The sequence below is a fragment of the Triticum urartu genome, chromosome 2A, assembly GCF_056163025.1.
Source record: "Triticum urartu cultivar PI428250 chromosome 2A, HENAU_Tu73, whole genome shotgun sequence".
Lineage (NCBI taxonomy): Eukaryota > Viridiplantae > Streptophyta > Magnoliopsida > Poales > Poaceae > Triticum > Triticum urartu.
The window spans coordinates 701,247,447-701,315,668 of NC_141874.1; the positions used below are offsets into that span (position 1 = coordinate 701,247,447).

Genomic DNA, 68,222 nt, shown 5'->3' on the forward strand with positions numbered 1-68,222 from the left:
AAACACACACAAATTATATTGGATTGATCTAGACCAAGAACGAGAACATGGTATTAAAGATCCAGAAAGAGAGAGAACCATATAGCTACCACTATGGACCAGTAGGTCCTAACAGAACTACTCACACATGGTCATGGAGGAATCAAGGTTGAGGAAGATGGCTCCGATAATGGCTCCCCACTTCGGCGGATCTTCGGAAAAGTCCTGCATTTAGGATCTTCGTGGAACAGAGACTTGCGGCGGCGATAAAATTATTCTCGAGGTACGACGAATAATTTCTGTATTAATTGGGAATTATGACGGTGGAATTGGACTAAGACGGTGCGGGGGGGGGGGGGCACACGGGCAGTTGGCAAGCCCCCCTGGCTGTGCGGGACACTCGTGTGGGTCCTTGGCAGCTCCTCTTGAGATGGCTCGAAGCTTCATGTGTTCCTTGCTACCCAAAAAATTGTATTAAGTCAGCAACTTATTTTGACCTCCATAGATATTGATTTCATGCTAAACCAAAAGCAACTAGAGAATAGGAACTACACTAGGGACGCGGAGTTTCTGCTCCCGGGCTCACCTGCACCCCCTCTTAGAAAACAAAATCAAAACGAATGCTAGAAAAATTCAAAAAATTCCAATTTTTTGAGTGGTAGATAATTTGATGCGTGAGGTCCACTCCAAATTTCAACTCATTTGGACATCTGAGCAGCTCTCGGCAAAAAAGACATACCCGATTTGTATTTTTTGCTGAGAGCTGCTCAGATGTCCAAATGAGTTAAAATTTAGAGCACACCTCACACATCAAATTATCTACCACCCCCAAAAATTGGATTTTTTGAATTTTGCTAGTATTTGATTTGATTTTTTTGAGCGGGAGCAGATGAGCCTGGGCACCGAGTTGGATTTCGGCTACACTAGGCACTAAACTAATAGGTTAGTCCGTCAAAATAATATAATGAATTGCTATAAAAAGTATATAAAAGTGATAATATAATAGCATGAAACGGTCAAAAATATAGATATGTTTGAGACGTATCATATATCAAGCACCCTACACATGCAAGTCTAATAGGGTATAGCAGGAATGTAGAGAATTACAAAGAGTACAAATAAGAGTAGAGTAAAAGAAATACAAACATGAGTTGTCTTGGTGGAGATTTGTTTACTCGTGGTTTGAATAGTTGGCGTTATCCTACTCCAAGTTGATGGAGCCTTCAAACCGCGAAGGTTCTAAGATCATGGAGATCAAGGTTGCGACTTCTACCAAGGAACTAGTCCACAAAGGACAAACACCCACTAAGGGTCCACGAAGGAGCAAACAACCTAGGTCATAATGGCATAGAACCACGAAGGAATAGCCTCACTCGGGGTAGGTCATATTGAATTAGGCAGTCTCCAAGCCCTTACAAACTTCTTCGTTCTTCACAAGCTAGAAGATTCCCAAGCACCTAGCCGATCTAAGAGGTGCCCAACCTCTAGAAGTAACTAGATGATGCCCCGCACGTTGTTGCGGGAATATTTTGCAATGTTTCAGTGAGGTCTTGGTTATGGAACATGAATATTTGAAAAAATAGTTGATGAAAGTATATTAGAATTAAATGTAAATAGCATAATAGAATGGAATTGTACATGCATGCATGTTTCCATTTCAAAGTGGATTTTTAATATGCATTGTTGCATGTTGAGGTGAGCCTTTTCCTATGCATGTTGAATGATGAGGTGGCATGCTTGCATATTGAGAGAAATATCTTAGTGGGGACTAGCTATTTAGATATAGAAGATTAGACTGAGGTTGATTATGACGAATCCCTTAGTCTTGTGCTTCAAAATATAATATCCTCCACACTCGAACTCCCTCAAGATATGGCTTTTGATTGGAGTAGGTGTGGAAAGCAAAGAGGTAATTAGATCTCAAAGACTTATCTTGATGGTTGGAGTGGAAATCTCTTTGAAATTAGCATAAGCAGGTGACGTTCTATCTCAGAAGATACGATATGAGTGGAATTTTCTTCGAGTGAACTGATGGTATTGGTGGGTTTTTTTATATGTTGGACAAAAATTCTGATCGTTACACACTTTTTTTAACATAACAGAGGCTCCGAACAATGCTAAATGTGGCAACTTTCAATTAACTAGGATGGTCTAACCAAAAGGTGTTGAGAGGCTCGGAGTGGACAACCTCGCAAGTCGCACAACCTCTAATAACTCTTGTGAAATTCTGGGCGATGGTCTTAGGAAATTCCGAGAGGGAAACAATTTGCCAAAGTGTTCGGTGATTCCGAGTGGAATGGCTGGCAGCCCCGAACAACTAGGGTTTGCAATGACCATATTTGGATGAGCATCTCCGCGGCACAAACCGGGAGAGTTTGAGAGCATCGAAGTGTGAAACTGTCGGTAGATATAGTGAGGAAATGAAAGTACATTGAGGGTATTGGAGTTTGATATTTAAGCACAAAGAGGAAGAAACATAGCTTGGCAACATCATACCCATTTGATAGTGACAGCATGCCTATAGATGATACGTCTCCAACGTATCTATAATTTTTGATTGTTCCATGCTATTATATTATCAACCTTGGATGTTTTATATGCATTTATATGATATTTATATGATTTTTGGGACTAACCTATTAACCTAGAGCCTAGTGTCACTTTCTGTTTTTTCCTTGTTTTAGAGTATCGCAGAAAAGGAAAATCAAACGGAGTCCAATTGACCTGAAACTTCACGGAACTTATTTTTGGAACGGAAGCAATCCAGGAGACTTGGAGTAGACGTCAGGGAAGCTTTGAGGTGGCCACGAGGCAGGGAGGCGCGCCCCCACCCTCGTGGGCCCCTCGTGGCTCCCCTGACCGACTTCTTTCGCCGCCAGAAGCCTCCGTAGCCACCGAAAACCAATCTAGACCCGTTCTGGCACCCTGCCAGAGGGGGGAATCCCTCTCCGGTGGCCATCTTCATCATTCCGGTGCTCTCCATGACGAGGAGGGAGTAGTTCTCCCTCGGGGCTGAGGGTATGTACCAGTAGCTATGTGTTTGATCTCTCTCTCTCGTGTTCTTGAGGTGGTACGATCTTGATGTATCGTGAGCTTTGCTATTATATTTGGATCTTATTATGTTTCTCCCCCTCTACTCTCTTGTAATGGATTGAGTTTTCCCTTTGAAGTGATCTTGTCGGATTGAGTCTTTAAGGATTTGAGAACACTTGATGTATGTCTTGCATGCGCTTATCTGTGGTGATAATGGGATATCACATGATCCATTTGATGTATGTTTTGGTGATCAACTTGCGAGTTCCGTGACCTCGTGAACTTATGCATAGGGGTTGGCACACGTTTTCGTCTTGACTCTTTGGTAGAAACTTTGGGGCATTCTTTGAAGTTCTTTGTGTTGGTTGAATAGGTGAATCTGAGATTGTGTGATGCATATCGTATAATCATATCCACGGATACTTGAGGTGACATTGGAGTATCTAGGAGACATTAGGGTTTTGGTTGATTTGTATCTTAAGGTGTTATTCTAGTACGTACTCTATGATAGATTGAACGGAAAGAATAGCTTCATGTTATTTTACTACGGACTCTTGAATAGATCGATCAGAAAGGATAACTTTGAGGTGGTTTCGTACCCTACAATAATCTCTTCGTTTGTTCTTCGCTATTAGTGACTTTGGAGTGACTCTTTGTTGCATGTTGAGGGATAGTTATATGATCCAATTATGTTATTATTGTTGAGAGAACTTGCACTAGTGAAAGTATGAACCCTAGGCCTTGTTTCAACGCATTGCAATACCTTTTTAGCTCACTTTTATCATTAGTTACCTTGCTGTTTTTATAATTTCAGATTACAAAAACCTATTTCTACCATCCATATTGCACTTGTATCACCATATCTTCGCCGAACTAGTGCACCTATACAATTTACCATTGTATTGGGTGTGTTGGGGACACAAGAGACACTTTGTTATTTGGTTGCAGGGTTGTTTGAGAGAGACCATCTTCATCCTACGCCTCCCACGGATTGATAAACCTTAGGTCATCCACTTGAGGGAAATTTGCTACTGTCCTACAAACCTATGCACTTGGAGGCCCAACAACGTCTACAAGAAGAATGTTGTGTAGTATACATCAAGCTCTTTTCTGGCGCCGTTGCCGGGGAGGTGAGTGCTTGAAGGTATATCTTTAGATCTTGCAATCGAATCTTTTAGTTTCTTGTTTTATCACTAGTTTAGTCTATAAAAGAAAACTAAAAATGGAATTGAGGGTACCTCATATGCTTCATCTTTTTAATATCTTTCATGAGAATAAGGATTCCGATAATTGTGCTCAAGTGCTAGAAGAAGAATGCATTAGAATGTTTGGCACTAAATACTTGAATGACGAGCATGATTGCAATGTTGTTAGTATGAATTCCTTGAATATCCATGATGCTAATGATATGCAAAGCCACAAGCTTGGGGAAGCTATGTTTGATGAAGATGATATTTTTTGTCCCCAAGTTTTGATGAGCAAATTTATTTTGATGATAGCATGCCTCCTATTTATGATGATTATATTGATGAAAGTGGGTTTGGAAGAGTGTCAACTTTAGGAAATAATGATCCCGCTATTTTGGAGGGTGTTGAATCTTATTGCGATAATTATGGAAGTTGATTTTGAGAGGTCATGACTTTATTTAGTAATGAATCCACTATTTCGGAAGAGGTTCCAATTGATTATTGGAACAGAGTTGCTATCTATGGTGATTATTGTGATGACTTGTATGCTATAAAGAATAATGATATCCATGAAACTTGTCATCATTATTTTAATTTTCAATTGGATTATGCCTCACATGATAGTTATTTCGTTAAGTTTGCTCCCACTACTATTGTTGATACGAATTTTTCTTAGGTGGAGAGTAATAAAAATTCTATGCTTGTGCATCATGAAAAGAATGCTTTATGTGATAGTTATATTGTTGAATTCAATCATGATGCTACTGAAAATTATTATGATGGAGGAACATATGCTTGTAGGAATTGCAATAATATCAAGTTTCCTCTCTATGTGCTTAAAATCCGGAAGTTATGCTTGTTTTACCTTCCTATGCAAGTTGATTCTTGTTCCCACAAGTTGTTTGTTCACAAAATCCCTATGCATAGGAAGTGGGCTAGACTTAAATGTGCTAGTCATATTCTTCATGATGTTCTCTTTATGTTACAATTCTTATCTTTTATGTGAGCACCATTGAAATCATCATGCCTAGCTAGGGGCGTTAAACGATAGCGCTTGTTGGGAGGCAACCCAACTTCATTTTTGTTCTTTGATTTTTTCTCCTGTTTAGTAATAAATAATTCATCTAGCTTCTGTTATGATTGTGTTTTTATGTTTTAATTAGTTTTTGTACCAAGTAAAGCCTTTAGGACCTTCTTGGGTGATTGTTATTTGATCTTGCTGTAAAAGAACAGAAAGTATGCGCTCACGAGAATAATTTTCATTTTTTTACCAGAGAGCGATAAAATACCAATTCCACTTGCAGTAGATTAATAAAAAAATTTCCTAAGACTTCCAAATTTCTCAGGATTTTTGGGGTTCCAGAAGTTTGCGTTAGTTACTGATTACTACAGATTGTTCTGTTTTTGACAGATTTTGTTTTTCGTGTGTTGTTTGCTTATTTTGATGAGTCTATGGCCAGTAAAAGAGTTTATAAACCATAGAGAAGTTGGAATACAGTAGGTTTAACACCAATATAAATCAAGAATGAGTTCATTACAGTACCTTGAAGTGGTGTTTTGTTTTCTTTCGCTAACAGAGCTCACGAGTTTTCTGTTAAATTTTGTGTTGTGAAGTTTCAAGTTTTGGGTAAAGATTCGATGGACTATGGAATAAGGAGTGGCAAGAGCCTAAGATTGGGGATTCCCAAGGCACCCCAAGGTAATATTCAAGGACAACCAAGTGCCTAAGCTTGGGGATGCGCCGGATGGCATCCCCTCTTTCGTCTTCGTTCATCGGTAACTTTACTTGGAGCTATATTTTTATTCGCCACATGATATGTGTTTTGCATGGAGCGTCATTTTATTTTATTTTGTTTTGCTTGATGTGTGAATAAAATACCAAGATCTGAAATTCTTAAATGTTAGAGAGTCTTCACATAGTTGCATAATTATTCGACTACTCATTGATCTTCACTTATATCTTTTGGAGTAGTTTGTCATTTGCTCTAGTGCTTCGCTTATATCTTTTAGAGCACGGCGGTGGTTCTACTTTATAGAAATAATTGATCTCTCATGCTTCACTTATATCATTTTGAGACTCCTTCAGAACAACATGGCAATTTTCTTTTAGGCATAATAAAAACTTTCATATAAGTGCACTGAATACTAAGAAAAATTTGATACTTGATAATTGTTTTGAGATATGGAGATGGTGATATTAGAGTCATGCTAGTTGAGTAGTTGTGAATTTGAGGAATACTTGTGTTGAAGTTTGTGATTCCCGTAGCATGCACGTATGGTGAACCGTTATGTGATGAAGTCAGAGCATGATTTATTTATTGATTGCCTTCCTTATGAGTGGCGGTCGGGGATGAGCGATGGTCTTTTCCTATAAATCTATCCCCCTAGGAGCATGCACGTAGTACTTTGTTTTGATAACTAATAGATTTTTGCAATAAGTATGTGAGTTCTTTATGACTAATGTTGAGTCCATGGATTATACGCACCCTCACCTTTCCACATTTGCTAGCCTCTCTAGTACCGTGCAACTTTCGCCGGTACCATAAACCCACCATATACCTTCCTCAAAACAGCCACCATACCTACCTTTTATGGCATTTCCATAGCCATTCCGAGATATATTGCCATGCATCTTTCCACCGTTCCATTTATTATGACATGTTCCATCATTGTCATATTGCTTTGCATGATCATGTAGTTGACATTGTATTTGTGGCAAAGCCACCGTTCATAATTCTTTTATACATGTCGCTCTTGATTCATTGCACATCCCGGTACACTGTCGGAAGCATTCATATAGAGTCATATTTTGTTCTAAGTATCGAGTTGTAATTCTTGAGTTGTAAGTAAATAAAAGTGTGATGATCATCATTATTAGAGCATTGTCCCAGTGAGGAAAGGATGATGGAGACCATGATTCCCCCACAAGTCGGGATGAGACTCCGGACGAAAAAAAGAGAGAGAAAAAAAGAGGCCAAAAAAAAGAAGTAGGCCCAAATAAAAAATAAAAAAATGAGAGAAAACGAGAGAAGGGGCAATGCTACTATCCTTTTACCACACTTGTGCTTCAAAGTATCACCATGATCTTCATGATAGAGAGTGTCCTATGTTGTCAATTTCATATACTAGTGGGAATATTTCATTATAGAACTTGGCTTGTATATTCCAATGATGGGCTTCCTCAAAATGCCCTAGGTCTTCGTGAGCAAGCTAGTTGGATGCACACCCACTTAGTTTCTTTTTGAGCTTTCATACACTTATAGCTCTAGTGCGTCCGTTGCATGGCAATCCCTACTCACTCACATTGATATCTATTGATGGGCATCTCCATAGCCCGTTGATACGCCTAGTTGATGTGAGACTATCTTCTCCTTTTTGTCTTCTCCACAACCACCATTCTATTCCACCATAGTGCTATGTCCATGGCTCACGCTCATGTATTGCATGAAGATTTAAAAAGTTTGAGAACATCAAAAGTATGAAACAATTGCTTGGCTTGTCATCGGGGTTGTGCATGATTTAAATATTTTGTGTGGTGAAGATAGAGCATAGCCAAACTATATGATTTTGTAGGGATAACTTTCTTTGGCCATGTTATTTTGAGAAGACATGATTGATTTGTTAGTATGCTTGAAGTATTATTGTTTTTATGTCAATATTAAACTTTTGTCTTGAATCTTATGGATCTGAATATTCTTACCACAATAAAGAGAACTACATGGATAAATATGTTAGGTAGCATTCCACATCAAAAAAATCTGTATTTATCATTTACCTACTCGAGGACGAGCAGGAATTAAGCTTGGGGATGCTTGATACGTCTCCAACATATCTATAATTTTTTATTGTTCCATGCTATTATATTATCAACCTTGGATGTTTTATATGCTATTTTATATGATTTTTGGGACTAACCTATTAACCTAGAGCCTAGTGTCAATTCCCCCCCCCCTTGTTTTAGAGTATTGCAGAAAAGGAAAATCAAACGGAGTCCAATTGATCTGAAACTTCACGGAACTTATTTTTGGAACGGAAGCAATCCAGGAGACTTGGAGTAGACGTCAGGGAAGCTTCGAGGTGGCCACGAGGCAGGGAGGCACGCCCTACCCCCTGGGCGCGCCCCCACCCTCATGGGCCCCTCGTGGCTCCCCTGACCGACTTCTTTCGCCTATATATATATATCAATATACCCTAGAAATATCGTGGAGCAGAATAGATCGGGAGTTCCGCCGCCAGAAGCCTTCGTAGCCACTGAAAATCAATCTAGACCCGTTCTGGCACCCTATCGGAGGGGGGAATCCCTCTCCGGTGGCCATCTTCATCATCCCGGTGCTCTCCATGACGAGGAGGGAGTAGTTCTCCCTCGGGGCTGAGGGTATGTACCAGTAGCTATGTGTTTGATCTCTCTCTCTCTCTCTCTCTCGTGTTCTTGAGGTGGTACGATCTTGATGTATCGCGAGATTTGCTATTATATTTGGATATTATGATGGTTCTCCCCCTCTACTCTCTTGTAATGGATTGAGTTTTCCCTTTGAAGTGATCTTATCGGATTGAGTCTTTAAGGATTTGAGAACACTCGATGTATGTCTTGCATGTGCTTATCTGTGGTGACAATGGGATATCACGTGATCCACTTGATGTATGTTTCGGTGATCAACTTGCGAGTTGCGTGACCTCGTGAACTTATGCATAGGGGTTGGCACACGTTTTCGTCTTGACTCTCCGGTAGAAACTTTGGGCATTCTTTGAAGTTCTTTGTGTTGGTTGAATAGATGAATCTGAGATTGTGTGATGCATATCGTATAATCATACCCACGGGTACTTGAGGTGACATTGGAGTATCTAGGTGACATTAGGGTTTTGGTTGATTTATATCTTAAGGTGTTATTCTAGTACAAACTCTATGATAGATTGAACGGAAAGAATAGCTTCATGTTATTTTACTACGGACTCTTGAATAGATCGATCAGAAAGGATAACTTTGAGGTGGTTTCGTACCCTACAATAATCTCTTCGTTTGTTCTTCGCTATTAGTGACTTTGGAGTGACTCTTTGTTGCATGTTGAGGGATAGTTATATGATCCAATTATGTTATTATTGTTGAGAGAACTTGCACTAGTGAAAGTATGAACCCTAGGCCTTGTTTCAACGCATTGCAATACCGTTTTAGCTCACTTTTATCATTAGTTATCTTGCTGTTTTTATAATTTCAGATTACAAAAACCTATTTCTACCATCCATATTGCACTTGTATCACCATCTATTCGCCGAACTAGTGCACCTATACAATTTACCATTGTATTGGGTGTGTTGGGGACACAAGAGACACTTTGTTATTTGGTTGCAGGGTTGTTTGAGAGAGACCATCTTCATCCCACGCCTCCCATGGATTGATAAACCTTAGGTCATCCACTTGAGGGAAATTTGCTACTGTCCTACAAACCTCTGCACTTGGAGGCCCAACAACGTGTACAAGAAGAAGGTTGTGTAGTAGACATCAATAGACTAAATGTGATCTTGGCTCACTAAAATGAAAAAAGCCAAGTCATTAGCTTGGCCATCACTTTTCTTCCTTAGCCCTTCTCCGTCGTCTAGATGCCTGAATACCACTGATGAGTCGATCGACGAAATGATGAATCTAAATATGTCCCGACCTACCGATGTACCTAATGATCAATTGTCCCCACTTTATTATGTGAAATCTAGTCATGTGGTATGTGTTACGGCTTCTAAGAAGCACAGAAGTAAGCATATCGCGCAATACTCCATGTCGTGTGATTGATGTTCGTTTATGAAAAATAAAGTTATGCATGTGATTCTATATGCGATTGTTTACCTGCTTTTTTTGGCATTGCGATTGGTTACTCGCTTATCACAAATGGAGCCGGAGGCCCGGAGCAAACGTGACGAAGATGCGAAGTAAGCAAAAGGAGGGCATACAAGTACTGGGCACCAGACCATGCACAATGCAAACTCACTGTGATAGGAGGTAAGGGCATCACCAACGCTGACTCACAAATCTCCTCCATGCGTCCGGATCGCGTTGTCCGGACCATGGAAATCCTCTAACGCGGTTTTGTATCGGTCTGCAGGGCCTGTCCGGACGCGATTTCTCCCGCAAACTAAAGACAAGTGAGTGGCATTGTGGGAGTCCAGGCCACTCCCAAGACCGCTTCTGACTGCCCTGGACCACAAAAAAACCCCTCCCCCCGCGCGCGCTTCCTGTCCAAAATAGTCAGCGCCACTCCTGAGCATCAGTGCACGTATTCATGCCCGGCCAGAGCGAACGCGACCGCTCACTTGCGCCGGCATAGAAGCGGCGCGCCAGAGAGACCACCCTGCACTGCTTTCTAGTGTAGGCGAATGCAGCACGTTCAAACGACACGACTATCGCCCGTCGGTCCGTCTTCCTCCCACATTGAAGGCACACGGTTGCCGAGGCTTCTCCTCCGGCGCCACCCGCCCATTCCTTTGCCGCCCGTCATTGCTATATAAACAGCTGCCCCAACCATATATAGCCATAATGATCCCACCTCCGATCCTTCTCCACATCACTCCTGTCATGGACTCGTCCCTTGCCAAAGCTCTCTAAGACGGGTTGACACCAGACCAGAAGAAGGAAATCACCGCCATTGCTGCTGGCTGGCTGGCCGACAGGCAAGCGGAGGACGACGGTGTCCCACTGGAGGACGCTATCGACAACGAGCCGGTGCCAGCCTCCTCTTTCGCGCCACCCCCCTCCTCCGCGCCACGCTCACTGATGCATTGCACCATGACCATGGGCGAGGACCATGACCATTACATAGAATGGTGCGGGAGGAGCGGGAGGTGCAGACCGACACCGCCTACAACCACCACTTCCTCCAGGAGCATCTACAGGCGGAGCAGCAGCTCACCGCTGGCAAGGTGGTCGCATCGGACATGAAGATCGTGGAGCAGGAGGCGCTTCTCGAGTCCTACCGCTCCACCTGCGAGATCCGCCTCGCCCGCAGGTGGTACCACCAGCGGGTGGCGGAGGTGGCAGCTGCCGGAAAGGAGTGCGACGACGAGGCGGGCGAGGCTCTGTTTGGCGAGACCGACGAGAAGGAGGAGGACAATGCCGAGGCCGCGCCCCACCACCACGACCACGAAGAAGCCGACACGTCCGCAGGCGCCGCCGACAGGGAGGAAGACTAATGCACGGTAGGTTGCCACCGCTCTGGTTCCAGGAAGGCAACCGCTCCTCCTCTCCCGTTGACGCCAAGCTTGGTGGGCTCAACATTGGCGGCCGATTAGTCACATGGAGGCGACGTGGAGGTGGAGAACTTCAGTTCCCGGGTCTCCGGAGGCGGAGGTTACGGAGGCGGAACTAGAGAGTGTCGAGGCGGAACTGTAGACGGTGAAGCTTCAGTTCTCGGGGCTGATGGCCGGACACGGAGATCGGACGCCGGCGATCATTTAGATTAGGTATTAATTATACTCTAGAGCCCGATTAGCACCACTTTGATGTAATTATAATGAAATCCATTATGTTTATATGAAATCCTACATGTTTATATGAAATCTGGACATGTTTGAACGAATTTCGTCTGGTTATTTCTAGTTGTAGTGAAAATGTATGCAGCTAACGTTGAATGGCTACCTCCCACATTTGTGTCCGGGACGGAGCCCGCTGTCCATGGATGCGGGAGAAAATTTACGGGTCGCAGTTGGAGATGCCCTAAAAACCTGCACCGACCCAGGAACACAGGAGAGGCTCCCGTCACAACCTGGTCCGGTGTAGGCCAACAACCGAATAGATAGTTGAGTTGTCCCAACCCGACAAGCGGACGAACCGGCACACGCAATGCAACACGTTGCTTAGGGCGCACGCACCATCACCGGCTCATGCAAGCAACCCAGAGGAAATCCCTATTTGACGTTGGTTGCATCATAATGTGGAGCAAACACATAGGGCGTGTTTGGTTGCCATCGGCTATAGTACCCGCATCGCATACACTTCTCCACTCAGCCTGGCTCTCGAAAAACAGCCTCATATGCGACATCTGCATCTTGTTTGGTTGCCTGCATATGAACTGCCCGCATCAGTGGATCAACTTTGGCATGTTGTTTGGTTGCCTGCATTGTCTCGGCGCATACAACTACACGTTGTTTGGTTGCCCGCATGACCACTTGCACTTAGCACACAGAGTTAAGAGCTAGCAGAGGAAGGAGAGAATAAATGCAGTGTGCGCCCGACCATGGCGACTGCGGTGGATAGTGGCCGTGGTGCCGTGTCTGACATGACGAGCATGGAGTCGTGGACGAGCGACCCCGTTGGAGGCACGACAAGCGACACCGTCGGCGAACTAGTTGCGGTGCTCGCGCAAAGACAGTCGACAGAGTAGGAGAATGCAGTGTCCGCATCATGGTATTGTCAGTGCAGTGGACGAGAGAGGAGGCCGAGGTGATCGACACCGGAAATGACTCGAGTGTAGTAGGACGAGAGAGAGGAGGCCAAGATGATCGACCCCGTCGATGGTGCGGCGAACGACAGTGTGCACGGAGGCAGAGGACACAAGAAGCAGTGTGCACGCCATTGCAGCGTCAGTGCAGTAGGAGGACGACAGAGAGTATGCCGAGATGAGCGATGCCGGAAACGACTCTAGTGTAGTAGGGCGTGGGCAATGAGATCAAGGGGAAGGACTTCGACATCGGGAGGGACGAATAGGAGGGCTGTGAGCAGAGGACAGAGGAGTTCGACATGGCGGCGTCAGGGTAGTAGACTGCTGCTCAAAGAGAGATGAAGCTACGATCGTCGAAACCAAAAACTTACAACACGAATATTGTGAGGAACTGTGAGATTAGGCTGCTGGTCAAAGGGAATTTCAAATGATCGATCGTGCGCGACGAATCTGACAAAATTCGTCCAGAATAGCTCCAAACGGGAAGACGAGATTAAGAACTTATGGTCGACGAAACTACTAACCGATCGCCTGAATGGAACCGTAGCATCGAGGTGCATCTTTTTCGTGTAGAGCTTACCTTAAATCGAAGCACCATTGTGTAGATCAGAGGAAGGAGATTAGATAGGAGCTTATTGAGGGTTGAAGAAGAACTCACGTAATCACCTCGCATCCCTCCCGTCTCCACTCGTGCAAGGGCCCGCTGGCTTGCGCTCGCCTTGGCCTGGCTCGCGAGAAACTGTCGATTCCTGCGTTTCCAGCGAGCCAGCCTTTGGGCTGCTTTAAGAAGCGTGCGATGCAGGCTCAATAGTGAAACCATGCAACCAAATAGGCCTCTTGCTTCCCGCACGGGTCTGGTTGGGCTCTATGCGGGCAACCAAACACGCTCATACAGAACGAGTATACTGGGCTGGTCCAGTTACTGAAATGTTTCGTGCGGTTTTGGGAACCTTCTAGCAGGTTCCTGTGTGGTTTTACCGGTTTAGGAAACTTCTAGAAGGTTCTCTGAACAGTTTTATCTGTTTCTTTTTCTTTTAGTTTTTTCATTCAGTTTTTTCTTTTCTTCTTTTATTTCTTTCTGTTTCTTTTTAAAGTATTCATTTTTTCTTTTTCCTTTTAAAGTTTATGTTTTTTCCTTTTCTTTTTCCATTTAAATTTCAAAATTTTCTTTTCAAAGTTGTTTGAAAATTTTAAATTATGTTTTGAAAGTTCAAAAAATGTTCTATTTTTCAAAATTTGTTCACAATTTCAAAAAATATTCTCTTTAGAAAATGTTCAGAAATTTTAAAACATGTTCCGGGATTCAAATTTTAGTTCAAAATTATGACAATGTTCTCGTTTTCAAAACATTTTGGTAAATTCAAAAATTGTTTGCTTTTAAAAAAATGTTCGCAATTTCAAAGAATGTTCAAAAATTCAATAATGCTCGCATTTACAAAAATGTTAATGAATTGTTTGGGTTTTTAAAATTTTGTTCACAAATTTGAAAAATGTTCGCATTTTTGAAAAATAATTCTGTTTTTGCAGAAAAAGTTCATGTTAAAAAGCCATTGCTTGGCACTTGCATTCATATCCATGCTCATCTGCTCCATAAGAGACTCCGAGGATAGAGCCGAAACACTCCTAGACATGGTGCACTCGAGCAGTGCATGCCTCCATGAGTCAGCTGCGCCACACAGCAAGCACGTCGGCGAGGTCGCCATGTTCCGGTGATGCAAAAGTTCATATGTAGGAATGACTCCCTCGCAAGCGCTCAGTGTAGTAGGACTGGCCGGCTGCAAAAGCCCACAGGAAGCCTGGCCGGTTGGGCCGTTGGGAGGATCCTCGTTTTTCTTCCTGACAAGGACGTCGCTATATATGGTTTCTCTTTCTCCATTCTTCTGCATGAACCAAAAATCATTAAGTCCACACGCATGCACCAATCCAGCACGCCCACGGATCACGCGCGCGCCCTAGCCTATCTTGCTAAGCTGGAGGAGTACGCTACGCGATACGCAAGCATGATATCCGTTGCTTGATCCTACTAATCTGGCTCCATTCATCATTTGCCAATAATAAGGCCGGCGTGGGCACATAGCTCTCGCGATCAAAAATCTCTAGCTTGGCATGCATGCATGCGCTGGCCCGTGAACTGAGCTGATGGAGATTTTTGCTGCTGCTTTGGAGCATGCGCGCGTTTGGGCCAAGTTGCTTGAAACTTTGGATCCTTCCTACGGCCGACGCGGACGGCAGCGTGCACAGCCACGACACTGCAAGCATGCGGCATGCGCACAGTGATTCAGTGAAACCAGCAAGTGTTGCGGCTACCTAGTCGTGTTGAACGGCGGCAACTTGGCCTCCTCGCACGCCTATAAAAGGAGGATCCATGCGGCAGCATAAGCCACCACACTCAGCACATCACAACATCCTCTCACACATACAACAACAACAGATCGATCGAGCGGATCCAAGCCAATGGCAACCAAGAGCCTTCTTCTCGCCGCCCTCCTGGTCCTCGCCGTCAGCCTGGCGCCGCACGGTACGGAGGCGGCGGGCAAGCAGCCGCCATTAGCAATGATCTCCGGCGTGGTGCCATGCAGCGCCGGGAACTCCATCAACGCAGCCACGGTTCCGCCATTCCCGAGTAAGGACCTCTGCCAGCCTCCGTAGCCACCTATCTCTACTCTTATAAAAAAATTAAGTTGATGATGATGGTGTACCTGCTATCTTGCAATATAAACCGTCCGATCTATATATGACGGATAGAAAGCAAACTATGATAATTTTATAAAAAGATACCCGTTGCTTTCTCCACAATTGCACATAAGGTCTTCCCTCGTTCATCTTTATCTCCCACAACTTTATTGTTGAGCAATTAAAAAAGAAAGCCTCTAGAACAATCTGGCATGGTCGCCGCTGCCGGCGTCGTCCATTCCCATGCCTCCGTTCAATTCGACCACCAATCACCACCACTTTCCACTCCTCCCCACCTTATCTCTCCTCTTTCCCGAGATATCATTAGTTTTTACACATTGAATTACTCCTGCATGGATCAATCACAACAGATGTTTTGTAAAAAAAATGCATCTTGATGTTTCGTGCAACGCACGAGCATCTTGCTAGTAACAATTATATTCAATCGTCGTCTTACGTTTGCTTTGCATCTTTGCTCCCGACAGACGCCGCTGTGCAGATGGTGTGCGGCCGTGATGTGATGGCCAGCGCGACGGCGGACCGCAGCGGAACGTACACAATGAACATGGGCCCGGCCACCTCGTCGCTGCTCGCCCCTCTACTCGGCAACCAGTGCAAGGTGGTGGTGCTCACCCCGTTGGCCGCATGCAACGCGTCCCTAGCGAGCGTCACCGGAACGTTGACCGCACCCGTGCAGCTCCTGGGTATTGACAGTGGCAGTGGCAGCGGCAGCGGCGGCCTCGGGGGGCTTGGCGGCCTAATTGGCCTCATTGGCCAGATCGTGGGCGGCCTCCTCGGCGGCATCCTTAACATCATCCCATTGCCCTTCTCTGTCGTCTAGATGCTTGACTACAATCGGCGTGTCGATCGATGATATGGCGAACCTAAATAATACTCCTATACTACAGTACTTGCCAACCTACCAAAGTATCCAATGGTCAAAGATTTCCGCGTTATTTTTATATGTAAAATCTACTCATGTGGTATGTGTTACCGCTTCTAAGAAGCACAAAAGTAAGCATATCACGTAATACTCCGAGTGTGTCGTGTGATCTATGTTCGTTTGTGAAAAATAAAGCTACGTCTGTGATCGTACTATGTGATTAATTACTTGCTTCTTCTTTTGACATTGTGATTGGTCACTTGCTTATCAGCTCACTTCTCCGTGGTATCTGTACAAAGTCAAGTCTAACGCCATAAGTTGTGTATTACTAAAGGCTAACACGCCATTGTTCGCTCATGAAATTAACTCTTTTTAGGGATTGACTACATGCCAATCGACTTAATATCATATTGGGTCAGTCACCTTTTGCCTCTTTGCAATTTCTTTGGATTGTGCCTATTAGAGCAAATACAATAAGCTTATGTAAGCAGGCTATAAGACTTCAAATATTATTTTTCTGTTGACATGGAGGGGAGATAAGAGGAGAGAGAAGAGGAGCCGGCTACAGAATAAGAGCCAGCTTCAGCATGTGCTCTTAGGTACTGTGTGAGTGAAAGGTGGGCCATGTATTAATAAAGTAGCAAATATTTATATTTTTCTATTGTACTTGTCGGCTATAAAATGGGTTATAGATAACATGCCAACACCATACAACCTTCAGCTGGCTGTACTATTAACCATGCTCTTAGGAGCAAGCAATGAGCCTGGCCATAGGGGCGGTATCTTAGCTAGTATTATGCACTTGAGAATAGTAAACATGCTCATGTGGCAGAGTATTAAAGAAGAGAGAGATGGTTAGAGTGACATAGATAGATACCGTATCATATTAAATGATGTGCTACTTTGTGTCATGCATTGTAATAAATAAGATTATCTATGATACTATGCTGTGATACTATGCACTGTGAAGCTAATATCATACACTAGTATCATATGCATGATACTATTATATGATACTCCCCACTATGAGTAGTCTGACGCCACCGCCGGGTTAATGCATGCAAGGACGACTCCCCTCCATGATACTGGCGCATCAATGCCTAATAGGCAACTCGTACATCCACTTAATTGATGTCTACAGGCGCATGGATACATGGAAAACAACGCCATAAATAACTATATATTACAAGCATACATATGTATGTATGCACATATATGCGGAGACCAAATGCAACACATCCTCGTCCACGTAGCTCATATAAAGAAAAGATAAACAGAACATAACATACTACACAAATATCAGTCAACTACTCACCACAAACATTTAATAGTGACATTATAGAAAAATGAGCATATAATAGTGAGATTTCCACAAAAAAAGTGTTTTCTAAAGAGGAATGGATTAACGACATTGGTGTTATCCTTACAAAACAAAAAAACTGAAAACTAAAATAAAATAAAATAATGAAGTTTTATGGGAGAATGAATTCATGGCATTGGAATTACTCTTCCATAAGAAAGGAAATAAAAAAATTAAAAAATCAAAATAATGAAGTTCTCTGAAAAGAAATAAAACACTTTAAAACCAAAAATGAAAAAGAAAAATATTCCAAAACTTGCACTGAAATTGTTTTTTTTAATATGCAAAGAATAAGCATATGACAGTGCAATGTTTACATTCTACTATAACATACAAACATATTATTTAGTACTTGCATTTATACTTACACACAGAGAAACAAATATAAAACAAATAGTAACAAAATCTGCACAAAATATAAACACAAATTGCGCTTTTTTCAAATATGCAAGAATAAAAATACAATAGTGAAACTTTCGCAATTTTTTTCCTAAGGAGGAATGAATTAGTGGCATTGTTATTAACTTAAAGAAGAATAATACAATAACTAAAAATGAAAATAATAAAGTTTTAGAGGAAAAATGCATTAGTGACATTGATATTACGCTTTAAAAGAAAAAACAACTTCCACGCCACTTTGCACTGAAATTGCACATTTTGCAGTATGCAAAGAATAATTATATAGTTGTGCAATATTTCCGTGTACTTTATAGTATTTGTATGTATACATTTACACTGATTCATCATCCAAAAATTCCGTATTCAACTACAATTTACACACATATTATTTATACTTGCATTTGTACTTATAAAAAAAATCTAAAACAAACAATAAGAAAATTTGCACAAAATATAGACACAAAGTGCGCTTTTCTCAAATATGCAAGAATTACAATAGTGAAACTTTCGTAAAAAAGTTTCCTAAGGGGGAACGAATTAGTGGCATTGTTATTAACTTAAATAAGAATAAAACAATAAGTAATAAACCAAAATGATGAACTTTTATTGAAATAAATAAATTAGTGACATTGCTATTACCCTTTTAAAAAATAAAATAATTAAAAAAAATGCACACCCCTTTGCACTGAAATTGCACAAAATGCAGTATGCATAGAATAATTATATAATAGGGCGATATTTTCATGTACTTTATAGTATTGTGCGTATACATTTACACTGGCCTAACATCCAAAAATTCCACAAAAAATCAAAAAAACTGACCCTTAAGAAAAACAAAAAACCAAAGCAAAAAGAAATAAAAACATAAAGGAACAAAGAGGTACTTGACTGATTTCTTTGGGCCGTGCCTACTAGGAGCAAGTAATGACGCCACCGTCGAAGCTAATGCATGCAAGGATGACTCCCCTCCATGATGCTGCCGTATCAATGCCTAATATGCAACTCGTACATTCACTTAATTGCTGTCAACAAGCGCATGCATACATGCAAAACAGCGTCATATGCAACTGTAAATTACAAGCATACCTATGTATGTATGCACGTATATGCAGAGGCCAAATGCAACACATCCCCGTCCACGTAGCTCATCTATATAAAAAGAGATAATGAGAACATAACATGCTACACAAATATCAGTCAACTACTCACCACAAACATATAATAGTGAGATTACAGAAAAATGAGCATATAATGGTGAGATTTCCAAAAAAGTGTTTTCTAAAGAGTAATGGATTAGTGACATCGGTGTTAACCTTACAAAAGAAAATAAAATAAAAAATAAAAAATAAAATAAAAAATGAAGTTCTATGGAAGAATGAACTCGTGGCATTGGTATTACCCTTTCAGAAGAAAAAAAATTAAAAAAATCCAAATAATGAAGTTTTCTGAAAAGAAACGAAACCCTTGAAAAAGAAAGCAAATGAAAAAGAAGAACATTCCAAAACTTGCAATGAAATTGCATTTTTTGAATGCAAGAATAAGCATATAATAGTGCAACTTTCATATTCTACTTTAAGATACGGACATATTATTTAGTACTTGCATTTATACTTACACATAGAGAAACGAATCTGAAACAAAGAATAACAAAATTTGCACAAAATATACACACAAGTTGCGCTTTTTTCTAATATGCAAAAATAAGCATACAATAGTCAAACTTTCACAAAAAAGTTTCCAAAGGAGGAATGAATCAGTGACGTTGTTATTAACTTATAGAAAAATATAACAATAACTAAATAATGAAAATAATGAAGTTTATAGAAAAAATGAATTAGTGACATTGATATTACCCGTTAAAAGAAATAAAAACTTGCACAACACGTTGCACTGAAATTGCACAGTTTCCAGTATGCAAAGAATAATAATGTAATAATACAATCTTGCCATGTACTTTATAGTATTCGTACATATGCATTTACACCGAACCAACATCCAAAAATTCTACATAGAAATTCCACATTCTGCTACAATTTACACACATATTATTTAGTACTTGCATTTATACTTACACAAAAAAAATCTAAAACAAACAATAAAAAATATACACACAAATTGCGCTTTTCTAAAAATGCAAGAGCAAGCATACAATAGTGGAACTTTTGCAAAAAAAAGTTTCCTCGGGAGGAATGAATTAGTGGCATTGTTATCAACTTAAAGTAGAATATAGAAATTAAGAAAAAATATATCAAAATAATGAAGTTTTATAGAAAAATGAATTAGTGACATTGGTATTATCCTTTTAAAAAAGAAAAATAATTAAAAAGCTTGCACACCACTTTGCACTGAAATTGCACATTTTACAGTATGCATAGAATAACTATATAACAGTGCGATATTTCCATGTACTTTATACTATTGTGCGTATACATTTACACTAACCTAACATCCAAAAATTCCACAAAATAAAAACAAACTGACCATAAAGAAAAAGAAAAACTCAAACAAAAATAAATAAAAACATAATATAACTAAGAGTTAGAGGGGAGGGCCAACAGCCCACAAAATAAAAAATAACTAATAAAGGGAATAGAAAAGAAAAATAAAAACTCATAGAAACAGAAAACAGAAATAGAAAATGAAGCAAAATAACCACAAAAGAAACAGACAAAGGGGGAAAGATGAAGGCTGGATCGCGCTTTTAACGGGCTTCAGCCTGGTGGCAATCAACTGGCCCAAATATGCAGTTAGTCAAAACAAACAAGCCCAGTGCAACAAGCAGCATAGGGGGAAAATGCAGCATGAATCATAAAGCTAAAATCAACGGCCCAAAAAATCGGCTGACCCAAATTTAAAATTCAGGCAACTTACAAGTAGCTAAAGCGCTCTTTTTATCTACTTGCCTTTGTTCCGAAATATATGACTTTTTGGTAGTACACTCGTGATACTTCTCATGAATTAACCCCAATAGATTATTTTGGTCTTCCTGTTTTGTTTTGGTTTTATCTCCGTTTGCTCAGGTTTAAATTATGTTATGACGGTGTTTTTTTTTCTCTAGCATGCTAGTAGATTGCTATTGGAGACAATATTTATTATGAGAGGGAAGTGGAGTTGTTCGGTGCATGGTTGTGATGACTCCATGTTTCGGCCTTGGTGTCAGCCGATGATGGTTGTGTGAGCCACTTGAGATCTACTTCTCCACAAATAAACATAGAATTGCTATGATAACGCCCCACATGGGCTGTCCCATGAAGGGCTTGCTCAACTCGGCCCCTCACCACTCGCTTGTTTAGCTTTTTCTCTGCTCACTCAGTTGCTAGCTCAAAAAAGCTAAATTTTATTAGAAAAAGTTTGTTAAATCAAATATGTTCATAGATTTTCAAAATTTTGTGGACTAGAATACAATGGTGTTTTTTTAAATATTCATGAATTAAAAAAATCTATGATTTAAAAAAGATATGTGAATTTTTAAAAGGTTCTCAAACAAAAACAATTTTCACTAATTTAAAATTTGTGAACTTTAAAAATATATGCGAATAAATTTTCATGAATTCATAAAAAATATTAGTATCTTAAAAATATTTACAGTTTTTAAAAATGTTCATGAATGAAAAAGTGCTAAATCATGAAAAGTAAAACATAGATGGAAAAAAACAAAACCCAAAACATGAAACCAACAACACACACTTATAGACGGACCCAATTAGTGTCCCCACAGGCTCGAGACAGCAGGAGGCTCCAAATCGAGGGCACTTACTATCTCAACAAATTTCTGTGAGCCTAGTATCTCTAGGGAAGTGGTGGAATTATCGTGGTGTGGATGTTTGAAATCACTACTTAAGGGTTAACCCATGCAACCTTCTTAAGTGCCGACAAGTGGGTGCACTGCATGTGTGCCACCTGTCGCAACCTGTGAGTTTTTTTTTCTTTTTTTTGTAGATTTGTTTATTGGAAATATTTTATCTCTTGAACTGTGCATCGAAATACCGAATTGTTTTCACCATTGGATTCCTCGCGATGAGATCTCCGAAACTAGATATTATGTTAATATGTTTTGACGAACTTTTTGATGAAAAATCCAAAAATAAAACGAGAAAAAAATCCATAAAAACAAAATCTGAAGAAATGAATACCGGAAAATAACCTGAAGAAAAAAGCCGGAGCACGGAAGCATGGTTGCAATGTTCACATTTTTGAGAAGCATACTATCTGATTTTTCCTTTTTTTCGGGGAAGCAAGGTTGTTCTTCTCACAGAAGCATTGATTTACTTCCCGTGGAGGCACAGGCTGTGCTTCTCGAGGAAGCACAAATTTGTTTTTTTCAACAAGCACACTTGTGCTTCACAAAAGAAAAAAGGAACAAATATTTCAAAAACTTAGGGAAATCCAGGCAAAAACCGAAAAGCCGACCCCCCCCCCCCCCCCCTCCACAAAAAAAATCATCTAAAACCCGGAAAACGCTAGCAAAAATGAAAACAACCAAAAAGAGGGCGTGCCCAGCACACGACACATGGCGACGGCTCGACGCTCCCCTTGACGCGCTTGCATGCCACAAACTGGACCCTTGCGGCAGCCCCTAAGGGGTAACCTTTTCTTTAAGACAATCTCGCGAAGTTTTTCTTCAACCGTCATCATATTTAGGCCCCTAAGGGGTAACCGTTGGTTTGTTGCTCGTGTGGATGATGTTTGGTGTCAACTCTGGACCTGGGCTTGTGTTGTACCATTGTCTTGCCAGGTCCAAATCGTGGTGGGCTGAGGGGCTAATGCAATAGCAGCCGGCCTCATGTCACAGTTATCACAGTGATCGTGAGTTTGTGACGCAGTCCTGCTTACTGAAACAGAGGGTAACGCTGAGTGTTATTTTTTTCCTTTTAATTTGTGTCAGTGTAGTGTGGTAGTACTGGCCGGCTGCAAAAGCCCACATGAAGCAGACCTGGAGAGCATTCGAGCCTGGTCGTTTGACCTGTTGGGAGGTTCCTGGTTTAATAATTTCCCTTCATTCCGACTTACAAGGACGTCGCTATACATAGTTTCTCCCTTCGTCTGCATGAACCAAAAATCATCAATAATTCCACACGCATGCGCCAATCGAGTACGCTCGCGGATCACGCGCGCGCCCTAGGCTATCTATCTGGCTAAGCTGGAGCGGTACGCTACGCAATACGCATGCATGCTATCCGTTGCTTGATCCAACTGATGAATCTGGCCCCATTCATCATTTGGCAATAACAAGGCCGGCGTGGCCACGCCCTCGTAGCTCTCGCGATCAGAAATCTCTAGCTTGACATGCATGCATGCGCTGCCCCGTGAACTGAGCTGATGGAGATTTCCCCTGCTCCTTTGGAGCATGCGCGCGTTTGGGCCAAGTTGGTATATGCGAAGTGTATTTCCCGGGGCTTTGGATCCTTCCTATGCCCGACGCGGACGGCAGCGTGCGCAGCCACGACACTGCAAGCATGCGCACCGTGAACCAGTGCAACCAGCAAGCGTTGCGGCTACCTAGTCGTATTACACCGCGGCCCCTGCAACTTGGCCTCCTCGCACGCCTATAAAAGGAGGATCCATGCAGCAGCATAAGCCATCACACTCAGTGTTAAACGAGAATATTGGGCAACTGCTCGACACCTCAAGGGGGTGCGGCTATTTCATTATATATAAGTACCAAAGGTGTATATATAAGTCTACGTATAAACAAGTCTACATATACATATACAGTCTAACACCCTTCCTTAATCTTAACTATGGCCTGAAGTACAAACTAAGTTAAGATTGCGCCTGCAGCCTACAAACTATGGTTGTGGAAGAGGCTTCGTGAAGATGTCAGCAAGTTGATCCTTTGATGAGATGAACTTGATGCTAAGTAGCTTCTGTGCAACACGTTCTCGAACGAAGTGAGTCAACCTCAATGTGTTTCGTCCGAGTATGAAACACCGGATTAGATGACAAATATGTAGCACCAATGTTATCACACCAAAGTACCGGAGGATGAGCTAAAGAGACTCTCAACTCTCTCAAGGACTGAACCCAAATGATCTCAACCGTTGCATCAGCCACTGCTAGCCTGCTTGTGAGCATTCCAAGCAATCAAGTTAGAACCAAGAAACACTGCATACCCCCCCCCCCCCCCCCTGGATCAGGACTACCAGCCTAGTCTGCATCTGAAAAGGCTGAGATCTCATAAGATGGCGCAGGTTGGAGGAGCAAACCATAAGAAACAGTGAGACAGATATAACGCAGGATACGCTTCACAGCTGACCAATGAGATGTCTTGGGTGCATGGAGAAACTGACAGACACGGTTGACTGCATAAGAGACATCTGGTCTGGTGATAGTAAGATACTGCAGACCTCCAACAAGACCGCGGTACTCAGTAGCATCATCAGGTGAAAGAGGGTCTCCATCAAGAGCAGACAACCGATCAGTGGCAGACATCAGAGTACTGGCAGGTTTACACTTCAGCATGCCGGCACGACGCAACAAGTCCAGAGAATACTTCTTGAGTAAGAGTTAACCCAGTAGAAGACCGTGAAACCTCCAGTCTAAGGAAGAAGTGTAGAGCACCTAGATCCTTAACATCAAAATCACCACTCAAAGCAGCCACAAGACGATCTGCAGCAGCATTAGAGGAATTGATGAGTATGATATCATCAACATAGACCAGTAAATACATCGTAACCTCAGGACGCTGAAGAAGAAACAACGATGTGTCAGCAGTGGAGGGAATAAACCCAAGCGCCCGCAGAACAAAGCCGAGACGTGCATGCCATGCACGGGGAGCCTGCTTGAGCCCATAGAGCACCTTAACACGACGACAGAGACGGTGAGGACGTGCAGGATCCACAAACCCTGGCGGCTGACGCATATAAACCTCCTCCTCCAGGACTCCATGCAAGAAAGCATTCTGCACATCAAGTTGATGAAGAAACCATCCCCGAGTAATAGCAAGGGACAACAGCAAACGAATGGTAGTGGGTTTGATAACTAGACTGAATGTGTCTTCATAATCAAGACCATACCTCTGTTTGAAACCCTTAACAACTAGCCTTACTTTGTAGCGTTCAATGGAGTCATCATCATGTCTCTTGACTTTAAACACCCATTTAGAATCAATGATGTTGATCCCAGATACTAGAGGAACAAGCTGCCAAGTGTCATTCTTCAGCAACGCCTGAAACTCCTGTGCCATCATGGCACGCCAGTGAGGAATGCTCAGTGCAGCCTGAAAGTGGCGAGGCTCAGCAGCATGAGCCATGTAAGCGGCGAGCCACGTGACAGTTCCATTGGTATGGATCTTTGGCTGGAAAACCCCTGTCTGGCTGCGTGTGCGAGGTCGAGGAGCAGCAGCAGGTGGTTGCAACACCGGGCTCGACGCAGGCGACGACAAAGGCGAGGCTGAGCCACCCGGGCTCACGCCAGAGCCTTCTGGCACCGGAGAGGCAGGCGGTGTTGGGCCCTGCGAGGCCGGCCCATCGGGAGCCGGAGCCGGCGCAGGCAAGGCAGTCCCTGGGCCAGGCGAGGAAGCGGCCGACCCAGGAGAGGCCACCACCGAGGCAGGCGCGGGGATGCCCGCGAGGCAGGCGAGGGCGATGCCCGCGAGGCGGCTGCGGCTGCAGCTCCCGCGGGTTGATGGGTGCCGCCCGGTATGCATGCCCCATGCATGAGATCGACGTCCGGATCCGGGGCATCCGTCGGTGCCTGTTCCTCAAGGAGCTCAAGACGAGGACCACATCCAACACTTGCAGCATGGTTAGGAAGCAACACAGGAGCATTTGCAACATCCACAAATTGATCAGGCGAAGGTGTAGTAAAAGAAACGTCTGGCAGAGGAGTGATAGGGTTGTTCAGAAGTGCATGAAAGGGGAACACATTCTCATCAAATACAACGTCACGAGAAATGTAGACGCGATTGGTGGGAACATGTAGGCATTTGTACCCTTTGTGAAGGGAACTATACCCAAGGAAAACACACTTTTTCGACCGAAACTCTAGCTTATGTTTGTTATACGGACGCAAATGAGGCTAACATGCACACCTTAAGACTTTGAGAAAGGTGTAGTCTGGGATTTCATTGAGCAAGAGTTCAAGCGGAGTTTTCATATTCAGTAGTCGTGAGGGCAACCTATTGATCAAAAAACAGGCAGTGGAGAAAGCATCACTCCAGAACCTAAAAGGAACGGAGGCATGAGCTAATAAAGTAATGCCAGTTTCCACAAGATGACGATACTTACGTTCAGCGGTCCCATTCTACTGATGTGTATGAGGACAAGACACATGATGTGTGATCCCAAGTTTGTTAAAAAACGAGTTGAGGTTGTGATATTCACCCCCCAGCCGGTTTGTGTTGGGGAACGTAGCAATTTCAAAAAAATTCCTACGCAAACACAGGATCATGGTGATGCATAGCAACGAGAGGGGAGAGTGTGTCTACGTACCCTCGTAGACCGAATACGGAAGCGTTAGCACAACGCGGTTGATGTAGTCGTACGTCTTCACGATCCGACTGATCCAAGTACCGAACGCACGGCACCTCCGAGTTCTGCACACGTTCAACTCGATGACGTCCCGCGAGCTGCAATCCAGCAAAGCTTCACGGGATAGTTTCGTCAGCACGACGGTGTGGTGACGGTGATGATGATGCTACCGACGCAGGGCTTCGCCTAAGCACCGCTACGATATAATCGAGGTGGATTATGATGGAGGGGGGGGGTACCGCACACGGCTAAGAGATCAATTATCAATTGTGTGTCTATGGGGTGCCCCCTAGCCACGTATATAAAGGAGTGGAGTCCTACTCCCACCGGGAGTAGGATTCCTCCCCTTCCAAGTAGTAGGAGTAGGAGACAAGGAAGGGGAAGAGGGAAGAGAAGGAAGGAGGGGGCGCCGCCCCTCCCCTTAGTCCAATTCGGACTAGTCATTGGGGGGGGGGGGGCGCTGCCTGCCTCTCTTTCTCCCCTAAAGCCCAATAAGGCCCATATACTTCTTCCCCCGTATTTCCGTAACTCCTCGGTACTCTGAAAAATACTCGAACCATTCGGAACCTTTCCAATGTCCGAATATAGTCGTCCAATATATCGATTTTTACATCTCGACCATTTCGAGACTCCTCGTCATGTCCCCGATCTCATCCGGGACTCCGAACTACCTTCGGTACATCAAAACACATAAATTCATAATATAAATCGTCACCGAACTTTAAGCGTGCAGACCCTACAGGTTCGAGAACTATGTAGACATGACCGAGACACGTCTCCGGTCAATAACCAATAGCGGAACCTGGATGCTCATATTGGCTCCCACATATTCTACGAAGATCTTTATCAGTCAAACCGCATAACAACATATGTAGACATGACCGAGACACGTCTCCGGTCAATAACCAATAGCGGAACCTGGATGCTCATATTGGCTCCCACATATTCTACGAAGATCTTTATCAGTCAGACCGCATAACAACATACATTGTTCCCTTTGTCATCGGTATGTTACTTGCCCGAGATTCGATCGTCGGTATCTCAATACCTAGTTCAATATCGTTACCGGCAAGTCTCTTTACTCGTTCAGTAATACATCATCCCGTAACTAACTCATTAGTTACAATGCTTGCAAGGCTTATAGTGATGTGTATTACCAAGTGGGCCCAGAGATACCTCTCCGATAATCGGACTGACAAATCCTAATCTCGAAATATGCCAACCCAACAAGTACCTTTGGAGACACCTGTAGAGTACCTTTATAATCACCCAGTTACGTTGTGACGTTTGGTAGCACACAAAGTGTTCCTCCGGTAAACGGGAGTTGCATAATCTCATAGTCATAGGAATATGTATAAGTCATGAAGAAAGCAATAGCAACATACTAAATAATCAAGTGCTAAGATAACGGAATGGGTCAAGTCAATCACATCATTCTCCTAATGATGTGATCCCGTTAATCAAATGACAACTCATGTCTATGGTTAGAAAACTTAACCATCTTTGATTAACGAGCTAGTCAAGTAGAGGCATACTAGTGACACTATGTTTGTCTATGTATTCACACATGTATTATGTTTCCGGTTAATACAATTCTAGCATGAATAATAAACATTTATCATGAAATAAGGAAATAAATAATAACTTTATTATTGCCTCTAGGGCATATTTCCTTCAGTCTCCCACTTGCACTAGAGTCAATAATCTAGTTCACATCGCCATGTGATTTAACACCAATAGTTCACCTCACCATGTGATTAACACCCATAGTTCACATCGTCATGTGACCAACACCCAAAGGGTTTACTAGAGGCAATAATCTAGTTCACATCACTATGTGATTAACACCCAAAGAGTACTAAGGTGTGATCATGTTTTGCTTGTGAGAGAAGTTTAGTCTACAGGTCTGCCACATTTAGATCCGTATGTATTTTGCAAATTTCTATGTTAACAATGTTCTGCACGGAGCTACTCTAGCTAATTGCTCCCACTTTCAAAAATGCATCCAGATTGAGACTTAGAGTCATCTGGATCAGTGTCAAAATTTGCATCGACGTAACCCTTTACGACGAACCTTTTGTCACCTCCATAATCGAGAAACATATCCTTATTCCACTAAGGATAATTTTGACCATTCTCCAGTGATATACTCCTAGATCACTATTGTACTCCCTTGCTAAACTCAGTGTAGGGTATATAATAGATCTGGTACACAGCATGTCATACTTTATAGAAACTATGGCTGAGGCATAGGGAATGACTTTCATTCTCTTTCTATCTTATGCCGTGATCGGGCTTTGAGTCTTACTCAATTTCACACCTTGTAACATAGGTAAGAACTCTTTCTTTGACTGTTCCATTTTGAACTACAAAATCTTGTCAAGGTATGTACTCATTGAAAAAACTTATCAAGCGTCTTGATCTATCTCTATAGATCTTGATGCTCAATATGTAAGTAGCTTCACCGAGGTCTTTATTTGAAAAACTCCTTTCAAATACTCCTTTATGCTTTCCAAAAAATTCTACATTATTTCTGATCAACAATATGTCATTCACATATATTTATCAGAAATGTTGTAGTGCTCCCACACTCACTTTCTTGTAAATACAGGTTTCACCATAAGTCTGTATAAAACTATATGCTTTGATCAACTCATCAAAGCATATATTCCAACTCTGAGATGCTTGCACCAGTCCATAGATGGATCGCTGGAGCTTGCACATTCTGTTAGCACCTTTAGGGTCGACAAAACCTTCTGGTTGCATCATATACAACTCTTCTTTAAGAAATCCATTAAGGAATGTAGTTTTGACATCCATTTGCCAGATTTCATAAAATGTGGCAATTTGCTAACATGATTCGGACAGACTTAAGCATCGCTACGAGTGAGAAAATCTCATCGTAGTCAACACCTTGAACTTTGTCAAAACCTTTTTTGACAAGTCTAGCTTTGTAGATAGTAACACTACTATCAGCGTCCGTCTTCCTCTTGAAGATCCATTTATTTTCTATGGCTTGCCGATCATCGGGTAAGTCAACCAAAGTCCACACTTTGTTCTCATACATGGATCCCATCTCAGATTTCATGGCCTCAAGCCTTTTCGCGGAATCTGGCCTCATCATCGCTTCCTCATAGTTCGTAGGTTCGTCATGGTCAATTAACATGACATCCAGAACAAGATTACCGTACCACTCCGGTGCGGACCTCACTCTGGTTGACCTACAAGGTTCGGTAGTAACTTGATCTGAAGTTACATGATCACCATCATTAGCTTCCTCACTAATTGGTGTAGGAGTCACAGAAACAAATTTCTGTGATGAATTACTTCCCAATAAGGGAGCAGGTACAGTTACCTCATCAAGTTATACTTTCCTCCCACTCACTTCTTTCGAGAGAAACTCCTTCTCTAGAAAGGATCCATTCTCAGCAACAAATATCTTCCCTTCGGATCTGTGATAGAAGGTGTACCCAACAGTTTCTTTTTGGGAATCCTATGAAGATGCACTTTTCCGATTTAGGTTTGTGCTTATTAGGCTGAAACTTTTTCACATAAGCATCACAACCCCAAACTTTAAGAAACGACAGATTAGGTTTCTTGCTAAACCACAGTTCATACGGTGTCATCTCAACGGATTTAGATTGTGCCCTTTTTAACGTGAATGTAGCTGTCTCTAATGCATAACCCCCAAAACGATAGTGGTTAATCGGTAAGAGACATCATAGATTGCACTATATCCAATAAAGTATGGTTATGATGTTCGGACACACCATTATGCTGTGGTGTTCCAGGTGGCACGAATTTGTGAAACTATTCCACATTGATTTCATTGAAGACCAAACTCGTAACTCAAATATTCGTTTCCACGATCAGATCGTAGAAACTTTATTTTCTTGTCATGATGATTTTCCACTTCACTCTGAAATTCTTTGAACTTTTCAAATGTTTCAGACTTGTGTTTTATCAAGTAGATATACCCATATCTACTCAAATCATCTGTGAAGGTCAGAAAATAACGATACCCGTCGCGAGCCTCAACACTCATCAGACCGCATACATCAGTATGTATTATTTCCAACAAGTCAGTTGCTTGCTCCATTGTTCCGGAGAATAGTGTCTTAGTCATCTTGCCCATGAGGCATGGTTCGCAAGCATCAAGTGATTCATAATGAAGTGATTCCAAAACCCATCAGTATGGAGTTTCTTCATGCGCTTTACACCAATATGACCCAAATGGCAGTGCCTCAAGTAAGTTGCACTACATTATTAACTTTGCATCTTTTGGCTTCAATATTATGAATATGTTAGTATTACAATAAACATGATCAAATCATATTCATGCTCAACGCAAACACCAAATAACATTTATTTAGGTTCAACACTAATCCCGAAAGTATAGGGAGTGTGCGATGATGATCATATCATTCTTGGAACCACTTCCAACGCACATCGTCACTTCACCCTTTAACTAGTCTCTGTTCATTCTGCAACTCCCGTTTCAAGTTACTACTCTTAGCAACTGAACTAGTATCAAATACCGATGGGTTGCTATAAACACTAGTAAAGTACACATCAATGACATGTATATAAAATATACTTTTGTTCATTTTGCCATCCTTCTTATCCGCCAAGTATCTAGGGGCAGTTCTGCTTCCAGTGACCAGTCCCTTTCACTACAGGAATCAGCTACTTTACCGTCTGCCACGGCGGACGGCAAAGGCATGAACGGCGGACGGCAAAGGTCTTTGCCGTCTTCCACGGACGGCAAAAGGCTCCGGCAAAGTAAGGTCCGGCAGAGAGCTACTTTGCCGTCTGCTTTAGGCGGCTAACGACAAAGGGGCCTTTGCCATCAGCAGCTGACGGCAAAGAAAGCAGATGGCAAAAATTGCGCTGTTGGTCCGTTAGGTGGCTAACGGCAGGCCTTTGCCGTCCGCCACTGACGGCAAAATTTGTCCTGCCTTTGTCGTCCGCCGAATGATGTCAGCTAGATGTCACTACACGGCAGGCCTTTGCCGTCCGTCGCGGATGGCAAAATTTGTCCTGCCTTTGCCGTCAGCCACTGTAGGCAAACTGACCAAATGGGTCAGCTCCCAGGAAGCACAGTTGGCTGCCACGTGGCTTCTTTGCCGTCTATCACGGACGGCAAAGAGCCCATTGCCGTCGGTGGCTGACGGCAAAGAGCCTGCATATTGGCTCTTTTTCTGTTTTTTTTAAATACAACAATTTTCACAGCAAATATATATCGCATATATAGATATATTTCACAGGGCTATTTAACAACAAACATATCACATATCCAGCACATAAGTTTCATCCATTCATACATAAGCAAGTTCCATCAAGTTGCACATACACATTGTTCCATCCATACATATTACAATGCATAGTTTCATCAAGATAGCAAGTTCCATCATAGCAAGCTAGAAGAATACTTGAAGAGAGTGAAAGAAAAAACAAGCACTCCACCATAGCAAGCTAGCTTCCATGAAGTGAATGAAATCTGCAAAATGGCAAATAAGAAAGTTAGAAATAGGTGACTAGAAGAAGAAGAAGACTAGAAGAAGAAGAAGACTAGAACAAGAAGTATATGTCATTTATGAGCTAACTTATGTGAAATGGATCATATATGAGCTAACTAAGTTGAAATGGGTCGTTTATGAGCTAACTAAGGTGAAATGGATCATTTATGAGCTAACTTAGTTGAAATGGGTCATTTATGAGCTAACTAAGGTGAAATGGATCTTTTTTTAGTTAACTAAGTTGAAATGGATCGTTTTTGAGCTAACTTAGGTGAAATGGATCATTTATGAGCTAACTTAGTTGAAATGGGTCGTTTATGAGCTAACTAAGGTGAAATGGATCGTTTTTGAGCTAACTTAGGTGAAATGGATCATTTATGAGCTAACTTAGTTGAAATGGATCTTTTATGAGCTAACTTAGGTGAAATGGATCATTTCAGAGCTAATTTAGGTGAAATGGGTCATTTTTTAGCTAACTTAGGTGAAATGGATCGTTTATGAGCTAACTTAGTTGAAATGGATCGTTTATGAGCTAACTTAGTAAAAAGCATCATTTTAGAGCTAACCTAGGTGTGATGGGTCATTTTGGAGCTAACCTTGGTAAGATGGGTCATTTTGGAGCTAACCTAGGTGAAAGGGGTCATTTTAAAGCTAACGTAGGTAAAATGGATCACTTAGGAGCTAATCTAGGTAAAATGGGTCATTTTAGAGCTAACTTGGATAAACTGGATCATTTATAAGCTAACTAAGGTAAAATGGGTCATTTTAGAGCTAACTTAGGTAAAATGGATCGTTTATGAGCTAACTAAGCTAATTATGCAATTTTTGACATAAGTAAGCTAAGTACAAATCGTTTTAGAGCTAACTTAGGTAAAATGGATGGTTTTGGAGGTCAGTAAGCTTATTAAGTCATTTTGGAGGAAAAGAAGCTAACTCTAGGTCATTATGGTAAGCATATTGGAGGAAATAAAGCTAAGTCCAGGTCTTTATGCATTTGTTAAGCAAAACACTAGAGAAACTTACCATGATCATGGAGGTGTAGGAGCGGGCTGGCTCGTGCCGGTAGCTGGAGAAGGATCGTGCGATGCTTGTCTGGAGTTACGCCGCACCAATGATCATTTCCAATGTCTCGTTAGCATAATGACACTCAAATGTTAAGACTAGCAAGTAATGTCCATTCAAATTAAACTCACCGTGGTCCCAGGAGCAATCACTGGCATCGGCGGAGCGGTCTTACCGGACTTCTCACACACAGACTACACATTTGGTTTTGACAAACACAGTCATACTAGTTAGTAATGAGACAAACACTACATGAATGTTTTGGCTAATCTGCAGAAGAAACTTACCACAAGGAGCTCGTACATGGCCCTTGCCTGCATGTCATTCCGTGCCCTCTCCTCCTCCAACATCTTTACCGTCCTCTCCTCCAACTCCCGCTGCCTCTCCGTCGCCCCCACCAGAAGTTTCTCCGTTCTATCTCTCTCACTTTGTATAGCAGCCTGCAACACTACTCACATGACCATTTATACTCATTGATGGAAGCACACCCAATGTAATGGAGAAAGATAACTGAGTACATATAACTAACCTTGAAGGTGAGTTGGACTGGCCGTTCACGAGGCCTTATCTTAGGAGCGGAGCTCGACTAGCACGCCTTGATCTCCGGGAGAGTGCTAGGACAACGAATAAGTCCATCTCCCATGGCTATGGAGCCATGGGACCTCCCGCCGCTAGATATCATCAGCAGCTCTATATCAATGGGACCCTGGCTCGGGTTAAAGTCCTCCCCTTTCCTCGCCTTCCCCTGATCTCTATATTGCACGAGCTTGTCGTGGGAGGAGATGTTGGTGAAGTTCTTTGGATCATCGAGGTCAGACGCAGAGAATGCATTGACTTTCTTGTAAGGGCTAGTGTGGGCCATGGCATACAGGTCGTACACCTCTGGCACCTTATTCGCCTTATTGTAGCGTGCCTGAAAGAGAGAAACAAAGTTAATCAGTAATTAAAGGGCCAAAGCTAGCATGATGAATGAATTTCATGAATCATGAAGCAAACCACATACCCAGTTTCGCCCGAACTCAAATAAGTTGGAGCTGCCTTGATGGTGTGGCACACCTTCCATTTGGGCACGTTTGTCCTTGGCCTCGTTATGGAGGGCTAGCCACTCATTTGAGCACCACTCATTGACTAACACCTTCCAACAATCCATCCGATCCGCACACCATCTCAGAGGGGCCTAAGTTAGCAAATAGAAACTTGAGCGCTACGGCTATGAATTACTATCATAATTGCGTCGTAGCATTCTCTGCCCAAGTTGAACTGAGCCTTCAGAGCCATTACTTGTGAGATGGCATCCAACTGACAAAGCTCAGTGTGCTCGTGGAGCGGGCGTTTTGAAGACTCCCACATTTCATTGAAGGCCTTGGCAGATTCCTCCATCTCCTCGTCCGAATCCCGAGCATCATCATAGTCTTGCACCATGTTTTCCATCCCGGTACCATGCTTGTCGGTGCGACGACGATCCACCTCAGCTCGGTCACGTTGGGCAGAGTCACCATGAAATGTCAACACCGTATAATCGGGCGTAAAACCACTCTTCTGCAGGTGTTTGCCCATTTCAGCCTCTGTCCTCTTTTCCGAATTGCCGCACCGGAAACAGGGGCACCAGGTTTTCCTCTGGCCATTTGCAAATGTGGCTTGCACAAACCCCTTGGTTTTTGTGAACCATTCAGCGCTCCATTTGTTCTGACTAGTGTGACCGGTATACATCCACGCACGATCACTCATCTTGACTTTCAGAGCTACTGGACACACAACAAATATATATATATATATATATATATATATATATATATATATAATTCACCACGTATATATTCATCAGTTGATCTACTTTGTCAATTTTATTACGTCCATGCAACCTACACTCTAATAGGTAATGCTAGGTCCTAATCCCACCCGAGTATGTGTAGATTGGGTTCATTTTCCCATGCTATGCTCCGGATCCGACGCAAAATTTCAGCAACACCTCCCCGCTATTCTCCTGATACACGTCTCTGCAATAAACAGAGAGGATGTGTACCCGGAGAACAATAGGGGAGGCACTGACGAAATTTACGCGTCGGATCCGGAGCAAAGCATATGGGAAAACGAACCCAATCTACACATACTCGCGCTGTCCATGGATAGCGTTGGACAATTCGAAAGAATCAAGGTTATAAATATGCAAATGCATGCATATTTATAACTATGACGCTTTCGAACGGGAGACACATATTGGTTACGCATACTGATGATTCAAGACACATATATCGCTAGCTATCAAGTTTCATCGGCACGAACACCGGAACAGAGCAAATAATTAATGGGGAGGAGGACATGTCATTTGTGCTCACCCACGAACGAAGGGGCAGAGCTCGTCAAACGCACGGCGAGGTCGTCGAACACCAAACCTCGCAGCGATGAAACAACTGCACATTTAAATCTACCCGATCAACACAATTATATATGATGTTTTTCATAACAAAATCGAAAAATATATGACCTAACTAATATTTCACAAATATATGACCCCGTCGGCCTCTGGAAGGCCAAAGAACACCTTTTCGGGAGGTGTCGGGGGTCGGGGTGTCGTGTCGGTGTCGGGGTGCTGTTTCGGGGTCGGGGTGTCGTGTCGAGGTCGGGGTGTCGGGGTCAGGGGGTCAGGGGGTCAGGTGTCGGGGTGTGGTGTCGGGGTCGGGGGGTCAGGGGGTCGGGTGTCGGGGTGTGGTGTCGGGGTGTGTTGTCGGGGTCGGGGTTTCGGGGTCAGGGGGGTCAAGGGGTCAGGGGGTCAGGGTGTCGGGGTGTCGTGTCGGGGTCGGGGTGTCGGGGTGTGGTGTCGGGGTCGGGGTGTCGGGGTCGGGGTGTCGGGGTCAGGGGTCAGGGGGGCGGGGTGTGGTGTCGGGGTCGGGGTGTCGGGGTCAGGGGGTCGGGGTGTCGGGGTGTGGTGTCGGGGTCTGGGTGTCGGGGTCAGGGGGTCGGGGTGTGGTGTCGGGGTCAGGGGTCGGGGTGTTTCCTTCTATCCTTCTTCTTCTTTCTTTCTCTTCTTCTTCTTCTTCTTTCCTTTCTTATTCTTCTTTCATCTTTTTTCTACTTCTTTTACTTCTTTTCGTTTCTTCTTTTCTTCTTCTTCTACTACTTCTTCTACTTCTTTTCTTCTTCTTCTTCTTCTTCTTCTTCTTCTTCTTCTTCTTCTTTCATCTTTTTCTACTTCTTTTCTTTTCTTCCTTTCTTCTTCTTCTACTTCTTTTCTTCTTCTTCTTCTTCTTCTTCTTTCATCCTTTTTCTACCTCTTTTCTTTTCTTCTTCTTCTACTTCTTCTACTTCTAATTATTTTCTAACACTAACACTAACACATATCTAGCACTAACAATTAAACAACAAAAAATATATGAAAAAATAGAAGAAAAAAGATTTTGTCCCTCACCAGAGCAATGGGACGGTCGGGGTGGTGGGGCGGGTGGGCCGGTGACGTGGCGGCGCGCTGGGGCAGTGGGACGGTCGGGGCAGTGGCCGGGGCAGGCGGGCCGGTGACGTGGTGGCGCGCAGGGCGCCGGGAAGGCGGAGCTACGGGGCGTCGGCGGGTGGGGTGGTGGCGGCGGGGTGGTGGGGCGACGGGGCAACGTGGGCGGTGGCGGGGGCGGCGTCGGGCGGCGGGTGGCGGGACGACAGGGCGTTGGCGGGTGGGGTGGGGGCGGAGGGGTGGTGGAGCGACGGGGCAAGCGGGGGCGGGGGCGGGTGCGGCGCCGGGCGGCGGGGCGGGGGCGGTGGCGGGTGGCGGGGGCGGCGCCGGGCGACGGGGGCGGCGGTTGGTGGATCTGGTGGCGGGGCGTCGGGGAGGAGAGAGGGAGAGAAGAGAGAGTAACGGGTGGGGGGTGGGGGCCGTGAGTTAGGCTAGCCTTTGCCGTCCGCCGCGTCTTTGCCGTCCGCCTTTTTCTCTCTTTGCCATCTGCTAGCAGACGGCAAAGAGGGGGGGGCGTTAAATTTTTTCTAATCGGCTCGTTAGTGGGGGCCACCTCTCTCTTTGCCGTCAGCCAGCTGACGGCAAAGAGCTGGCAGATGGCAAAGGCCTGTTTTGCCGTCTGCCAGTTCTTTGTCGTCTACTTTTTTGTAGCTGATGGCAAAGACCTTCTTTGTCGTCTGCTAGCAGACGGCAAAGAGCTGGTAGGTGGCAAAGTAGCTGATTCCAGTAGTGTTTGCAGTAGAAACACTTAGTCTCAGGCTTAGGTCTAGACTTAGGCTTCTTCACTTGAGCAGCAACTTGCTTGCCGTTTTTCTTGAAGTTCCCCTTTCTTCCCTTTGCCCTTTTCTTGAAACTAGTGGTTTTGTCAACCATCAACACTTGATGTTTTTCTTGATTTCTACCTTCGTCGATTTCAGCATCACGAAGAGCTTGGGAATCGTTTCTGTTATCCCTTGCATATTATAGTTCATCACGAAGTTCTAATAACTTGGTGATAGTGACTAGAGAACTCTGTCAATCACTATCTTATCTGGAAGATTAACTCCTACTTGATTCAAGTGACTATAGTACTCAGACATTCTGAGCACATGCTCACTAGCTGAGCTATTCTCCTCCATCTTGTAGGCAAAGTACTGTCAGAGGTCTCATACCTCTTGACACGGGCATGAGTATGAAATACCAATTTCAACTCTTAGAACATCTTATATGTTCTATGGCGTTCAAAAAGTTTTTGAAGTCCCGGTTCTAAGCCGTAAAGCATGGTGCACTAAACTATCAAGTAGTCATCATACCGAGCTTTGTCAAACGTTCATAACGTGTGCATCTGCTCCTGCAATAGGTCTGTCTCCTAGCGGTGCATCAAGGACATAATACTTCTGTGCAGCAATGAGGATAATCCTCAGATCACGGATCCAATCCGCATCATTGCTACTAACATCTTTCAACTTTATTTTCTCTAGGAACATATAAAAAATAAATGGGGAGCTACATCGCAAGCTATTGATCTACAACATAGATATGCAAATACTATCAGGACTAAGTTCATGATAAATTAAAGTTCAATTAATCATATTACTTAAGAACTCCCACTTAGATAGACATCCCTCTAGTCATCTAAATGATCACGTGATCCAAATCAACTAAACCATGTCCGATCATCACGTGAGATGGAGTAGTTTTCAATGATGAACATCACTATGTTGATCATATCTGCTATATGATTCACGCTCGACCTTTCAGTCTCCAGTATTCCAAGGCCATATCTACATATGCTAGGCTCGTCAAGTTTAACCCGAGTATTCTGCGTATGCAAAACTGGCTTGCACCCGTTGTAGATGAACGTAGAGCTTATCACACCCGATCATCACGTGGTGTCTCGGCACGACGAACTTTGGCAACGGTGCATACTCAGGGAGAACACTTTTACCTTGAAATTTAGTGAGAGATCATCTTATAATGCTACCGTCAAACAAAACAGAATAAGATGCATAAAGGATAAACATCACATGCAATCGAAATATGTGACATGATATGGCCATGATCATCTTGCGCTTTTGATCTCTATCTCCAAAGTACCGTCATGATCTCTATCGTCACCGGCATGACACCATGATCTCCATCATCTTGATCTTTATCAATGTGTCGTCACATGGTCGTCTCATCAACTATTGCTCTTGCAACTATTGCTATCGCATAGCGATAAAGTAAAGCAATTGATTGGCGCTTGCATCTTATGCAATAAAGAGACAACCATAAGGCTTCTGCCGGTTGTCGATAACTTTAACAAAACATGATCATCTCATACAACAATTTATATCTCATCACGTATTGACCATATCACATCACAACATGCCCTGCAAAAACAAGTTAGACGTACTCTACTTTGTTGTTGCAAGTTTTACGTGGCTGCTACGGGCTGAGCAAGAACCATTCTTACCTATGCATCAAAAGCACAACAATATTTCGTCAAGTTAGTACTGTTTTAACCTTCTCAAGGACAGGGCGTAGCCACACTCGGTTCAACTAAAGTTGGAGAAACTGACACCCGCCAGCCACCTGTGTGCAAAGCACGTCGGTAGAACCAGTCTCGCGTAAGCGTACACGTAATGTCGGTCCGGGCTGGTTCATCCAACAATACCATCGAACCAAAGTATGACATGCTGGTAAGCAGTATGACTTGTATCGCCCACAACTCACTTGTGTTCTACTCGTGCATATAACATCTACGCATAAAACCAGACTCGGATGCCACTGTTGGGGAACGTAGCAATTTCAAAAAAATTCCTACGCACACACAGGATCATGGTGACGCATAGCAATGAGAGGGGAGAGTGTGTCTATGTACCCTCGTAGACCGAATGCGGAAGCGTTAGCACAACGCGGTTGATGTAGTTGTATGTCTTCACGATCCGACCGATCCAAGTACCGAATGCACGGCACCTCCGAGTTCTGCACACGTTCAACTCGATGACATCCCGCGAGCTCCGATCCAGCAAAGCTTCACGGGAGAGTTTCGTCAGCACGACGGTGTGGTGATGGTGATGATGATGCTACCGACGCAGGGCTTCGCCTAAGCACCGCCACGATATAATCAAGGTGGATTATGGTGGAGGGGGGCACCGCACATGGCTAAGAGATCAATGATCAATTGTGTGTCTATGGGGTGCCCCATGGCCACATATATAAAGGAGTGGAGGAGGGGGAGAGGGCCGGCCCCTATGGCGCGCCCTGGAGGAGTCCTACTCCCACCGGGAGTAGGATTCCACCCCTTCCAAGTAGTAGGAGTAGGAGACAAGGATGGGGAAGAGGGAAGAGAAGGAAGGAGGGGGCGCCGCCCCTCCCCTTAGTCCAATTCGGACTAGTCATTGGGGGGCGCGTGGCCTGCCTCTCTTTCTCCTCTAAAGCCCAATAAGGCCCATATACTCCTTCCCCCGTATTCCCGTAACTCCCCGGTACTCCGAAAAATACTCGAACCACTCGGAACCTTTCCGATGTCCGAATATAGTCGTCCAATATATCGATCTTTACTTCTCAACCATTTCGAGACTCCTCATCATGTCCCCGATCTTATCTGGGACTCCGAACTACCTTCGGTACATCAAAACACATAAACTCATAATACAAATCGTCACCGAACTTTAAGCGTGCGGACCCTATGGGTTCAAGAACTATGTAGACATGACCGAGACACGTCTCCGGTCAATAACCAATGGCGGAACCTGGATGCTCATATTGTATCCCACATATTCTACGAAGATCTTTATCGGTCAAACCGCATAACAACATACGTTGTTCCCATTGTCATCGGTATGTTACTTGCCCGAGATTCGATCGTCGGTATCTCAATACCTAGTTCAATCTCGTTACCGGCAAGTCTCTTTACTCGTTTCGTAATACATCATCCCGCAACTAACTCATTAGTTACAATGCTTGCAAAGCTTATAGTGATGTGTATTACCGAGTGGGCCAGAGATACCTCTTCGATAATCGGAGTGACAAATCCTAATCTCGAAATACGCCAACCCAACAAGTACCTTTGGAGACACCTATAGAGTACCTTTATAATCACTCAGTTATGTTGTGACGTTTGGTAGCACACAAAGTGTTCCTCCGGTAAACGGGAGTTGCATAATCTCATAGTCATAGGAATATGTATAAGTCATGAAGAAACAATGACAACATACTAAACGATCAAGTGCTAAGCTAACGGAATGGGTCAAGTCAATCACATCATTCTCCTAATGATGTGATCCCGTTAATCAAATGACAACTCATGTCTATGGTTAGGAAACTTAACCATCTTTGATTAATGAGCTAGTCAAGTAGAGGCATACTAGTGACACTATGTTTGTCTATGTATTCACACATGTATTATGTTTCCGGTTAATACAATTCTAGCATGAATAATAAACATTTATCATGAAATAAGGAAATAAATAATAACTTTATTATTGCCTCTAGGGCATATTTGCTTCAGTTTGATCATGAATAATTTTCTGGCTAAGGAGACGTTCAACATGTGCTTGAAACTGTATAAAAACATCAAACACATCAGACTTTTTCTTAATAAGATAAAGCCAAGTAAACCGACTATAAGCATCAATGAAACTGACATAATAATTGTGGCCACTGAAAGACATTTGGGCATGACCCCATACATCAGAAAACACAAGCTCAGGAGGATGTTTCACAACATGACTAGACTCTGAAAATGGAAGTTGATGACTCTTGCCCTGCTGACAGGCATCACAAATAGTTTCAGCAGTTTTATTTGACACAACTGGTAGTTCATGGCGATGCAACACATGACGAACTATAGGAGCAGCAGGATGACCAAGGCGCGCATGCCAATGTGTAGATGACACACGAACACCTCTGAACGTCTGAGGAGAAAACTGCATAGGAGGTGCGGTTGGCGCGTCAAGTGCGTACAAGCCACCGCGAAGACGGCCGCTAAGCAGAACGGCCCTCGTGTCCCGATCCTTGATAAAGAAACAAAAAGGGTGAAACTCAGCAAGGACATTATTATCATGAGTAAGTTGTGTAACAGACAACAAACTACGCGAAGCAGTGGGAATACGACGAACATTAGAAAGATGCAATTTTTGGGAATTGTGTGCAAGAAGTGATGCCTAACCAACATGGCAGATGCGCATACCTGCTCCATTGGCAGTGTGCACCTGATCATGGCCACGATATGGCTCCTGAGTGGAGAGCTTGCCCATGTCATTGGTGAGGTGGTTCGTAGCTCCCATGTCCATGTACCATGTAGGATCAATAGAGTAGGATAAGTGCGTCCGTGCTCATGACACACCACCGCAGCAGCCGTCTGTTTCTCATTCCCTTTGCCATTGTTGCCTAGGCCAAGAAAATCCTTCTTGTAGCGGCGATGACAGCGAGATGCTATGTGGCGCTCAATGCCACACAGTTGGCAGGCCTGCTGAGCGCCGTAGCAAGGGCAGCAAGCCACTGGCCGAGACCCACCAGTGATGGATGGCGCGGAGCTCCGCGAAGTCTGCTGAGATGAAGCCGCCGACTTGGCAGGGAGCGACGGCTTCTGCAGTTTGTCGCGGGTGGCGGCATTAGCGAAGCCAAAACTCGGGGCGGCACGACGCACTTTGATGCGCTGTTCGCGACCAAGAATGCGCGCATACAGTTCCTGTGGCAGAAGAGGCGCCTCACTAATGACCCACAAGTATAGGGGATCGCAACAGTTTTTGATGGTAAAGTATTCAGCCCAAATTTATTGATTCGACACAAGGGGAGAGAAAGAATACTCTCAAGTATTAGCAGCTAAGTTGTCAATTCAACCACACCTGGAAACTTAGTATCTGCAGCAAAGTATTTAGTAGCAAGGTAATATGATAGTAGTGGTAACGGTAACAAAAGGTAACGGTAGCAAAAGTATTGTTTTTGGTATTTTGTAGTGATGAATAGCAATAACAATGGGAAAGTAAATAAGCAAAGAACAATATATGGAAAGCTCGTAGGCAATGGATCGGTGATAGAGGATTATGCCGGATGCGATTCATCATGTAACAGTCATAACCTAGGGTGACACAGAACTAGCTCCAATTCATTAATATAATGTAGGCATGTATTCCGAATATAGTCATACATGCTTATGGAAAAGAACTTGCATGCCATCTTTTGTCCTACCCTCCCGTGGCAGCGGGGTCCTTACGGAAACTAAGGGATATTAAGGCCTCCTTTTAATAGAGTACCGGAATAAAGCATTAACACATAGTGAATACATGAACTCCTCAAACTACGGTCATCACCGGTAAGTATCCCGATTATTGTCACTTCGGGGTTAACGGATCATAACACATAATAGGTGACTATAGACTTGCAAGATAGGATCAAGAACACTCATATATTGATGAAAACATAATAAGTTCAGATCTGAAATCATGGCACTCGGGCCCTAGTGACAAGCATTAAGCATAACAAAGTCATAGCAACATCAATCTCAGAACATAGTGGATACTAGGGATCAAACCCTAACAAAACTAACTCGATTACATGATAGATCCCATCCAACCCATCACCGTCCAGCAAGCCTACGATGGAATTACTCACGCACGGCGGTGAGCATCATGAAATTGGTGATGGAGGATGGTTGATGATGACGATGGCGACGGATTCCCCTCTCCGGAGCCCCGAACGGACTCTAGATCAGCCCTCCCGAGAGGTTTTAGGGCTTGGCGGTGGCTCTGTATCGTAAAACGCGATGAATTCTTCTCTCTGATTTTTTTCTCCCTGAAACAAAATATATAGAGTTGGAGTTGGAGTCGGAGAGGCACCAAGGGGGCCATGAGGTAGGGGGGCGCGCCCTAGGGGGGCAGGCACGCCCCCCACCCTCGTGGAGAGGTGGTGGGCCCCTTGGCCTTCATCTTTTGCAGGTATTTTTTATATTTTCCAAAAAGTTGCTCCGTGAAGTTTCAGGTCATTCCGAGAATGTTTGTTTCTGCACATAAATAACACCATGGTAATTCTGCTGAAAACATCGTCAGTCCGGGTTAGTTCCATTCAAACCATGCAAGTTAGAGTCCAAAACAAGGGCAAAAGTGTTTGGAAAAGTAGATACGACGGAGACGTATCACTCACGACCATGGACATTCTCAATGAGATTATCATAGTCATCATCGAGGCCATTGAGCACATGGGTGGTGAAATCCTCATCTCTAAGTGGCTGGCCAACGTATCGGCGAGACCGGACATCTTGTTGAAGTACTCCATGATAGTGAGGCCATTGAGCTTGGTCTCCCCCAACTCAGTGCGGATAGAGTGAGCACGCGCCTGAGATTGGGAGGCAAAGCTGCTGTGAAGCACGGACCAAGCATCCCGAGACATCGCGGCGAAGATGACAAGCGACGATACGCTCGGAGTGAGCGAAGACTGAATGGCCGAAAGGATCGCCTGGTCTTGAGCCACCCACACATGATAAGCCGGATGGTACGGCGGCGGACACGGGATGGAGCCATCAACATAGCCCTCCAAGTAGTGACTCCGGAGGAGAGGTAGCACCTGAGCCCGCCACGACAAGTAGTTGTCCGGCGTAAGCTTCACCGGAAGGAGATACGAGAAGTAAAACGGCGATGGCGCCGGAGCATAACCCGCAGGAGCATGTGTCAGTGGCGCATGAAACCCCACCATCGGAACAGCATCAACATGAGGAGCGAGCTACAAGGACGTCTCGTAGCCAGGGGCAGCCGGGGCATCGGCCGAACCGAGCGGGGCCCCCGAGGACACAGCGGATGCGGCACCGTAAGCTGCGCCATAGGAGTGCGGGTGCGACTGGGCCGCATGGGACGACGTACACGGCGCTCCATAGAGTGATGCCGGCCAGGCAGGGGACAGCGGTGGCACGGCGTCGTAGGTTGGTGCAGGGGCACCATACCACGGGGCGTATGGCTGAGGGGCGCCGTAGGGCTGAGGGGCGTATGGATGAGGAGCCACCCCATACGCAGTCGGCGCAGGGGCCGCGAAGAGGTGGCGGCGCCAAGGCGGTGGTCGAGGAAGAAGTGCCGCGGGAGGCGATCGGCAACGATAGATCACCGTGCCCGCCCGGCCAACCAAAGGGCCCGCGGTGGATAGCCGGGCGGCTGACGCTGCCGCCAGGCGGTAGCGAGCGGGTGTGAGGCAGGGAAGGGTGACGACGGGGCGATCGGCGCGACGGCGTTGGAGGGAGCCGGCGCGGCGGCGGGGATGGAGGAGGCCATCGCGGCGGCGGCGCTAGGAGGTGCAGCGGAAGACATAAAACCCTAGTCTGATACCATGTTAACCGAGAATATTGGGCAACTGCTCGACACCTCAAGGGAGTGCGGCTATCTCATTATATATAAGTACCAATGGGTACAATATACAAGGTGTATATACAAGTCTACGTATAAACAAGTCTACATATACATATATAGTCTAACACTCAGCACAGCACAACATCCTCTCACACATACAACGACACAGAGATCAAGCGGATCCAAGCCAATGGCAACCAAGAGCCCTCTTCTGGCCGCCCTCCTCGTCCTCGCCGTCATGATGGCGCCGCACGGTGCGGAGGCGGGCAAGGAGCTTCCACTAGCAATCATCTCCGGCATAGTGCCATGCAGCGCCGGGAACTCCATCAACGCGGCTGTGGCTCCGCCATTCCCGAGTAAGAGGAACTCTAGCAGACTGTTCGCACACGAACACGTCACCGTGTACCTCCAACGCCGAGGGTGATGCACCGCAGCTCACGTCGAAGGAGACTCGTCCGGAAGCGCGGTACGCAAGCAATCCGGCGGGTGCTTTTGAGGACCCGAAACCCCACACGCCCGGGAGGGACCCCGTCAGGGCTTGCGGCAGCTATGGGCTGGCCTAGGTTGACCTGATTGCCCCTAGGGCCTCGAGGTTCGCCGCCCTGAAAACGAAGAATGAACGAAGAACGAGGAAGAAGAAGAACAAGGGAGAGAGATAAAGGTAAAGGTAAAAAGATGATATATTGATAAATCGATTGTGTGTTCTTCAATCGGCCGTCACCTCTCATCTATTAATGAGGCGGCTGGACTTCCCGTACAAGAAAAGGACTAAAAAGTCCATCCAAAACGTCAAAAACCCTAACCTAACTCGGACAGGAATCTTTGGATATTTTCCGGATCAACTCGGTCTCACCGATTGGTTTGCTTCGGTCCCACCGAGTGAACGTGACCAACTCTCTTTAAATTTCTGTAATTTCCCGAATCAACTCGGTCTCACCGATTAGTTTGTTTCGGTCCCACCGAGTGAGCGTTGCCAACTTTCTGTAACTTTCTGTAATTTGCCGGATCAACTCGGTCTCACCGAGTCAATCAACTCGGTCGGTCCGAAATGACTCTGCAGCTTCTGTTTCTGACCTTTTTTTGCCTCCACAGGTTGCATATGACCTCATATTAAGACGATTTGTATACCAAAATCAACCGATTCGACGAGACGCACAACTTTCATGTTGAAACTTTCTCCATTTGAAGCCGTATTCATTGGGTTTCTGGCCATTCTTTAATCTGGTGTCGACATAAGGATCTCTGAACTTGTCATAACTTTTACATCCAAGCTCCGTTTTAGACCATCTTCATATTCATCTTCATCTTCTCGAAAAGAGCCATTTCATGGTGACTTTCAATAGTAAGTTTGAATTAATCTTGACATAGCGTCAAGCCACTCTTTATAAACGTGCCACTTTTGAGCGTCAACACATGCCCCCCTGTTTTTTGGCAAAGCTAGTGAGGGAGTCCTGGATTAGGGGGTGTTCGGATAGCCGGACTATACCTTCAGCCGGACTCCTGGACTATGAAGATATAAGATTGAAGACTTCGTCCCGTGTCCGGATGGGACTTTCCTTGGCGTGGAAGGCAAGCTTGGCGATGCGATATTCAAGATCTCCTACCATTGTAACCGACTCTGTGTAACCCTAACCCTATCCGGTGTCTATATAAACCGGAGGGTTGTAGTCCGTAGAGGATCAACTCCATACACAACAATCATACCATAAGCTAGCTTCTAGGGTTTAGCCTCCTTGATCTCGTTGTAGATCTACTCTTGTACTACCCATATCATCAATATTAATCAAGCAGGAGTAGGGGATAAACTCCATCGAGAGGGCCCGAACCTGGGTAAAACAAAGTGTCCCCAGTCTCCTGTTACCATCCAGCCTAGACGCACAGTTCGGGACCCCCTACCCGAGATCCGCTGGTTTTGACACCGACATTGGTGCTTTCATTGAGAGTTCCTCTGTGTCGTCGCCTTTAGGGCCGATGGCTCCTTCGATCTTCAACAATGATGCGGTCCGGGGTGAGACCTTCCTCCCCGGACAGATCTTCATCTTCGGCGGCTTCGCACTGCGGGCCAATTCGCTTGACCACCATGAGCAGATCGGAAGCTACGCCCCTGGCCATCAGGTCAGGTTTGGAAGCCTAAACTAAACGGCTGACATCCGCGAAGACTTGATCTTCGACGGATTCGAGCCACAGCCAAGCGTGCCGCACTGTCTCGATGGGCACGATATAGCTCTGCCGCCGAACAACGCCTTGGAGGCCGCACACGCATCGGTTTCGACCATTGATTCGGAACCTACTGCGCCGATCGAGGATCAGCGGTTGGACGCTGCCTCAGGGGCTGCGATCTCAGAGGCGATCGAGCCGAACTCCAACCCCGCACTCCGCATGGCCCGTGACTCCAAGGAGCCGGATTCCTCTCCGAACTCCGAGCCCCCCGCGCCCCTGCCAATCGAATCCGAGTGGGCGCCGGTAATGGAGTTCACCGCAGCGGACATCTTTTAGCATTCGCCTTTCGGCGACATCCTGAATTCTCTTAAGTCTCTCTCTTTATCAAGAGAGCCCTGGCCGGACTACGGTCAGCAAGGGTGGGACACGGACGGTGAGGAAATTCAAAACCCACCCACCACCCACTTCGTAGCCACTGTCGACGATCTAACCGACATGCCTGATTTCGGCTCCGAGGACATTGACAGTATGGATGACGATGGAGGAGATATCGATGAACCAACGCCCATAGGGCATTGGACAGCCACCCCATCTCACGATGTGTACATGGTGGACACCCCTAAGGGAAACGACAACGAGGAAAAAGGGGATAGGACAAGTGATCGACCCCCCAAAACGCAATCAAGGCGTCGGCGCAAACGCCGGCCCAAGCCCTGCCTCGACAAAAACCCAGCCATAGAGCAGGACGAGCCGGTCGACGACGAATAGGCCTTAGAGCAACCGTCCGAACAGGGCAACACGGATAGAAAAACCGAACATCCCTCCCACGGCGAAAACGGCATTCCGAACGACCGCACGCCAAATAAACCTATGAAGCAGAAGAATCTCCATGAGAGGCTCATTGCAACTGCACGCAACCTAAAAAAGCAGAAGCGGAAGCTAAAAACAGCGGAAGATGCACTCCGGATCAGATGGAGCAAGGTAATCAATGCCACAGATGAGTACGGCGACAGTCGCCGCACTAAAAGCTATCCGAAAAGAAAGCTACTGCCTGAATTCGACAAAGAGGCCTCAGAGCCCTCGTATTCAAAAAAAATGAAAAAGCCACACGGTCGGATAGACGACCCCATAAGGCAACAAGCGGCGCCGCACCTAAATCGGCATGCGACCCTCCTAAGGATTCGCATCATGGCCCAGTCAGGTCCATTTATGGGCTAAGAAAGCAAGCTCTCGTAAGCAACGCTACGAAGCCATCGTCAGAATCCGGCTTACCCAAATACAGGGGTGCCGCACACCCCTATGTTTTACCGATGAGGTCCTAGACTATGAATTCCCAGAGGGATTCAAACCCGTAAACATAGAGGCATACGATGGAACAACAGACCCTGGAGTCTGGATCGAGGATTATATCCTCCACATTCACATGGCTAGAGGAGATGATCTCCACGCCATAAAATATCTACCCCTTAATCTTAAAGGGCCAGCCCGGCATTGGCTTAAAAGCCTCCCGAAAACTCAATTGCAAGCTGGGAAGAGCTCGAGGATGCTTTCCGAGCAAACTTTCAAGGGACATATGTCCGCCCCCCGGATGCAGACGACCTTAGTCACATCACTCAACAACCCGGAGAATCAGCTCGGCAATTCTGGAATAGATTCCTCACTAAAAAGAATCAGATAGTCGACTGTCCGGACGCCGAAGCCTTAGCAGCTTTTAGACATAACGTCCGAGACGAATGGCTCGCCAGACACCTCGGCCAAGAAAAGCCAAGAACTATGGCCGCACTAACAAGCCTCATGACCCGCTTTTGTGTAGGGGAGGACAGCTGGTTGGCAAGGTGCAGCCCCAGCGACCCAAGTACATCCGAAACCAGGGATGAAAACGGAAGACCGCGACGCAACAAAGACCGTCGCCGGACTAAGGACAAAAGTCTGAAGAGCACGACAGTCAACGCCGGATTAATAGGCTCGCGACAAAATCAGGAAAAATCGCCCCCCCCAGAATAACAGGGACGATCCATCCAACTTAAATAAAATCCTGGACATGATATGTCAGATACACAGTACTCCTGGGAAGCCTGCTAACCATACCCACAGAGACTGTTGGGTCTTCAAACAATCCGGCAGACTCAATGCCGAACACAAGGGGCTCGACACACCAAGCGAAGGCGAGGACGAACCCCAACAGCAGAGCACCAGGAAACAAAAGAACTTCCCACAAGAAGTAAAAACAGTGAACTCACTTCACATAACCAAACGTGCGGTGCCCGTAAAGGTATGCACCACACGGCCCATCCCCAAAGGATCCTGCCACTGGTTGTCAAAACCGATCACCTTCGATCAGCTAGATTATTCTAGGAATACCTGGAATGTAGGATGGACTGCCTTGATCCTTGATCCAATAATTGGCGGACTTAAGTTTTCAAATGTCCTTATGGACGGCGGCAGCGGACTAAACCTGATATATCAGGATACAATACAGCACATGGGGATAAACCCAGCAAGAATCCGCCGCAGCAAAACCTCCTTTCAAGGGGTAATACCTGGCCCGGACACCCATTGCACGGGTTTTCTTCGGCTCACAGTCACATTCGGCTCTGCCGATAACCTCCGCCGCGAAAAGCTGACCTTCCACGTCATCCCGTTCTCAAGTCATTATCAAGCACTACTGGGACATGAAGCTTTCGCTCGATTTAACGCAATACCACATTATGCATCTCTTACGCTTAAGATGCCCGGTCCACGAGGCATCATCTATTTGATGGGGAAGCACTAAAGTGCGCCTCCCCAAGCGGAGGATAGTGCGGCCGCTTTAACAGCCCCACAGCAAAATGGCCTCACTAGCCAAAAAACTTCAAAATAGGTCATTTAAAGACCACGAACACGGATAGACGAGTTCGGTGCAAAATCATCATTGATGCAGGCCTAGAAGCCATATACCTCCGCACAAGGGGCTCCACGCATACACAAATAAGAGACAATAAAGCTTAAACTTACATATCTTACTTTATACTTTGCTTATTTTAAAAAAAAATTCGGCACGACCCGTTTTTCAACTTAGTTCCTCTCTTTTACAGATGAACGTCGTGCGGCGCCCGTCCAGGATACGGCACAACAGAGACACAGGCGCAGACGTGCAGTAGGGACCCGTCCTAAAGGATTCTTTTTAGATTAAGACCCTGCGTAAACCTTTTTTACTGTCTCTTGTTGCTATACATCCCCTGTTTTTCTTTCTAATATAACCAAGGAGGAGGCTGGCGTCTTGGCATGTGGCCACGTCAGAATTTTTGCACGTACCTGAACACTAGGGGCTTTTTCAATAAAGAGTGCTGTTTGGCCCGCACTCATAAAGACCGAACACCTTAGGGAGTGTTCGGCGTCGCGAGTTTTGGCATTATATGCATCAGCTCCAAATCATGTCTTTGGTCAAATGTTGGGTTGCCCGGCTCCTGAGTTCGGCTACCTTACGTTCCGCTCTATCGGCTAAGGTAGCACCAGGAGAACTACTGCGATTGTGCCCCCGATTCGGCCAGGGCGAGCACCTCAGTAGAGAAAGCCGAAAACTGACTGTCATGATGTAGCGTCAGACTGGTCAGCCACTCGATGACCGATCGGAATCTATCGGATTCCTCCGCCTTGACGAAGGACCGCTTCCCGGTCAGGCACATACACACCCCGAATTCGGACGAGCGCAGTGGCCACCAAGGAGCTACCTAAAGAGTCTCATTTTCAAACTCCTATGGCTAAGTGAAAGTGTTAAAGCATTATAGTCCGGTTGCCTGGCCCGCTGCGCTATCACCTCCTTTGTAGGACCAAGACGTTGGGTTAAGTGTGAGAATGCGTCTTCCGCGAGCACCCCCGCACTATGTGTGTGGGGCTGAAGCCAACGACTGCCATCTTTCAGATTCTATACATATAGATATATATATATATATATATATATATATATATCTTAAAACGGCCGATTAGAAGGTGTTTACAATACTTGGAGGCACAAGTATAAAATCAGCCACTACACTTTATTAAAATATTAATTTATAATTACATATGCTATCATAACATAGCATCTTTCGGGCACTGCGTCTCTATTACACGAGCGCCTTCAAGAACTTCCTGAAAATAGTGCTCGGAAGGTACTCGGCTTTGGTCCGAATCTCGGGACGCAACAACGGTGGTCTCCATCTCTGCCCAGTATGTCTTAACATGGGCAAGAGCCATCCTTGCACCCTCTATACATGCTGACCTCTTCATTGCATCAATACGCGGCACACCTTCAAGGAATTGCTGCACCAAGCTGAAATAACTCTTCGGGTCCGATCTCCCCGGCCACAGATGATCCATGACGTACTTCATGGCGAGTCCGGACAACCTATTCAGTTCGGCCCATTGAGCCAAACGATCATCCACTGCCAGTAAACGCTCTGGATTATGAAACTGCGACCAGAAAAGCTTTTCCACTTCGCAATCTTTCTGATCTCGAAAGTGTTCGGTCGCATCAGCGGCACTCGTTGCCAAGTCCAGATAGGTGTCCTTCACACTCCACATCCGGTCCAACAGAGCAAACTTCGGATCATAAACCTTCCTCCGCAGCATAAAGGGCTTTCCAGCCGCAATCTGTTCGGCTTGACGCAGCTCCTCTTTCGCAGCTCTCATCGCAGAGCGAGCGTCCTTGGCATCGGCAACGGCCTTCTCTAAGTCCGTCTGTCTCGCCCGGTCTTCTTTCTCAAGAAGTTTGCAACGGTCTGCAGCGCTCTTTAACTTCTCGGCCATTTCGGCCATCTCTTCTTTGCTTCGGCAGTGAGCAGCCTGTTCGGCTCTCAGCTCTTCAAGAGCCTTCTTAGCAGCCGCATCGCATTCTCTGGCTTGCTCCTTAGCTCCGGCAAGTTCTGCCCTAAGATTCTCCACGGCGGCTGTACCATCTGCATTAAGCGCACACATTGTAAGACACTGCCATGAAGCTCCTCTTACCTAATGCCGTCCGAAGAATTACATACCTTGAGCCTCATCAAGCCGCTTGTTGACAAGCGCGATGTCGGCATCTGCCACGTCCAGTTGCCGCTTTAGTTCGGCCAAATCATTAGTCCGGTTTGATTCCGGACACCTCGCCACCTACATTCAAAGGCGACATCTTAGACCTGGGATTATGATCCTCTAAGTGCCGTCATTTCTTGACAACACGCAGAGTCTTAGGGGCTACTACCTACACAGGGCGCATCTTATTTATGCGCAACTGACAAAAGTGTACATTATCTAACGTACCTCAAAACCTGTCAGTAAACTGTTGACGGCCTCATGCAATCCGCTTTCTGCGGATGAAATCCTTTCAATCACCGTGCCCATCAAGGCATGGTGCTCCTCTGAGATAGAAGCTCGCCCCAGCAAAATCTTTAGCTCCTCCGGCCGAGCACCACACGGTGCCGGACTCATCCTATGGCCTTTTTCGAAGGCCGGATGCGGAGAGCCTAGGGGGGCACATAGCTATATTCCGCCCCTGCCGTATTCGGAGAAACCCTCCGCGACGACACCTCAAGGTCGCCCGCTTCACTAGGCGGTACGGTAGGGGGAGGCGTCCCGCTCTCCATCATCTCCGGAAGAAGATCCCCCGAAGATGAGTTCTGCTAAGAAGGGCTGAGGTCCGAGCTACAAGGTAAAAATTTCGGTTAATCTTCTCAGATGTAAAATCAAGGATTTCTCTCATCCCTCAAAAGGAAAATATTTTCTCCACTTACGGCTCGCTGGAGGGCTGATCCCCTTGAGGGTGTAGTCCGGCCGAGGAACTCCCCGGCGTTGGACCCTCTGATGAGGATTTTCTCCCCCATTTTGAGGCCATGGTTTCCGGGTCGTCAGAGGCGGCTCTCTTCTTCCCCTTAGGAGAGGAATTGTCGGTTCCTCTCTTCGGAGCAGCCTCCTTCGAGGAGGCCGTAGCTTCCTTGTCCTCCCCCTCCAAAGGCATTATCTCCAGCATCCTGACTAGCACAGGATCCGGCCTGGTTTCAGGAAGGGGAGCCGGAGACCTGATCAGCTTCGCCTTCGCTATCCACTCCTGTTTAAAAGGACGGCTCTTTTAGGGGCAAGTTTACGACGATTATGCGGATAGAAGGTCCGGGCACAAGGTTGCTTACTTGAGTATCCGGGCGATTGCAGCTTAGGCCTGCGTCCTCGGTTAAATCCGGACATATTTCTTGTGATCCGAAGAACAGTCTATACATCTCCGCGGGCGTTGCGCCCATAAAATGCTGGAGAGCTCGGGGTCCCTCCGGATTAAACTCCCACAGACGAAGGGAGCGACGTTTGCCGGGCAATATTCGGCGAATCAGCATGACCTGCGTCACCTTGACCAAACTGAGGTCTCCTTCCAAGAGATCCTTAATTTGGCCCTGTAGCAGGGGCACGTCTTTGGGCAAACCCCAATCTAATCCTTTGTTAACCCATGACGCTAGCCGTGATGGGGGACCCGAGCGAAAGGCAGGAGGCGCCGCCCACTTGGCGCTCCTGGGAGCGGTGATATAGAACCATTCTCGTTGCCACAAGCCGAGCTCCTCTTGAAAGAAGCCCTCGGGCCATGGAGCATCAGCATTCTTACTTATGACGGCACCTCCGCACTCTGCGTGCCATCCCTCGATCATCTTCGGCTCCACTCCAAAAGTCTTGAGCCATAAACCGAAGTGAGGAGTAACGTGGAGGAACGCTTTGCACACGACGATGAATGAGGAAATTTGGAGGATGGACTCTGGAGCTAAGTCATGAAATTCCAGCCCGTAACAGAACAGCAGCCCCCTCACGAAGGGATCCATCGGGAAGCCTAACCCCCGAAGGAAGTGAGACATGAACACTACGCTCTCACCGGGCTGGGGATTGGGAATAGCTTGCCCTTGAGTAGGAAACCTATGCGGAATTTCGGCTGTCAGGAACTTAGCCTCTCTCAACTTTAGCACATCCTCCTCCTTGACGGAGGAGGGCATCCATCGGCCTTGAAGGTCGGAACCGGACATTGTCGAAAGTCCGAAGCGCCTGGAATCTGAAGCCTAGGGTGTTGGAACTCGAGGCGACGGGTGAACTCATTTTAGGTTGGAAAAAGGAGTAAGGCCTTGGTCTCTTTATAAGAGGTTGAATACCAAGAGCCCTCCCCGTAACCGTTTGGGACTCGCCTTTAATCGAGAAAACATGCTAACGGGCACGATTGGGTTACCCACATCCGTATTAATGAGAATCCCGTAAAAAGGGCACACGTTCTCTGCTTTGACAAGACGTGCCAAGAAAACCACCTCGCAAAACATGCTGAGGTGAAAACGATTCGAGTAGAGGACTTGGCTGTAGTGTGATGGCGCACTGCAGAATACGTCAGCAGATTTGATTTGTGTTAATATTATTCTCTCTATAGCAATATGTGGAAACTTATTTTACAGAGCCGGACACTACTCTTGGTGATTACAATCTTCTATGAAGGACTTGGAGGAGGAACCTGCCTTGCAATGTCGAAGACAATTTGCGCGTCGGACTCGTCGTCATTGAAGCCTGGTTCAGGGGCTACTAAGGGAGTCCTGGATTAGGGGGTGTTCGGATAGCCGGACTATACCTTTAGCCGGACTCCTGGACTATGAAGATATAAGATTGAAGACTTCGTCCCGTGCCCGGATGGGACTTTCCTTGGCGTGGTAGGCAAGCTTGGCGATGCGATATTCAAGATCTCCTACCATTGTAACCGACTCTGTGTAACCCTAACCCTATCCGGTGTCTATATAAACCGGAGGGTTGTAGTCCGTAGAGGATCAACTCCATACACAACAATCATACCATAAGCTAGCTTCTAGGGTTTAGCCTCCTTGATCTCGTGGTAGATCTACTCTTGTACTACCCATATCATCAATATTAATCAAGCAGGCGTAGGGGATAAACTCCAACGAGAGGGCCCAAACCTGGGTAAAACAAAGTGTCCCCAGTCTCCTGTTACCATCCAGCCTAGACGCATAGTTCGGGACCCCCTACCCGAGATCCGCCGGTTTTGACACCGACAGCTAGCATGCCGAAAAATAACTTGTACCAAGTTTGTTCTATGGACGATGTCAACACTCCATCGGCCATTTATATGTCCTTAGGACGATAAGTATATATCGACCATGTCTTGTGTGAACTTTCTGACGCAAACTTGGGTGAAACCTTCTCAGCTTCATTAACAATCCGGTGATAAAGTGCCATAGATATGTATCTCAAGGTCATCCTCCAAACCATATTGTTCACCCTTTTGCTAGGATTTTGTAGATAATCAACAATACTTTCTCCAATCCTTACTTTCGCCTGCTTAAAAATTTCATTAGTGGCCGAAGCTATGGACTTCGGTTCGGCCTTACCTATATTGACGAGACTAAGCATCGGCTATTAAGAGAAATGCAATACAACATGATTAACATAGTAGCCGAATGTTTGTTGTGCCAATTCTTTCGAATTGTCATGTCTAAATATATGAACAATTTTAAAGCAAACCAAGGTAAATTTTGCATCTAGACATACCCCAAGACAAACTATGAGTGATTCATCAAAACATTGATAACCATTGGATGTTTGTTGCACTACTAATAACAAATCACCGGAAGCCTCAATGTGTATAGCACCTATAGCAAGGCAAAGCTCCAATCCGAATGACAATGAATATTCGACTTTGATCATTGTGCAAAAATATTTTAAGCGGCATGAGGCTTCACAAAATGCGCACCATAAGGAGATAAATAAACAACACCAACACCTTGGCCATTGCCACAAGTTTAACCATCAAAAATAATCTCCATAGTACTAAAAAGACAAGGGCAATATCAATGAACATGTACCTTGTTTTTGCCTCCAATTGAACAAAGGACGATGTTAGGATACTACATCAACCATGCTTTGACATATTCTTAGGGCGATAGATAAATATCGGTCATTAACATAAGGTTCATGTAGAATTCATTCACCAAATCACGTATAGCCGAAATAATTAAACAAATGAAATAGCAATCAAATATTTCGGCCCTTTGGATTAGCAAGAAAGAATGTAGCTAATAAAATGTATAGAGATTTGGTAATACCCTCTCATGATGCAGAAAACTATGTCGCTTCCATGGATCAAAATAAATCCAGGGAGGGTAACTGATCATACCTGATGATGAATTCCATGGCAATGGCATCAATGGTGGTTGAAGAATATGGATGATGTGCTAACCGAAGATTTTGATGTTGTGATGCGCACCTTCGGCTTAATTGTTTGTTGCTTTCATTCTTTTCCTTCTTCACTTGTATCGCACTTGTTGCAATAGAAACATGCACATCACTTTTGTTTTGATTGATCTTCTTGGGAACACATGCCATGTTCTTCTTTCTCAGCTCTTGTGTACTAAGATTTCATAATTCCCTCTTTTGCCAATACGATAAACCGAGTGGGCATCTCGACTGTGATTCTGTTTTGACCTTGTGCACTCTCAACTTCTTTTCTTCAGATTTGGCACTTTGACTCTCAATAATTGGTTGCTTCGTCTCATTGCCGTTAGTAGCCAATGTCAACACTTTAATTGGCTCCTTTTCATTTGAGATCAAATCTGAAGTTGCACTCTTACGACGATCTCTTTTAACACAATAAATTTGTTTGACCACCTCTTTCTTCTTCCTTGAGCTCTGGACCGATTCCTTACGACTGAAACGGTCTTTAACATGTGATTGTTCAAGTGTTGATCTTCTCGGAGCTGCATAATATTGATGAGATGGTCTAAAATGAGATGGAGAATGTGCCCTTGTATCATACCTGTCCCATGATGGATATGGATCTACATGAGCATAGGGAGGCATCCACGGCATTGGCATTGGGGGCCCAAAATAAGGATATGAATATGTTGCATTAAAATTCCCACTTTGCCAATACCGATCCTCACATTTACGCCTTGGGGGTGATCTTGGTTTCTTTACATGATTTGGCCGATACGCATTCTTCTCTTCACTCTTATTTTGATATTTATCCAATAGTTCAGCGAAGGTGATTTTTGACCCCTTACACTTGCGTTTATTTCGGTCTTTGTTTTCTTTTGGTTTGCTTTCATCGATCATTGGATTTCCTTATTGCCCCCCAGTCCTTAGTGTCTTCATTGTAGCTTCGATGGAATTCTCACCCTCAAGTTCATGTTCATTGTGATCAACAACTTCTTTACTTGAAAGCTTGATCCCATCACCTGCAGTTTTTACCTTCTCTTTAGATGGATCGGCTTCAAGTAGCCGATGCAAAAAATTTTGCCATCAAGACCAATCGGAATAGACTAGTCATCCTTTGGTGTTTCAACAAATTTCAATCGCCCTTTTTCAATGGCCCATTTAATTATTTGTCAAAAGATGTGGCAGTCCTCAAAATTATGCTTGGACGAATCATGCAACTTACAATACATTCGTCCTTGGATAGATGGCTTGACATGGTGATCAAGAATTCTAATGTAATTATTTTTCAACAACAAATCAAAGATTCGATCACATATGTTTGAATCAAAGGTATACCTTTTGTTTTCTAGCCGATCTTTTTGTGAGAACGGCCTTGGAGTTAAGCAAACGAATGGTTCAGATTTGGCATCTTCCCATTCGGCTATGAATTCTCTTTCGCATTCTTTTTCCGATGTCCTTAAATAAGAAACTATACTAGCATCGGTTTTCCCAACAGATTTTAACCTTGGCTTTAAATTTCTGAGATCAAAGTAGTTAGAACATACACGTCTCAATTGAGACCATGCGTAAGCCAAGTATGAAGCAAGCAAAGCTACCCAATTAGATATGAATTTTAAATAAAGCAATGGGAAAAGCTTTGGCTGCAGTAATAAGTCACTATCAGTCTCTTTGAATGGTACAATATATTGACCGATATGCTTAGTAACAATTTTATTGCTAACAAGTAAATTGCCCTTCTTCATTGGTCTTTGAAAATTACTTATTAGAATTTTTCTAATAGATGCATCAACAATAAAGTTGTGACCAAATCTGAAAATAGGTAAATTACTTGCTAGACATACCTCTTCAAATATGTTGGGAGAGCATGATGATTGCATGTCATGAATAATATCGTGCTTTGCTTTTGGATGGCTTCCCAGAACCGCGTCACAATTTTCTTCGTGATTCTGTGCATCATAAATTTGAAGATCTTTTTCTACCGAACTTTGTTCGGCTACTTTTTCTTGTCCTTGAAGTTTGTCAATTTCTATGGTACGAAACTCATAGGGCAGGAAGTAGGTTCCATTAACTTCAGAAAAATCAAGCATGGTTGTTTTGCTATGCTTGCCATGCCCTTTCTCAATAGTACTTTCCTCTTTGGATTTGATGGATTCGGAATATATACTACTTGATTCGGCTTTTTCAACCGAAGCACTTTCAAGTTCTGAATCATCCTTTTTTTCATTGATACTACCCATTGGCAATGCTTCTTTTATTTGAGCCAATTCTTTTTCTATTTGTTTCTGGCGGCAAGCGGCAAAGTTGGCTTTAAGCTTTTTCTCAATTTCAGCCCACTCCGGATACGATTGCCCCCCGATGTTTTTAGATTCTTTCGGCAATGACACACGGGTGTTGCCGAAATTTTGCAGTAGTGTAGGGGGTGTATAATGTAGTACTAGGTGAAGGCATATGCATTGTTGTAAAACCATATTTTTGCTCGCCAATTTTATCAATTGGCAAAGATTCATCTTCTTGCAAAACTCTAGCTTTTATTGTGGCATAATCAGGAAATAGCCCTTTTTCATGCTGTTCAAGGCAAATAGCACTAATCCTCTTATTCTGTGCCAAGCTCTTTTTTAATGTAGCCACAACCGCTTCTGGAAGAGATTGCTCCGCAATACTTTCAGATTCTTTCGGCAATGATTCGCGAGTGTTGCCGAAATTCTCAAATTGCGTAGAGTATGCATTATATGCTACAGTATTTGATGACGGCACATGTGTTCCTGTAAAATTTTCACTTATTCGACTATGACCATAAAGATGCGGGGCCGAATTATGAACATCTACAGTTGCATACGGTGCTAAAAAATTACTAACATGAGGTGTAGCATATGATGGTTGAGGGTAATTGGCCAAATAACTAGTAGTAACATGGCCAATTCCCTTATCCACCGACACGTTTGGATTAACGTACTGTAAGTTATTTGTCGATGAATAAAAACTTGAAACACTTTGTTGCATACCATTGGAAGTTCCTACATAGGGTGTCTCAACTTGATTAACCGAACTCATCATGTTATTCATCGGCATATAAATTTGTGGGGTTGCCGATGCATGGGAGTTGGGATACATATGTTGCATGTTGCTAAAATTATATGAAGTAGAATCATGGAGATTTTGTTGCATCGGCCCTTGCACATAATTAGATGCATGATTGATAAAGCTAGGGCTAGCCGATACATTATGCTCATTAGATGATCTAGCAACAACATACGCATTATTTGCATCTACATATGTGAATTGGGTATTCATATTACCTTTGTAGATTGCAAATCCTAGATGACGATCTCTTCGTAGCAAGAACGGGCCGAAGACCGTTAAAAGCTTCGTCCCCATCGGAGTCGCCAAAAAGTGTGTTCACACACGAACACATCACCGTGTACCTCCAACGCCGAGGGTGATGCACCCCAGCTCACGTCAAAGGAGACTCATCCAGAAGCGCGGTACGCAAGCAATCCGGCGGGTGCTTTTGAGGACCCGAAACCCCACATGCCCGGGAGGGACCCCGTCAGGGCTTGCGGCGGCTATGGGCTGCCCTAGGTCGACCTGATCGCCCCTAGGGCCTCGAGGTTCGCCACCCTGCAAACGAAGAACGAGGAAGAAGAAGAACAAGGGAGAGAGATAAAGGTAAAGGTAAAAAGATGATATATTGATAGATCGATTGTGTGTTCTTCAATCGGCCGTCACCTCTCATCTATTTATGAGGCGGCTGGACTTCCCGTATAAGAAAAGGACTAAAAAGTCCATCCAAAACGTCAAAAACCCCAACCTAACTCGGACAGGAACTGCTAACGTGTTTTGCGGGCCGGCCGGATGCAGGGTCTGCCAAAGTTGCTCTAAGGACGTCTGCCAGCCTCCATAGTAGCCACCTAAGCAAATATATTCATCAACCGTCTTACGTTTGCTTTGCTTCTTTGCTCTGGACAGACGCCGCCATGCAGATGGTGTGCGGCCGTGATGTGATGGCCAGCGGGATGACGGACCGCAGCGGAATGTACACCATGAAAATGGGCCTGGCCACCTCGTCATTGCTCGCCCCTATGCTCGGCAACCAGTGCAAAGTGGTGGTGATCACCCTGCTGGCCGTGTGCAATGCGTCCTTAGCCAGCGTCACTGGGACGCTGACCGCACCGGTTCAGCTCCTGGGTATTGACAATGGCAGCGGCAGCGGCATTCTGGGGGGCCTTGGCGGCCTAATTGGCCTCATCGGCCAGATCGTTGGTGGCCTCCTCGGCGGCATCCTTAACATCATCCCATTGCCCTTCTCTGTCGTATAGATGCTCGACTACTGCCGGCGTGTCGATTGAAGACACGGCAGATCTAAATAAATAAATTCGTGCCAACCTACCAATGTACCCCATGGTCAACTATCCTTTATTATGTAAAATTTACTAATGTTTGTATGTGTTACCGCTTCTAAGAAGCACAAAAGTAAGCATATCGCGTAATACTCCGAGTGTGTCGTGTGATCAATGTTCGTTTGTGAAAAATAAAGCTACGTCTGTGATAGTACTATGTGATTAATTACTTGCTTCTTCTTTCGACATTGTGTTTGGTCACTTGCTTATCAGCTCACTTCTCTGTGGTATTTGTACAAAGTCGTGTCTAACACCATAATTTGTGTATTACTAGAGGCTAACACGCCATTCTTTACTTATGGAATTAACTCTTTTTAGGGATTGACTACATGTCAATCGACTGAATATCATATTTGGGTCAGTCACCTTTTGCCTCTTTGCGATTTTTTGGGCCGTGACTATTAGGAGCAAGTAACGACGCCACCACCGGAGCTAATGCATTCAAGGACGACTTAGCTCCATGATGCTGCCGCATCAATGCCTAATAAGCAACATGTACATCCACTTAATTGCTGTTTACGGGTGCATGGATACAGTGTTCGGAGATTTGGAAGTCGATGGCTCTCACTTCTCCCCCTCTCGCCCGAGGAGCTCTCCGTCCACCCCGACCCTCCATCCCCCTCCCCGTCGCCGGTGGCAGCCCGGGCGCCTTCCCCTCCCCTCTCTGTTGCGACCCTCCCCCTTTCCCCTGCACGTGTCGGTGTTGTCTTCCCTTCCCCCCTCTCCTCTGCCCGCGTTGGGATCTCGCTTTTGGGCTGTCGCCTCCGATGAGGATGAGCCGTGGTCTGCTCCTCCCTCCCCGCGCTGCTTGCCGGCAGATCCGGGGCGGCCGTTGGCCCCTCCTCCTGTGCCCCATCCCCGCAAGTTTGCTCCTGGTGGGAGGGGACGGCCTCTGGTGGCTGCGGAGCTCAATGCTGGCTGGATCCGGGTTTCTCGTCGTCGGTGCAAGTTCGGAAAGTGCTCGGCTGCCTCTTCTGGTTCGGGGATTCTGGGCGCCGCCCTTGATGGGGTGCTTGGTGGCTCCCCATCATCCTCTTCCTCCAGTGGTGCTACACCGTCTGCCACACCGCCGCCGGCGGTGCTCCCGGGGCGGTTGGTGCCGCCGATGTTGCTTGACCTAGATCTGGTGGCCGCTCCGTTGGCTAGTGGGCCACTGGATGGGCCCTCTGGTGGGCTTGTTGGGCCTCCCGCTGTTGTCCCACCAGGTGGGCCCTCTCTTCCCTCCCCCTCTCGTCCATCGTCGATTTTCCCCCTCTAGTACCTACTGGCCCAGTTAGGATTCCCACTGTGTTGCCTCCTCCCCCCTCTTCGTTGGCCCATTCAACCCGCCAGGCCCAGGTGGGCACGGCTTCGACCGGCTACTTATGGATCCCTCGTGGCTCATTCCCCCCTTTGCTAGGGTTTCCGGCTTCAGCTGCAGATCTGCGCCGCCACCGCTTTCCCATCCGCCGTCTCGTCAGATCTAGCCCTCCTCCTCCCCTTCTCCTCTCCTTTGCTACGGTGCTCTCCATGGACAAATCTCGGGGCTCATCGTGCGAGGCCGTGTCGGGCAGTAAGCGGCCGCGCGAGGCGTCGCCTGCGTCGGTGGTGGATCTGGAGTTCGAGGCCGAGCTCCTCTCCAAGCTGGAGGCGGAGCAGGCGGCCCGCGAGTAGGCGGCCCGCGAGCAGGCGGCTCGGGACCGTGCGGCCTGGACTGCGGGTCCGGAGTGGTCGCAGCGCTCGGAGCGGGGACGCGCCCCTGGTTCTGGCCCTCCGCGTCCTGTGTCTGGTCCTTCTCCTCCTCCTGTGGTGGATCCATGGGAGGCGGCGGCGGCCTCTGGTGGTGGGGGCTCCTCCTCTTCGGGCTCCTTGCCTGTGCCTGGCGCGGGGCGTGGCGCGCCTGCCCCGGGGCGTTTCCCCCCTCCTCCTCGTCCGGCTGGTGCAGGCGTGGGGTCCCGTCCGCCGCCTCGGTCCTTTGTGGGGGCGGCGCGGCGCCCCTCCGGCCCCCTCCCTGGATCTTCCTCCCCTCCGGTGGTGGGGGACGGGATCCTGCCTCCTCCTCCTCCCCTCCCGTATCCCCGCCCTTCATCTGCCTCCAACAGCAATTTATTCGGCGCTCACCTGCTTCGCCTGCCACCAACCCAACCACTTCCAATCTCGCTGTACCAACCCCCTGTTTTGCCTGATTTACCATTCTGAGGGGCACCTCACGGTCAACTGCTCTAACAAACTGAAACCTCCCTCGCCCCTCCAGTTTGGCACTGGCCTCCCTGGTTGTGCCTTCTTTGCTTTTGATTCTGATCTGCCTACTCTGGAGGTGGCCCCCTCGCTTTCGAATGCTGCTATTGTTTCGGTGAAGGACCAGAAGATCTCTCCCCAGACCTTACTCGATGGGCTCCGGATTTGGGATGAGGCTGGATGGGATTGGCAAGTGGCCCAGATTTCTGATCATGAGTTTTTAGTCGTGTTCCCTTCCAAGGAGTGTCTGTGGATGATTGCTTCCTATACTAGCTTTACCCTTCCCCTCAACCAACTGGTCGTCTCGGTCAAGCCGGCATCTTGCAATGGTACGGCGGTTGGCCCTCTTTCTCAGGTCTGGGTTCTAATTGATGATTTACCAGCCGGTCTCTGCTCGTCTGCCTTTCTCATGGCAGTGGGGGTTCTCATTGGGAAGCCCGTGGAGGTGGATCTGGAATCTCTGAACAAGGTTGGCCCTGCTAGGATGAAGATTTGGTGTCTGGATCCGGGCCGTGTTCATGGTTCGGTCGACGTTTTCCCCTCTCCCAACGGTATCAGGCTTAGGGTGCGGGTGGAGGGGGCGGCTGCCTATCAACCCCCTCCTCCCCCTTCTCCTCCTTCTAATCCCACGGATAAACACGATAAGGACGGGGATGGATCGATGGGTGGGAACAACCAAAGTGATGGCTCCAATCTCCGTTTCACCCAATCTGAATGGGATGGCTTGGCTGAGTCTGAAAGGAAACTGTTCCAGTCTCAAGCTCCTTCTGGTGCTGCCCCTCGGGAGGCTTTGGCGATCCCTCCTTCTGATTCCATGGTGGATGCTCCTAATGATGCTTCTCTGAAGATTCCACCTGTGTCGGCTACCCCCATGTCTGGTGCTTGCTCCAACCTCCCAACCCGCCCAATCTCCCCCACTCGCTCCGGGATTGAGGATCTGCCTGCCTCCCCTGAGCAGGATGCGGTGGGTGCTCAGTCTCAGCGAAAGAAGAAATCCTCGGTGCGCAAATTCTCAGCTAAGAGCAGGAATTCGCTGGGCTCTAAACATTCCACTGCCGGTGTCTGCCGTCGTCTCGACAAGGATCTCGGGTCCATGTCTTGCTCTTGTCCATCTTCGGCTTCCCCCTTGCCGCGGGCGCAGGCGATTCGGTCACCGGCGTCTACGGCTCGCAAAGACCGGAGGGTGGCCAACTCGGGTGGATCTGTTTTGGAGCGGGCGGAAAAGCGGGCTTCCGCGAAGGATCATCCTACCCCAGGTACTCCTCCCACTCAGTCCATTGGTTCTTCTCCGGTTCGCCTGGTTTTACCTACTCTCTCGGATAATCATCTTTTTAAAGTCATGTCGGATGTGGGAGTGGTGGTTGATCCTAATGTTGGTTCTCCTAGTTCTCTTCTTGCAATTATTCGGGCTAACGAGGCGGCTCAGGCGGCCATTGCTAAAGCTAAAGAGGCCGTTGCCTCCGACGCTACTGTTTCTATCAATCCTTTGGGTATGGAGGCGGGTGTGGGTGCTGGTTGTGGCCAGCCCCAGCCTTGTTCCTCCAGGAGGGGCACTTCTAAAAGAGTTAAAACCTGCGCGTCTCCTAGCAGGTCTAGTCTCCGCATTAAGAATCTTTCATATAAATGAAAGCTTTATTTTGGAATATTAGAGGGTTCAGCGCTAGGGGCGTCGTGACGAAATTAAAGATATGATCCGCTCGAGCCATATTGACTTCGTGGGGTTGGTTGAAACTTTTAAGGAATCATTTTCCCCTAATGAACTTTCTGCTATCGTGGGTATGGATAGATTTGATTGGCATGTATTACCTTCCTCGGGCCACTCGGGTGGGATCTTGATAGGCTCAAATAAGGACATTTTCGATGTTGTTGCCTATGATCATGGGATCTTTTGGGTTAGTGCTGTACTCTGTGTTAAAGCGCTGAATACTCTCATGGAGGTAATCGTGGTATATGGGCCTGCTGACCACTCTATTGCTCCTTTGTTTCTTAACGAACTTTCTATGAAGATTGAATCCTGTAACCTCCCAATGGTTATCGGGGGTGATTTTAATCTCCTTCGCTACCCTTCTGATAAAAGCAACGATATTTTCTCTTGGCCTTTGTCGAATGCTTTTAACGAGTTTATTAGCTCCAATGCTATTCGTGAACTTCCCCGGGTTGGAGCCCGCTTTACTTGGTCCAATCACCAGGCTAACCCTATTAGATCTGTTCTGGATAGAGTTTTCATATGTCCTAGCTGGGACTCCCTCTTTCCTAGGGCTTCCCTTGGTGCCAAATGTATTGTTGGTTCTGACCATACCCCTCTAATTGTTGACGACGGCTCTGTTAACCTTAGACCCCCGACCAGATTTCAATTTGATGCCTCTTGGCTTCTCGTTGATGGTTTTTGTGATATGTTAGCCGTGAAGATTTCCCACCTGCTCTCCTCTAATTCGCGCTCTTTCTGTCCTCTGGATGATTGGCACTCTTGCTCCTATAATCTGCGTAAGTTTCTTAGAGGCTGGTCTCGGAATCGTGTGGCGGAGGAGCGCCGCTCCAAAGATTTTCTGGAGACCCAAATCTCAGCCCTAGACTTGACTGCCGACTCCGCTGGACTCTTCGAGGATGGGTGGTCTGTGAGGTATAACCTCGAGGCTGTCTTACTGCAGTTGCACCATCAGGCTGAGGTGTATTGGCGTCAGCGGGGTACGCTCAATTGGATGCTTAAAGGCGATTCCACCACTGCCTATTTTTTTTCCATAGCAAACGGTCGGAGGAGGCGTGTGGCCTCAACAATCTGATCATCAATGGTGCGCGGTCTTCGGACCAAGTTGTTATTGTGGATCACGTGTGGGACTTCTTCTCTGCTTTGCTTGGGGCGAAACCTCCTCCGGGCTTCTCGATCTCCCCTTCTCTCTGGAACATGGGTTTAAAAGCTTCGGCCGAGGACAACACCTCGTTGATGATCCCCCTATCTGATCAGGAAATCTGGGACATTGTTAACTCTGCTAACCCGAATGTGGCATCCGGGCCTGACGACTTTTCTATCCCTTTCTTCAGAAAATTCTGGCCTTAGTTAAAGCAGCTGGTTTGCAGTGTCATACATGGCTTTTGCCTTGGTTACATCAATATCTCCCGCTTGAACAACGCTGTAATTACTCTGATTCCCAAGGTCAAGGGGGGTGAATTAATCTCTCAATTTCGTCCTATTGCTCTGAATAATAATTTTGCCAAATTCCCGGCTAAGGGCTTTGCTAACCGCCTTTCTCCTGTTGCTCATAGAGTTATTAGCCCCTTCCAATCTGCTTTCATTAAGGGCCGTTTTATTTTAGATGGTATTCTTTCCTTGCACGAAATTGTGCATGACCTGCACTCTCGGAGCTCTAAAGCGATTATTCTTAAGTTAGATTTTGAGAAAGCATACGACTCGGTCAGTTGGTCTTTTCTGAAGCAGGTCCTGCTCGCGAAAGGTTTTGATGGAGCTTACGTGCATCATATCATGCAGTTGGTCACTGGGGGCCACACTGCCGTGTCGGTGAATGGGCATATTAGTTATTTTTTTGCCATTGGCAGGGGTCTTCGTCAAGGGGTCCTGCTTCCCCTGTTCTTTTTAACTTTGTGTTCAATGCCTTTTCCTGTATCCTCACGGGGGCGGCTCAATGTGGTCACATTAGTCCAGTGGTCTCTCATCTAATTCCAGAAGAGGTTTCTCACCTCCAGTATGCCAACGATACGATCATTATGGTTGAGCTGGATGATGCGTGTATTGCCAATTTGAAATCCATCCTTCTTTGCTTTGAAGCGGTCTCTGGCTTGAAGATTAACTTCTCCAAGAGTGAGGTTCTAGTTACTGGTGTTGATGATGCGGAAGCCTTGCGTGTGGCCAGGCTTCTTAACTGCTCTTTAGGTTCCTTTCCATTCAAATATTTGGGCCTCCCAATTTCCCCTCTTAAACTTCTTGCTAAGGACTTTGCCCCGGCTGTCGCTAAAGTGGGGAACAGGGTCCTTCCTTGGCACGGCAGATACAATACTAACGCTGGCAAGGTGGCCTTAATCAACTCATGTCTTTCATCCCTTCCTATGTTCCTTATGGGCTTTTATCTCCTATCGGCTGGCACCCACGCTGGCTTTGACAAACACAGAGGTGCATTTTATTGGAATGCGGCGGATAATAAGCGGAAATACAGACTAGTCAAGTGGCAGCTTATGTGCCGGCCTAAGAACCTTGGGGGGTTAGGCATTATTAATACGTTGGTGATGAACAAATGCTTATTAATTAAGTGGTGGTGGAAAATTATGACTACTAGGGTCGATTCTCTTTGATACTCTATCATCAAGGCCAAGTATTTCTATCAATCTAGCCCCTTGTTTGCTTCTGCTAGACGAGGGTCTCAATTCTGGAAGAACCTTGTCAAAGTCAGACCAATTTTTTTGGAGCATGTTAAATTTATCATGGGCAATGGTAGGTCTGTTCGTTTTTGGCGGGATGGGTGGTGTGGAGATGCTCCTCTGGCTGCTCAGTTCCCGGTTTTGTTTTCTTACTGTCCTAACCGGACATCTCCATCGCGGAGGTGGCGGATAATAATTGGGACCTGGCTTTTCGCCGCTCCCTGTCTCCTGAAGAGTTGGAGGATTGGCAAGTCTTTCTGCCCTCTTCCCTGTGCTCTCGGAGGCTCCGGATTCTGTTGTTTGGCCTCATTCGTCTTCTGGCAGATTTTCGGTCAAGTCACTTTACTCTAGGCTAATTGGAGGTACCCCCTCGAATAGATTCTCTAATATCTAGAAGTCCAAAGTGCCTCCTAAGATTAAGATATTTCTTTGGCAAGCTTTCAGAGGCCGGCTTCCTGCGGCTGACCAGATTCGCAAGCGCAATGGTCCGGGATCGTTATTTTGTCACCTCTGTGGTGCTTTGGAAAACACGGATCATATCTTTTTCCATTGTGTCCTGGCCAAGTTCGTTTGGAGCTGTGTCAGTTCATAGCTTCATGTCTCTTGGAATTCCTCGTCCTTCTCTGAGCTTAGGACCCTAGCCAAGGTTCTGGTTGGGGTCACCAAGAGGGTGTTCTGGGTTGGCTTGGGTGCCTTATGTTGGGCTCTTTGGACTATTAGGAACAAATTTACTATTGAACATATCTTTCCTTCTAAACCTGCTGACGTTCTTTTCAAATCTTGTATCATATTGTAGCAGTGGAGATTATTTACTAAAGAAGACGATCGGGATGCCCTGGACGTGCTCATCGCCAAAATTCGGGCTTCGGCATCCTTCTTCTCAGGGCTGGGCCCAAACGGATGATCTTTGCTGCGGTGGTTCTGTCTCTTTGGTGGTAGTCTTCTTTCCCCCTCCCGCCTGCGCGCCGTGTATGGCTGGGTGCCATGTATCGCTCTGAAACTTCTTTCGCCTGCTCCAGGCTTTCGTTCGCTGGATTCGCAGTGTTTCGCTAACTGTTTGGGTTATTCGTGTCTGTGATGCTGCCATGTGGCTTTATTTATGAAGTCGGGCCAAGGCCTTTCCTCTAAAAAAATGGATACATGGAAAACAATGCCATATGTAACTGTATATTACAAGC

At 45.7% G+C, this 68,222-nt stretch overlaps 2 protein-coding genes across 2 annotated transcripts; both read left to right on the forward strand.

Moving 5' to 3' along the window:
* Positions 1-15,007: 15,007 nt before the first annotated feature.
* LOC125534185 (phylloplanin) lies at positions 15,008-16,402 on the forward strand. Its single transcript, XM_048697465.2, has 2 exons — positions 15,008-15,245; positions 15,781-16,402. Exons 1-2 carry the CDS (start codon positions 15,077-15,079, stop codon positions 16,134-16,136), a joined length of 525 nt encoding a protein of 174 aa, XP_048553422.1. The 5' UTR covers positions 15,008-15,076; the 3' UTR covers positions 16,137-16,402.
* Positions 16,403-44,885: 28,483 nt separating this feature from the next.
* Positions 44,886-60,378, forward strand: LOC125537972 (phylloplanin-like). Its single transcript, XM_048701291.2, has 2 exons — positions 44,886-45,087; positions 60,029-60,378. The coding sequence occupies exons 1-2, from the start codon at positions 44,922-44,924 to the stop codon at positions 60,376-60,378; spliced, it is 516 nt and encodes a 171-aa protein (XP_048557248.2). The 5' UTR covers positions 44,886-44,921.
* Positions 60,379-68,222: the final 7,844 nt, after the last annotated feature.

Excerpts from the sequence above, each read along its gene's own strand:
- LOC125534185 (XM_048697465.2), top strand. The coding sequence starts at position 15,077 with ATGGCAACCAAGAGCCTTCTTCTCGCCGCCCTCCTGGTCCTCGCCGTC. Across the intron at positions 15,246-15,780 it reads CACGGTTCCGCCATTCCCGA|ACGCCGCTGTGCAGATGGTG; the intron begins GTAAGGACCTCT and ends TGCTCCCGACAG.
- LOC125537972 (XM_048701291.2), top strand. The coding sequence starts at position 44,922 with ATGGCAACCAAGAGCCCTCTTCTGGCCGCCCTCCTCGTCCTCGCCGTC. Across the intron at positions 45,088-60,028 it reads TGTGGCTCCGCCATTCCCGA|ACGCCGCCATGCAGATGGTG; the intron begins GTAAGAGGAACT and ends TGCTCTGGACAG.